This window comes from Columba livia, chromosome W (assembly GCF_036013475.1).
Source record: "Columba livia isolate bColLiv1 breed racing homer chromosome W, bColLiv1.pat.W.v2, whole genome shotgun sequence".
In the NCBI taxonomy this organism is placed as follows: domain Eukaryota; kingdom Metazoa; phylum Chordata; class Aves; order Columbiformes; family Columbidae; genus Columba; species Columba livia.
The window spans coordinates 19,721,793-19,793,881 of NC_088641.1; the positions used below are offsets into that span (position 1 = coordinate 19,721,793).

Sequence of the window (72,089 nt, forward strand, 5' to 3'; positions counted from 1 at the left end):
AGTTCTAGTTGGAATGTAGATCAAGTACAGCAGTCGCAGCAGCAGAAACAAAGTTGTGAGGAGTATAACGATCGGAAAGCTATAAGTGAGTCAGAGATGGAGAAAGTTGTAAAGGATACATCTAAGAGACCAGTCAGGTGTCCAGCACTAGTTAATTGGAAAAAGGTAATGGAGGATGCTGCAGACAATGGAGATTTTGGGCCAGATTCACCTTTTGCGTTCCCCGCACTATTTGAGCGAGATAGATATGGAGATATGCACGCGCAGTATAATCCGATTAGTTGGAAATTATTGTCGCAGTTGAGAGCTACAGTTTCGGAATCAGGGTTGCATGGAGAGCCGACTAAACAGCTTTTAAATTATTTGTTTGGGAGTACGTTATTGTGTCCAGAAGATATTAAGGTAATAATGAGAATGATAATGACACAGTCACAGTTGTTATTGTGGCAAGCACATTGGCAGAGATTTTGTGAGGCTTCTGTACAGCAAGCGAGAAATCCTAATGATCCTTTAAGTGATGTAATGGTAGAACAGTTAATGGGGTTAGGACCATTCCTTCAAGTTCGAGCTCAATTAGAAATGGGCCCCGAAAAATGTGCTGAGGCTATGAGAACAGCTCGAGAAGCCATTGAGCATGTTAAAACATCACAGCCATCTCTGTCGTACATGAGTATTAAGCAAGAAAGGGATGAATCATTTGCACAATTTATAGACAGGATTACTTCAGCAATAGAACAATCAGATGTACCAGGCTGGATGAGGGCAGCTTTGTTAAGACAGTGTGCATTGCAGAATGCAAATTCAGTAACTAGAGGTATCTTAGTGACGTTACCTGCAGACGCTACCATAGAAGCTATGTTAGACAGAATGAGCAGAGTTCCAGTAGGGCCACAAGCCATGATGGTAGAGGCTATGGAGAAGCTAGGGAGAGACCTCCTGCAAGCCCAGCAACAGGCATTTGCTGCATTAGCCCCGCTACGTGCTACTCCTGTGGAAGTAGAAAGACAACCACGCCCGAATGAGGGAAGACAGAGTAATAAATGCTTCAGATGTGGAAAAGAAGGTCACTTTCGCCGTGACTGCCGGGTGCCTCGAGTTTGGTGTGAGAACTGTAAATCTAGCGGTCATAATACTGAAGCATGTTTCTCGGGAAACGGGAGAATGAGCGCGCCGAGCCGCCGCGCTCCGACAAAAGTGGCAGCTCCAGCAATCGAAACGCCAGAGGATCTACAGAGAGAGCACCACATGACAGTGACAGCTGCTCCACTGGTACGCTCCAACCTGCAACAGCCGGGAGCCTCGGATTGGACTTGGCAACCTCAGTAGATATCAGTTTGATCGATCAGCGGCCACAAAAGATACCATCCACCTTTAAAGGACCTTTAATAATTAATGGACAATCACAAGGGGCATTGTTAATTGGTCGTTCGTCGAGTGGTATGAAAGGCCTTACGATTATCCCGGGACTTATTGATGCCGATTACAAAGGGATTGTACAAATTATGGTTCAGACACTGTTTCCTCCGATTTTCATTCCGAAGGGTAGTCAAATAGCACAATTGATACCACTTCCGCAATTAACAAAGGACATGACGCCAGCATTATCTTCAGAAAGAGGAGGTGGTGGATTTGGATCGACAGGACCTGCTGTGATGCTAACTATGTCAATGAATCGGCGACCAACTGCGTCAGTTCGAATGGAATCTAGAGGACAATTTATTTTACTTACAATGTTACTGGACACTGGGGCTGATTTGACCATCGTAGATGAGGGCGCCTGGCCTCAGGATTGGCCAACAAAACTTATGGACGGGGGCGTTGAAGGAGTAGGAGGTCATTCATCAGTACGTCAAAGTATTGAACGTATCCTGTTCATCATAGACGGGCGAAAAGCCAATACATTTGTTACAGTAATGACTCTTCCTGCAGGTGTAAATGGACTAATAGGTCGAGATATATTGGATCAGCTAGGAGCTGTTTTGACAACTGAAAGGGCTTTTCGCTAACGGTCACTGCAAAATGGGCTTTCCCGATCCCTCTTAAATGGACTTCAGATGACCCTGTATGGATCGAGCAGTGGCCGTTAAAGATGGAAAGTCTTGCAGCAGCACATCAGTTGGTACAAGAACAGTTTGATCAAGGACATTTGCAACTGTCAACAAGCCCATGGAATACGCCTATATTTGTGATTAAGAAAAAATCAGGAAAGTTCCGACTGCTTCATGATTTGAGAGCTGTAAATGCACAAATGCAACCGATGGGAGCATTACAACCTGGTCTTCCGAATCCGGCAATGCTTCCTGAACACTGGAAGTTGTTAATTGTGGATTTGAAGGATTGCTTTTTTACTATTTCTTTGCACCACCTCGATACACAGCGATTTGCCTTCACTTTGCCAGCAATAAATAGGGAAGCTCCTGCTCAGCGGTTTGAGTGGACTGTGTTACCGCAAGGAATGAAAAATAGTCCGACATTGTGTCAATTGTTTGTGGACAATGCGTTGCGTCCTATTCGTGATGCCTGGCCTACAGCGATGGTGTATCACTACATGGATGATATTCTTATTGCACAAGAACAAGACTTTACTGAGCAACAATTGCAATTTTTACATTGTCAGTTGTATAAGGAGGGTTTAGTAATTGCTAAGGAAAAAATTCAGCGACAAGAACCGTGGTTGTACTTAGGGTGGAAAATTACCGACTCCCAAATTCGACCGCAAAAACCGCATATTACCACAGATATTAGGACACTTCATGATGTTCAGAAACTCATGGGGGATTTACAATGGTTAAGGCCTGTCGTGGGTATTACCAATACGCAGTTAGAGGTGTTACGACCATTGCTGCGTGGAACCGATCCCTCCACTCCGGTGGATCTCTCTATGGAGCAAAAACAAATGATCCAGAATTTAGCTCACTTAATCACATTGGGTTTTACAAGGAGACGTGACCCTGCAATACCTGTAGATTTTTCTGTTTTTCAAACAGATGGTCATTTAATTGGGGCTCTTACACAGCACAAAGAAAAAAAAGGGGAGCGAGAGGAACTTGGGATACTTGAATGGGTATTTCCAAAGCTACAGCCAAGAAAGTCAATACAGCAAAAGGTCGAAACTTTAGCAGATTTAATAAGGAAGGGTAGGAAGCGTGTAATTCAGATCACAGGGCAAGAGTTGCAGACAATATATGTTCCGATGAAAAAAGAAGCAATAGAGTGGTACCTTCAGAATAGCGAGGAGTTGTGTGAGTGTTTATTCTCATCAGCTACAACTATATCCTTGTCTCCTGTAAAGGTGGCAATAGTGCAGTTTATTGGTCACAATGAATGGATGCAGAAACCTCTCCGCAGTAAATCACCCCTAGAAGATGCCCAGACAGTGTTTACGGATGCAGGAAAAAGGTCCAGAAGAGCTGCAGTTACCTGGATCGCTTGTGGTGAGTGGCACCACCACTTGCTGGAAGCTGTTCCGGGAGATTCCTTGCAGACATTGGAGCTTGCTGCTGTTGTATGGGCCATGGGGAAGTGGAGAGAGGAAACAATTAATATTGTGACCGATTCGCTGTATGTCGCGGGTGTGTTACACGGGATAGAAGATTCTCAGATTAAGGATGTTAAGCAACTGCGCTTGGGAGAACTGTTTAGACAGTTGCGTACATTAATTCAAGGAAGAACAAAACCATATGCAGTGATTCACATCCGTAGTCATATGTGGGATTGTGGCCTTGGGGAAGGGAATGCTAGAGCAGATAGGTTGGTAGCATGTTCTGCCCCTGTTAGTGATTTTGTCAAGGCTAGAGAATCACATAGTGTGTTCCATCAGAATGCGAAAGGATTACATTCACAGTTTAAGATCACTGTAGAGGAAGCTAAGGGAATTGTACGGACTTGCCCTCAGTGTAGTCATCATGGTTCTGGTCTAGGTGTAGGAGTTAATCCTAGGGGGTTGGGTCCTAATGAGATATGGCAAATGGACGTGACGCATGTGCCCTCAATGGGTAGGCTCAAATATGTACATATTACAGTTGATACATATAGTCATTTTGTATGGGCAACGCCACAGGCAGGAGAAAAAGCTAGTCATGTGATTCGTCACTTGACGGCGTGTTTTGCTGTAATGGGGGTACCAGCACAGATTAAAACGGATAATGGGCCAGCTTATTGTAGTGAGAAGATGCGTAAATTCTGTCAGTTATGGGGAGTACAACATGTTACAGGGATTCCACATTCCCCAACGGGACAAGCAATTGTAGAGAGAATGAATCAAACGCTGAAGCAATATTTGCAGAAATTTCAAGATATCACGGACAGTCAAGAAAGGGTTATGAAAACATTGTTTGTTTTAAATTACCTCTGTATATTTGGATCAGATGAGGAGCCACCAGTAAAAGTGCATTCAGGTCTCTCAAAGAAAGTAACTGTTCAAATGAAGGTGTTTTATCGAGACCCAGAAACTGGACAGTGGAAAGGGCCTGCGGAAGTTCAATACATTGGCAGAGGATACATGTGTGTACTTACTCCTACAGGGCCAAGATGGGTACCTGCAAAATGGACTCGGCCAACATTAAAGGACTGATGGTATTTATCTTGACTGTCATTGGTGCAACGGCTGTTCCGCATTTGTTGATGAAGCAACAGAACATTTGGTTAACTTGGGCCAATAAGACGCACAATCCTAATTTCTGTCTGAGTCTCGCTTCAGCTCAAGAGCCATTCAAGACGTGTCTAATTGGAATACCTTTATCAGTCAATGAATCTATTGAGATGCTTACAGGACTGTATAATGTGTCTGTTTGGAACAACTGTAATTGTACGGGGGAACCTGATGCTTGTTTAGCTCATTTACCCTTTAATAATGCATCTTGTCGATTAGCTTTCCAATCGCTAGGTGGTGGGCCTCGCTAGGTTTTCCTTCATGGCTGTTGTCATTCTTTAAACCAGTATTGGTAGGAATTGCTTTTATTTTGCTTATATTGCTTATTGGTATGTGTTGTCTTTCATGTATTAGGCAATTATGCTTAAAGATAATTGATGCTACTTTTCGCAAGGAAGTGTTATTAGCCCAAAGAGAAAAAGGGGGAATTGTTGGGACATGGCTAATAGAGAAGGGGCATGGCTCTATTGATCCGTTGTATCAGGAGAATTCTGTTCTAAGTTAGCATGAGTAGGCCTCAGTTAGCATGAGTTTGGTGTAGCATAGTGGAAAAGTACTGAGCGGTTGCTCTCTGGTTCAGCTGAGCGTTTAGATAAACAAGCTGGGGAATTATCTCTAGCAGGGTGAGGAGGTTGCATTCCAGAGAAACCACAAGAAGGTTGAGCTCATTATGTATACTATCCAATCAATAGAAGACGAGTAGGCATAATTATTGTATACTATCCAATTAATAGAAGACGAGTAGGCATAATTACTGTATACTATCCAATTAATAGATGACAAGTATGCATAATTATTGTAAGTCTTATATAAACCAGCTTAGTGCATCAATAAAGTTGAGGTATGCTTATCACTCATATTGGGTCGACCGCATTCCTTCCTCCGTCCGCTCGGGTTTGGAACTCTGATGGAATTTTTCTCTCGGCACATCCCCTTTCCCGTCACGATCAGCATGACCGCATTGCTGACTGTTGGATTCACTCGCTAATAGCTGATCTGATCTTTCACACAGTTCTTTTGCCCAGTTCTTATCCGGCAACTCCTTCTGCTCTTTTCTAGGAGTTAGAGGGGTAGAAGGCGGTAAAGGCGGACACGAATCAGTAAAAGGACTGATATTACACTTATTATTACACTTATTTATGACTTCAGCATTCTCAGCTTTCACCAGTTCTTTTCCTGTGGGATTTTTCTCCCGTGGTTTTAGGGATGCCGAGAAGAGAGCTTCACGATACAAGTCTTTAGCTCCGGTGTGTTTGCGTTTTACATGTAACCATTCTAACAAGCGTTCCCAGTCTTCTGAAATTTGGTCCTTTTGTACAGGGGCCAGTCTTGCTAATTCATCAGCTCGGTTATTCCTTTCTCCTGCGTATCACCCATCTACCTGATGAGAAGCTACCCAGCCCACAGCAAAATTTTCCTTTCTAGCAATACTTAAGATTTCTTGCCATTTTTCTTTTTGTCACACTGGAATCCTGTTAACTTCCCATCCGTTCTGTTCCCAGAAAGGAAGCCACTCAGTACAGCCCTTAAACACAGCATAAGAGTCAGTATAAATGTGGACAGGAGAAGCGGTTTGTGCTTCATGTTGGAAGACACTCCATACTGCAATTAATTCACCTACTTGTGCACTACCCTCTCCCTCTGTTATAATTTGTTCATTGGAAGAGGTATGGAGTGCTGCTGCCCTGTATTTCCACACCTTCTCTTTTAGCAGAAGCATCAGTAAACCAAGTACTAACTGACTGATCATGGGAAAAGGGAGGTGCGATTTGGATTACTGTGGCAGGTTTATCTTGGCCATCGTCCAAGTTCTCAATTTCTTGTATAGCTAGATTTTTTAAAGCTCCTTCAGATACTAAGAAAATATTACAATAGTGTTCAATCTGAGCATACCGCTTTCATACTGAGGCCTTTTGGGCCACCCCGTCAGGGGGAGGGGTCCCAGAAGTGACTGTCTTTATGACTTTAAATGGGCCTCTTAATACGATTGGCTGCTGTCGTGCAATTTTTTCTACTTCTACCAGAGCTAGGCTAACAACAAACAAACCTTTCTCCCAGGCAGTATATCTCTTCTCGGCATCCCTAAAACCACGGTAGAAAAATCCCACAGGTCGGGTTGGACCCTCAGGGCCTCTCTGCCATATATGAATTGATAAACCTGATAAAGCAGACTCCCATTCAACCTGAAAGGGTCTGTAGGGTGAATCGGACCAAGGGCTCGATGAGCTGTTGCTTCAAAAATTAGTAATCGCATAGCTTCTTCCTGAGAAGCTGTCCATTCCCATTTGACCCCTTTTCTTTGTAAGTCATAAAGAGGTCTAGCAATGACGGAAAAGTCTGGGATGTGTGATACTGTGATACTGTGAAAATGTTACAATAGTGTTCAATCTGAGCATACCGCTTTCATACTGAGGCCTTTTCGGCCACCCCGTCAGGGGGAGGGGTCCCAGAAGTGACTGTTTTTATGACTTTAAATGGGCCTCTTAATACGATTGGCTGCTGTCATGCAATCGTATTAAGAGGCCCATTTAAAGTCATTGAACACTATTGTAACATTTTCTTAGTATCTGAAGGAGCTTTAAAAAATCTAATAGGTCATTCCCCAACTTATGCTGGAACTTGGGGTTGTTCCTACCCAGATGCAATACTCTACACTTTCCCTTGTAATATTTCATTAAATTTCATTAAATTCTGTTGTCCTTGACCCCTCTCACAAGGTTTAATTCTAAGGAGGCCTTAGCTTTCCTAGTTGCCTCCCTACATCCCCTGACAACAGCCTTATATTCTTCCCAAGTGGCCAGCCCCTCCTTCCATGATCTCCAAACTCTCCTCTTCCACTTGAGCTTGCCCAGCACTTCCCTGTTTAACAAAGCAGGTCTCCTGGCTAACTTCCTTGACTTCCTACATGTCGGGATGCTCTGATCTTGAGCTTGGTAGAAGCAGTCCTTGAATGCTAACCAACTATCTTGGGCCCCTTTACCTTCAAGTACACTGTCCCATGGAATTTCTCTTAGTAATTGCTTGAAAAGGCCAAAGTTGGCCCTGCTGAAGTCCAGGGTTGCAATTCTGCTTGCTATTCTGTTCCTGCCACATGAGATGCTGAACTCCACCATCTCATGGTCGCTGCAACCAAGGCAGCCCTCAACTATTACCGCTTCAACCAGACCCTCCTTGTTAGTGAGAATGAAATCCAGCAGTGTTCCTCTCCTAGTTGGCTCATCCACCATTTGCATCAGGAAGTCATCAACAATGCACTGGAGGAACCCCCTGGACTGTGGATGGCTGTTTGGCTGAGTAGTCCTTCCAGCAAACATCAGGGAAGTTAAAATCCCCTAGGACAACCAGGGCCTGTAACTGCGAGGCTGTTCTCAGCTGCCTGTAGAAGGCTTCATCAACTTCCTAGCCCTGATCTGGTGGCCTGTAATAGACACCCACAACAGTATCACCCCTGCCAGCCTGACCCTTAATTCTCAGCCACAGGCTCTCAATTCGCTCCTCATCCGTCCCTGGACAGTACTCAATACTTTGTAGTTGATTTATAGAGCAACTCCACCACCTCGCCTGGCTAGCCTGTCTTTCCTGAAAAGGACATAGCCATCCATGACCACATTCTAGTCATGTGAGCTGTCCCACCATGTCTCTGTAATTGCCACCAGGTCATAATCTCCTGACCGAACACAGATTTCTAACTCCTCCTGCTTATTCCCCATGCTACGTGCATCGGTGTACAGGCATTTCAGGGAGTGAGCTGAGCACACTGAATTCACTTTAGGGGTATGGGAGGCCTCCCCGTCTTCATCAATTCTAGAGTGCTGCCCCACTGGTGCAAGCCCAGCTACAACCCCATCCCCCTTCAAATCTAGTTTAAAGCTCTCCAAATGAGCCCTGCTAATTCCTGCTCCTACATCCTTTTGCCCCTGTGAGATAATCCTTTCCCAAGTATCACTGTCTGGACTGGTGTCTTATAAAACCAGTCATTATCAAATAAAGCCCTGCCTGTAGCACCAGTCTTGTAGACAATCATTTATGGCCTGAATTCTTCTATTCCATCCCACGTCGTCACCCAAAAATGGAAAGAGGGAAGAGAAAATCACTTGCACCCGAGACTCTTTCACCAACTGTCCCCCCACCCCCCAAAAAAAAAGGATCCGGCTCTTGGCCTTGTTAAACTTCATACAATTGACCTCAGCCAACAATCCAGCTGGTCCAGATCCCTCTGTATGGCCTTCCTACTCTCCAGCAGATCAACACTCCCACCCAATTTGGTGTCATCTGTAAACTTACTGAGTGTGCACTCAATCCCCTCATCCAGATCACTGATAAAGAGATTAAACAGAACTGGCCCAAATACTGAGCCCATGATCAGGCATCCACTCGATTTGACTTGGTTCACTACAACAATTTGGGGCCGGCTGTCCAGACAGTTCTTTACTGAGCAAAGAGTATGCCCATCCAGGCCATGAGCTGCCGGATTCTTCAGGAGAATGATGTGAGATATGGTGTCAAAGACTTTACTGAAGTCTAAGTACACAACGTCCACAGCCTTTCCCTCATCCACAAAGCATGTCACCTTGTCATAGAAGGATATCAGGTTGGTCAAGCAGGACTTGCCTTTCATAAACCCGTACTGACTTGGCCTGATCACTTAGTTGTCTTGTATGTGCTGTGTGATGGCAATCAGGATGATCTGCTCCACGACCTTCCTTGGCACTGAGGTCAGACTGACAGGTCTGTAGTTCCCCAGATCCTCCTTATGGCCCTTCTTCTGGATGGGTGTCACGTTTGCCAACTTCCAGGCCCCTCGAACCTCCCCGGTTAGCCAGGATTGCTCATAGGTAATGGAAAGTGGTCATCACCGCCAGCTCCCTCAGCACCCTTGAATATATCTCATCTGGTCCCATAGACCTGTGGGTGTCCAAGTAGTATAGCAGGTCGCTAAATATTTCCCCTTGGATTATTTGGGCTTCATTCTGCTCCTCGCCCCTGTCTTCCGGCTCAGGGGGCTGGGTACCTGAAGCACAACTGATCTTACTATTAAAGACTGAGGCAAAGAAGGCATTTAGTACCTCAGCCTTTCCCTCATCCTCTGTCACTATGTTCCCCACCGCATCCACCAGAGGGTGGAGATTCTCCTTAGCTCTCCTTTTGTTGCTGATATATTTATAGAAACATTTCTTGTTCCCTTTTTTTCAGCAGTAGCTAGGCACAGCTCTAGTTGGGCTTTGGCCCTTCTAATTTTCTCCCTGCATAACTTCATGGCATTCTCATATTCTTCTTGAGTATCCTGACCCTTCTTCAAAAGGTTATAAATTCTCTTTTTATGCCTGAGTTCCAGCCAAAGTACTCTATTCAGCCAGGTTGGCCTTCTTCCCCACCAGCTCACCTTTCAGCACATGGGGTCAGCCTTCTCCTGTGCCTCTAAGATTTCCTTTTTGAAGAGCAACCAGTCTTCCCGGACTCCTCTGTCCTTCAGGACTGCCTCCCAAGGGACTCTGCCAGCCTGCCTCCTAAGCAGATCTAAGTCTGCCCTTTGAAAGTCCAAAGTAGCAGTTTTGCTGACGACTCTCCTTACTTCTCCAAGAATAGAAAACTCAGTAATTTCATGACCACTGTGCCCAAGCAGCCTCCAGGGAAAGGAGGAAATGGGAAGACTCTGAAACTTTCTTATATCCATATAGGGTCATGTTGCACCAAGTTATCGGGGTGTAGATAGTTCTGTTTCCTTTCAGACAGGAGAAATAGCTTCAATATTTATAGTGTCTGCATTGTCGCAGGGGAGTGAATTAGCATTCTCCTTATTGCAGAACAATGTTTAGATTTCTCAAAGAAAAGCGCAACTTAAAATGCGGCAATGAGTATGACGCATACAGACATGCATATGGAAAACCAGAGAGAGACGCAGACACAGAGTTCTTGTTAGCAGCGAGAGCAGAGCCAGGCAGAGCAGAGCTGAGCTGAGCTGAGCTGAGCCGAGCCTTCTTTAATTAGCCTTTCTCAATTTATAGCTTTACAGATATGGGTCTGGACCAAGAGGTGAAACAGGATTTTTTTTCAAAAAATGTTATTCCAAACACACACGCCCAGGCCCAACACTCATAAGCCATACATCCTGGGGGCAGTGTTCCAGCCCGAGATATCATTCTCACTGGCCTGGGTCATCACTCCTTCACGAACACACAATCCTGTGTAACCTGTCAAGGTCACCTTGTTTTGACTGATTGCTGTGATTTAATCGTGATAGTATTAGTCTTTCATCATCCAGATGGTCAAGTTAGTACTGTTCTCCCTTTACCATCCAAGTGGCTGGGACCACACATCCTGCTGTTCTGACATTAAAAGAGTTTGGTGGCAGGTTCACTCTATTATTTACTACATGGAGGAAATATACCAAGCCAAACACTGCTTACCTTCTCTCCAGGGGCCTGATACCTGTTCACGAAGCAAACTTTCAGGCGTCTTCTCTCCCTGATAACCGTTCACTCCGGAGTCTATGTTTTAGAACTCCAGAGGCAAACTTTCAGGTGAGGCCTGATAACTGTCCTCAGAGCAAAATTTCAGGATTATTCTCTTCCTGATAACCGTTCGTTCCGGAGTCTGTATTCCAGAACTCTAGACACAAACTTTCAGGGGAGGCCTGATGCCCATTCGCAAAGCAAACTTTCAGGTGTTTACCTCCCTGATAACTGTTCTCTGTGGAGTCTATATTTTAGAACTCTGGAGGCAAACATTCAGGCGAGGCCTGATAACCATTTGCAGAGCAAACTTTCAGGAAACAAAATTTACAGAAAAAAAAATTAATGGAATAGAATAGCAGGAGGGCTGGCTCAAGCTGGGTACCTGTGCAGAGGTCCAACCCAAGCATAGAAAACCCTAGACTTTTATATCTTTACAGACCATTCATACCACTTTGGGGTCTTCTTGCTTCTCATTGGATCTTTTTTTGCTGCAGTCTCAAGATAGCCTGTGCTAAGGCTAATATCTCTTTGGAGAGATTTTTGACTTTTTTATTAATATTATTTTATTTTTATTCTCCATACTTTCCTGGGGACAGGATGAATGAATATATTTTTATGATATCATGCACTCACAGTATCATACAGTTTCAGACTAGATAATTACACTTTCTTTTTCTGAATGATTGCAGCTGTTGTTTTATGGACTTTCTCATTTCATACTCTGTCTCAGTACAATCTATTCTTCAAATTCTAAACATGAAAAAAACATTCATGAAACAGAGTTTACAGAGCCCCTTAGGTTTTATCATTTGAAACAGGTCATTACAAATATTCTTAAAGATCAAAGCATTAGACTCAGAGTTAGATGAATTGTTTTACTCTGATATGTGGAATGAGCAGTATGAATCAGTTTGGAAATGTTTATAAGCTCTTCTAGACCCTCACAGTAGTTAGGTACTTATGGCTTTAGGCATCTTTAGATACCTAAGTCATTAGGTATATGTCACTAGAATTCTTAATTTTCAGCTCAGTTGATAATAATATTTTATCCTTTGAGTATCTGGCATCTATAATATAATGTTCTTCCAAAGAGTGAGGAAATCTTATTTCTAAAATGAGTTCAAGGTTTTTGGTTCTGCTTCTACTGGGAAATGGTTTTAGAACATTTCTTTGATAAATCAAGAAGATTGTTTTCATTTTAAGCCTTCATTTACACACAGTTAATTTAGACTGATTTATTCCATTGCAGGGTAGGATCTTCTAAAATGCTGAATGCTGCCTTTGAGAAACCAAGTAGGTCCACCTTCCTTGATTGAATTATGTCCAAAGAAGAAACAAATGCAGAAATGGGAAAAGAATCTGACTGGCAAAAAAAGGTATATATTGGAAATTTAATGAAATATGACAAGGGCAAGCATATTGTGTCCAGAATATTGTGTCCAGTTCTGGGCCCCTCAGTTCAAGAAGGACAGGGAACTGCTGGAGAGAGTCCAACGTAGGGCAACAAAGACGATTAAGGGAGTGTAGCACCTCCCTTATGAAGAAAGGCTGAGGGAGCTGGGTCTCTCTAGTTTGGAGAAGAGGAGACTGAGGGGTGATTTTATTAATGTTTATAAATATATAAAGGGTGAGTGCCACGAGGATGGAGCCAGGCTCTTCTTGGTGGCAAACAAAGATAGGACAAGAGGTAATGGGATCAAGCTGGAACACAAGAGGTTCCACTTAAATTTGAGAAAAAACTTCTCAGTGAGGGTGCCAGAGCACTGCAAGAGGCTGCCCAGAGGGGCTGTGGAGTCTCCTTCGCTGGAGATATTCAAAACCCGTCTGGACATGTTCCTGTGCGACCTCACCTAGGCATTCCTGCTCCAGCAGGGGGATTGGACTAGATGATCTTTTGAGGTCCCTTCCAATCCCAAACATACTGTGATACTGTGATACTGTGATTTTCACCTAGAATCAAATACTCTTGAGGTACACACCAAATTTCTCCATCCTCAAGCATCACCCACCAGGTGCTGCCAGGTCCCTGGGCAAAAACAGTCCCACGAATGGGCTCGCCTTTGCCTGAGGCAGGGGTAACCCAGAGTGCCTTTCCTAACATATTTTTCATGTGTACTACAGGGACTTTATCTCCTTCCACAGTACGTAGAATTTCTCATTGGGCAGGCCCGGCTCGATTGGTTGATCCCCTAGTATTGACCAACCGAGTGGCTTTTGCTAAATGTGAATCCCAGTTTTTAAAGGTTCCACTACCAAGTGCCTTTACTGTAGTTTTTAACAAACCATTGTACCTTTCAATTTTCCGAGAGCCTGGTGCATGATACGGAATATGATATACCCACTCAATACCATGTTCTTTGGCACAATTGCCTATAGCACTGCTTTTGAAATGAGTACCATTGTCTGATTCAATTCTTTCTGGCGTACATTTTCAAGGCCCAAGATAGTATTTTGGGCTGTAGCATGAGATATGGCATATGTTTCCAACCATCCAGAGGTTGCCTCCACCATTGTAAGTACATAACGCTTACCTTGACGTGTTTGTTGAAGTGTGATATAATCAATCTGCCAAGCTTCTCCATACTTATACTTTAACCATCGTCCCCCATACCATACAGGCTTTAACCGTTTCGCTTGTTTGATTTCGGTGCAAGTTTCACATTCATGAATAACCTCTGAAATAGTGTCCAGAGTTAAATCCACCCCTCGATCGCGAGCCCATTTATATGTTGCATCTCTACCTTGATGCCCTGTTGCCAGTCCAAGTCCACCTCAGCTACTTTAATCTTAGCAGCTTGTTCCACTCTTTGGTTGTTTAGATGTTCCTCAGTGGCTTGACTTTTAGGCACATGAGCATCTACATGACGAACTTTCACAGGCAGGCTCTCTAGCCGAGCAGCAATGTCTTGCCACAGTGTGGCAGCCCAAATGGGTTTACGTCTGCGCTGCCAGTTGCTTTTCTTCCATAGCTGTAGCCACCCCCACAAGGCATTTGCTACCATCCATGAGTCAGTATAGAGATAAAGTACTGGCCACTTTTCTCGTTCAGCAATGTCCAAAGCCAGCTGGATGGCTTTCACTTCTGCAAATTGACTAGATTCACATTGTCCTTCAGTGGCTTCTGTAACTTGTCATGTGGGACTCCACACAGCAGCTTTCCACCTTCGATGTTTTCCTGCAAGACGGCAGGATCCATCTGTGAACAGTGAGTGCCACGAGGATGGAGCCAGGCTCTTCTCGGTGACAACCAATGATAAGACAAGGGGCAATGGGTACAAACTGGAACACAAAAGGTTCCACTTAAATTTGAGAAGGAACTTCTTCTCAGTGAGGGTGACAGAGCACTGGAACAGGCTGCCCAGGCAGGTTGTGGAGTCTCCTTCTCTCGAGACATTAAAAATCCACCTGGATGCGTTCCTGTGTAACCTCATCTAGGTGTTCCTGCTCCGGCAGGGTGATTGGACTAGATGATCTTTTGAGGTCCCTTCCAATCCCTAACATTCTGTGATTCTGTGAACCTACACTTTGGTTTCACGCACATTTGGGACAGATCTGGAAAAAGTCTTGAACGCATCACATTGAGTCAACAATTCTTAACTCTAAAAATCTGTTTCTGCCCATATGTCCTGTACCTTTTTCAACAATGCTGTTTTGTCTACAGGAGTGGGACTATTTATGAAATGATGAAGAATCTGATTGGCAAAGAAAGGTATATATTGAAAGTTAGAAAGGGTAGGGGTAAAATGAGACTTGTCATAAGTCAAGGTGAGTTTAGCCTTACAAAAGAAACTAAATCAAATAGTATTTTTTTTGCTTCTCATATATACATGAAAAGAGAACAACAAAAGAGTAAGAGAGGGTATTGGGAAGCAAGGATGGGCCAAGACTAAAGACATTCTGGAAAGGTAAAAGTGTATGAATAACTTTCTTTGCAAAAAGGAATCTGACCAAATATTAGGATGAGGAAGGATTAGTCAAGAAGCACATGATTTTTATCAGTGTGTGAAAGAGGGATTCAACTGCCCAAGGGGTAGGAGGGAACCTCACAAAGGTGAGTGATATCGGATTGTTTTCCAGCAGCATTAGTATGGCCTAGCACTCTAGGACTAAAAAATGGAGTATCCAGATAAAAGAGAAGACAGGAGAAATGGTTCAACGGTTTCCCGACTTGTTATATTATTTCAATACTACATTTTTAGAAAAATTTTGAAGGGGTGTGATGGACATGGTATGCACTTTTTTATATGTTAAACAATTGTTTTTGCAAATTCTGGCAGGGAGGAAGAGATAAGTGCTGTGGAGGCAGGATGGTATCTCTTCCTTAAGATCCAAATCTTTCTTTGCAAACTGAGGGCACCAACCTTGAGATAAAGGCATTAACCATGCTTGCATATAAGCAGGCTTATACGGTAGTCACAACTGGCTAGGGGGAATCAGGAACCACCAGAGATCCCTAGAGGACAAATCGACTCACTTCTGGGACGACTGACTCATTTCTGGAACAATCTTAATTAGCATGAGGAGCAAGCAGAAGGAGGACATGAGCCACCCTCTTCTATCTCACATGTAAATGAACTAAAGTATTTAAAACTTCTTACTCGGGACACTAGTTGCATTGCGTCGCTCCCACCACCCTAAGAACTACAGCGAGCATTGTGGGATGGACCTTTGGAGTGGTGAAATCTTATAATACCTATCTTCTGATATCTTAACTACCTCTCTTTTTCTCTCACTCTGTTTCTAACTTCATTCTGGGCATATAAGGTGTCACGGAGGCACCCCGAAGTTAGTTAGGGGACAACAGGGTCCAAAAAACTTTTATTCGGTAAAAAAAAAGTACAGCAGATTTGTAATAAGTGATGGTCAAAAATTGTTAATGTTGAACAAATCGAGTAGGATTCAATTGTATTATGCATATTATTGTAAGCAGTAACTGTACTTGTGCGAGTTTGATTATGTTTTGTAGAACCTTGTAGTAGTAGTTAAAGACAATGCCATAAATAACAGGACTACCAGGTGGTGCCATAAATAACAGGACTACCGGATGGTGTCATAAATAACAGGACTCCCGGATGGTGCCACAGATAATAGGACTCCCAGATGGTGTTACAGATAACAAAGCGCTCGGATGTTGCAACAGATAACAAAAGTTCCAGAGACGGAAATTCCCAGCACGTAAACGAACGCATAACGTATATAAGCACATACGAAAGGTTGATTTGGTGTGCCTGTTGGTGGAACTGAGCTTCCCCCGGTCACCCAGCGCTGTTTTGCCTAATTACTGCTTGCTAAATAAAATCGATTGATTGACTCAGAATCGATTTATTGGCTCTTATTTATAACAGATTGACCGGTGGAATATGGGGTTTTAGCTCTCCAAAGTGACTTCAATACAGGTTCAAATATCAGCTGAGGTAATTATTAAAGGTGCAGCAACTAATAACACTAGAGATCCACAGTGTGCATACATGTGGCTTCACCAAAACAATGGCAGAGCCATCCCTGAGTCCAGGAAGAGTGCACACTTGCCTGAACACGGTGTGGGATTATTTTAAATGGATACACATACTCGTATTGAGTACGGAAAGTGTACACTCGCGATTCTGTGAGGATTAATTTATAATACACTCGCAATCCTGTGAGGAGAAATACACGTGCAAATATGCACGGAATATTACACATGCTTATGTGGAAGCATGGGAGGAAAATACACTCGCGATTATGTGAGGAAATAATTTATACACGTGCTCGTATTGAGCACGGAAAGTATAAATACACATGCAAATGTGCACGGAAAGTGCACGCAAAGCAAGCGGAGTCTCCGTCCCGGGGGGGGGGGGGGGGGGGGGGGAAGTGGCTCCTGGACGCAGCAGCTCAGCTCCTCACTCCAAGAGGATAACGCAAGCCACGGGCCTCGACAAGAATCCAGTTTCTATAGCCTGATCAGATCTGACTGTAGGTATTTCAGAAGCGTCTCTGCACCCCCACCCTGGCTGTGGGGTGCCCCTGAAGCTTCCAAACATCCTCCACATTGGCCGTGGGGCCCAGCACCTCCCTGGTGCCTCTGTGTTCCCTTCTCTCTCTTAACGACCCTGGCCAGTGGGCTCTGGGGTCAAACAAAAGAAGCTCTTAGCCTCAAGCAGCAGAGAGGGAGGGAGATGTGTCTACACCTTCCTGTAGAGGGTTTAGATTGCAGGGTGACAATAAAACCCTGGCATACATATAGTTAACCTCCTCTCCTCCCCCCACTTCCCCCTTTTGCCCCTGCCTCCCACCCCTTCCCACTAAGGGAGGAAAAGGAGGACAGAGAGAGAAGAGTTGGAAAAATTAAAAATGTTTTACTAAAGCTACTGATAAAATAGAGAAAATAATACAAAATATACAAAACCGATCTTGAAAGTCTCAGCAACTGCAGAGCTGGCACCCCAAGTCCTGGATTGGACTCTGCAGCCAACCAGAGGTGGATTCAGTTTCTCACTAGGCCTCAGTTCGCAGGGACAACTAGCAAGGTCCTCTCCTAATGTCAGCCATAAGCAGAAGGGATGAGATCCTTGTGATCTCCCATTTTTATATGAAGTATTCACGTGAATGGGATGTTATACACAGTTGGTCAGTTTCTTGGTCACTTGTTTCTCGTTGCCCCTCTCGCGAGATGTCCATCCGTGCTTATCAATAAGTTTGCAATCCATTGCTATGTTTACCAAAACATGTATCTGGTGCTTCAGGAAAATGCAGCTAATATGAAGGCTTTAGCTGACAGGCAAATTCACTAAAAGATAAATTTATTTTTTAACAAAACCAGGACATGCCACCCCTTATAATATGACATTCACTGAATACAATCAATACAATTTAATTAATCACTACTACTATATACATATACACACATATGTACATATATACACAGGAGTAATTGATTTTAATCAGTGGACCATCCTTTGAAAAGTTCATTTAGTTCATTTTGTTACAACAGTCTCCCAGGGCAGTAAAAAAAAAAAAGTACAAGTGCATCTCATGACCACTGTTTGTGGGTTAAAGCAATCAACTTTGAAGAAGTTGTCAGGCGCCACTCGAAGAAGCTAGCTCTGGTTTCATCATCACTTTCTTGATCTGAAAGACACTTATTAAACACTGTTAGTATGTCAGTTCACATCAAGCAGTATAGTATAGAATATTTGCGTGGTGGTGGAGTTGCTCTCTATGTGAGAGAGCAACTACAATGCACTAAATTCTGCCCAGGATCGGATGACGAGCGAGTTGAGAGTGTATGGGTCAGGATCAAGGGGCAGGCTGGCAGGGGTGACACTGTTGTGGGCATCTATTACAGGCCACCAGATCAGGCTGAGGAAGTTGATGAGGCCTTCTACGGGCAGCTGAGAGTGGCCCCACAGTCACAGGCCCTGGTTGTTGTGGGCGATTTTAACTTCCCTGATGTTTGCTGGAAGGACCATTCAGCCAGCCAGCCACAGTCCAGGAGGTTCCTCCAGTGCATTGATGATAACTTCCTCATGCAGATGGTGGAGGAGCCGACTAGGAGAGGTGCACTGCTGGATCTCATCCTCACTAACAAGGAGGGTCTGGTCAAAGCAGTAAAGGTTGAGGGCTGCCTGGGTTGCAGTGACCACGAGATGGTGGAGTTCAGCATCTTGTGTGGCAGGAACAGAATAGCAAGTAGAATTGCAACCCTGGACTTTAGCAGGGCTAACTTTGGCCTTTTCAAGCAATTGCTGGGGGAAATCCCATGGGCAAGACTGCTTGAAGGCAAAGGGGCCCAAGATAGCTGGATTGCATTCAGAGATTGCCTCTTCCACGCTCAGGATCAGAGCATTCCCAGATGTAGGAAGTCAAGGAAGGGAGCCAGGAGGCCTGCGTGGTTGAATAGGGATCTGTTGGGTGTGCTCAAGCAGAAGAGGAGAGTTTACAGGTCATGGAAGCAGGGGCTGGCCACTTGGGAGGAATATAAGGCTGCTGTTAGAGGATGCAGGAAGGCAGGTAGGATAGCCAAGGCCTCCTTAGAATTACAGCTGGCGAGAGGGGTCAAGGACAGCAAAAAGAACTTTTTCAAATACATTGCAGATAAAACTAATACCAGAGGCAATGTAGGCCCACTGATGAATGGGGTGGGTGCCCTGGTGGCAGAAGATACAGAGCAGGCAGAATTACTGAATGCCTTCTTTGTCTCTGTCTACTCTGCCGGAGGCTGTCCTGGGGAGCCCTGTACCCCTGAGACCCCGGATGAAGCCAGGTCAATGGAGGAGTTTGCTGTAGTCAATGAGGACTGGGTTAGGGAGCAATTAAATAGTCTGGACATCCATAAATCCATGGGTCCAGATGGGATGCATCCGCGGGTGCTGAGGGAGCTGGCTGAAGTCATTGCTGGACCACTCTCCATCATCTTTGCCAAGTCTTGGGAAACAGGCGAGGTGCCCGAGGACTGGAGGAAAGCAAATGTCACTCCAGTCTTCAAAAAGGGCAAGAAGGAGGACCCGGGTAATTATAGACCAGTCAGCCTCAGCCTCACTTCTGTCCCTGGGAAAGTAATGGAACAGCTTATCCTTGGTGCCATCTCAAGGCATATCAAGGATAAGAGGGTTATTACGGGCAGTCAGCATGGCTTTACCAAGGGTAAGTCATGCTTGACCAACCTCATAGCCTTTAATGAGAATGTAACAGGGTGGATGGATGATGGCAGAGCGGTGGATGTGGTCTACCTTGACTTCAGTAAAGCCTTTGACACAGTCTCCCACAGCATCCTCACAGCTAAGTTGAGGAGGTGTGGTCTGGACAATAGAGTAGTGAGGTGGGTTGCAAACTGGCTTAAGGAGAGAAGCCAAAGAGTGGTAGTCAATGGTGCGGAGTCTAGTTGGAGGCCAGTATCTAGTGGAGTGCCTCAGGGGTCAGTACTGGGGCCTATATTATTCAATATATTCATTAACGATTTAGATGAGGGAATAGAGTGTACTATCAGCAAGTTTGCTGATGACACCAAGGTGGGAGGAGTGGCTGACACGCCAGAAGGCTGTGCCACCATCCAGCGAGACCTGGACAGGCTGGAGAGTTGGGCAGGAAAAAATTTAATGAAATATAAGAGGGGCAAGTGTAGAGTATTGCATCTGGGTAGGAACAACCCCAGGTTCCAGTATAAGTTGGGGAATGACCTATTAGAGAACAGCGTAGGGGAAACGGACATGGGGGTCCTGGTGGACAACAGGATGACCATGAGCCAGCACTGTGCCCTTGTGGCCAGGAAGGCCAATGGCATCCTGGGGTGTATTACAAGAGGGGTGGTTAGTAGATCGAGAGAGGTCCTCCTTCCCCTCTACTCCGCCCTGGTGAGACCACATCTGGAATATTGTGTCCAGTTCTGGGCCCCTCAGTTCAAGAAGGACAGGGAACTGCTGGAGAGAGTCCAACGTAGGGCAACAAAGACGATTAAGGGAGTGTAGCACCTCCCTTATGAAGAAAGGCTGAGGGAGCTGGGTCTCTTTAGTTTGGAGAAGAGGAGACTGAGGGGTGATTTTATTAATGTTTATAAATATATAAAGGGTGAGTGCCACGAGGATGGAGCCAGGCTCTTCTTGGTGGCAAACAAAGATAGGACAAGAGGTAATGGGATCAAGCTGGAACACAAGAGGTTCCACTTAAATTTGAGAAAAAACTTCTCAGTGAGGGTGCCAGAGCACTGCAAGAGGCTGCCCAGAGGGGCTGTGGAGTCTCCTTCGCTGGAGATATTCAAAACCCGCCTGGACATGTTCCTGTGCGACCTCACCTAGGCATTCCTGCTCCAGCAGGGGGATTGGACTAGATGATCTTTTGAGGTCCCTTCTAATCCCAAACATACTGTGATACTGTGATACTGTGATTTTCACCTAGAATCAAATACTCTTGAGGTACACACCAAATTTCTCCATCCTCAAGCATCACCCACCAGGTGCTGCCAGGTCCCTGGGCAAAAACAGTCCCACGAATGGGCTCGCCTTTGCCTGAGGCAGGGGTAACCCAGAGTGCCTTTCCCAACATATTTTTCATGTGTACTACAGGGACTTTATCTCCTTCCACAGTACGTAGAATTTCTCATTGGGCAGGCCCGGCTCGATTGGTTGATCCTCTAGTATTGACCAACCGAGTGGCTTTTGATAAATGTGAATCCCAGTTTTTAAAGGTTCCACTACCAAGTGCCTTTAGTGTAGTTTTTAACAAACCATTGTACCTTTCAATTTTCCCAGAGCCTGGTGCATGATATGGAATATGATATACCCACTCAATACCATGTTCTTTGGCCCAATTGTCTATAATACTGTTTCTGAAATGAGTACCATTATCTGATTCAATTATTTCTGGCGTACCGTGTCTCTAAAGGACTTGCTTTTCAAGGCCCAAGATAGTATTTTGGGCTGTAGCATGAGATATGGCATATGTTTCCAACCATCCAGTGGTTGCTTCCACCATTGTAAGTACATAACGCTTACTTTGACGTGTTTGTTGAAGTGTGATATAATCGATCTGCCAAGCTTCTCCATACTTATACTTTAACCATCGCCCCCCCATACCATACAGGTTTTAATCGTTTCGCTTGTTTGATTTTGGCGCGAGTTTCACATTCATGAATAACCTGTGAAATAGTGTCCATAGTTAAATCCACCCCTCGATCGCGAGCCCATTTATATGTTGCATCTCTACCTTGATGCCCTGAAGCATCATGGGCCCACCGAGCTAGGAAGTGTTCACCTTTATGTTGCCAATCCAAGTCCACCTCAACTACTTTAATCTTAGCAGCTTGATCTGCTTGTTGGTTGTTTAAATGTTCCTCAGTGGCTCGACTTTTAGGCACATGAGCATCTACATGACAAACTTTCACAGGCAGGCTCTCTAGCCGAGCAGCAATGTCTTGCCACAGTGTGGCAGCCCAAATGGTTTTACGTCTGCGCTGCCAGTTGTTTTTCTTCCATAGCTGTAGCCACCCCCACAAGGCATTTGCTACCATCCATGAGTCACTATAGAGATAAAGTACTGGCCACTTCTCTCGTTCAGCAATGTCCAAAGACAGCTGGATGGCTTTCACTTCTGCAAATTGACTAGATTCACATTGTCCTTCAGTGGCTTCTGTAACTTGTCATGTGGCACTCCACACAGCAGCTTTCCACCTTCGATGTTTTCCTACAAGATGACAGGATCCATCTGTGAACAGTGCATACTGCTTTTCAGTCTCAGAAAGAGTACTATATGGTGGTGCTTCTTCAGCACGTGTTACTTCCTCCTCATCTGGAGACATCCCAAAGTCCTTACTTTCTGGCCAGTCTGTAATCACTTCTAAGATCCCTGGGCGATTGGGATTTTCAATTCGAGCTCGTTGTGTGATCAGTGCAATCCATTTACTCCATGTAACCTCGGCTGCATGATATGTAGAAAGTGTACACTCGCGATTCTGTGAGGATTAATTTATAATTGCCGCCATGTGTGTGACTAAAACTTAACCCTCGCAGGATTGTGAGTGTATTTATACTTTCTGTGCACATATGCACGTGTAACTTTCCATGCTCAATATGAACACGTGTTAAATTAATCCTCGCATATTCGCAGGTGTATTTTCCTCCCGTGCTTCCACATAAGCAGGTGTAACTTTCCGTGCACATTTGCACACGTACTTTCTGTGCTTAATACAAGCACGTGTAACTTTCCGTACACATTTGCATGCGTAACTTTCCATGCTCAATACAAGCACGTGTATAAATTATTTCCTCGCACAATCGCGAGTGTATTTTCCTCCTGTGCTTCCACATAAGCACGTGTAATATTCCGTGCACATTTGCACGTGTTAACCCTCGCAGGATTGCGAGTGTGTTATAAATTTACCCTCGCACAATCGCGAGTGTACTAACTTTCCGTACCCACTATGAGTACGTGTATCTCTTTAAAATAATCCCGCACCGTGTTCAGGCAAGTGTGTACTCCTCCCGGACTCAGAGATGGCTCCGGCATTGTTTTGGTGAAGTCACGTGCATGCACTCTGTGAACCGCCTGTTGTATTAGTTGCTGCCCCTTAATAATTTTCCTCAACTGATATCTGAACCTGTATTTAAGTTGCTTTTGGAGTGCTAAAACCCTGTTTCTCACCAGTTTAATAGAAGTTGTTTTGGACCCTGTTGTCCCTTAAACTAACCTCGGGGTGCTTTCGTGACACCCTCGACAAAGAGTCGGTCCGAAGAACAGTATTTTCCTGAACATCGCCATCAGGGACTTGGAGAGAGAGAGAATTGTACAGGGGCTTGGAGAGAGGACTGAGAAAAAGAACTGCGTTGTACAGGGACTCTCCGACCTGGGACTACAGGTAACAATAGCTGCTGTCCAGAAGATGGATTTCACCTGCTGCCTCAGCCAATCTTGCCTCCACCTCCTCCCTGTTACTAAGGCCAACGAAGAGGAGCATGCGCAGAGGCTCACAGAGGGTCTTGAGGTCCCCTAGCAGACAAGTAAGAGACCCCTGAACGTGAGGCAGTGCAGGCGCAGACAAGTTCTGGCAAGCGAAATGAAGAAGCATAAAAGATGGCTCCTGACTGAACATCGTAGAGATTTCCCCACCAAAGGATCATGGATCATGACGGAGGACTGGCAGGACGCTGTTCGGGACCTGGGACCATAGGGACGCCTTTGGATCCATGGTGGTAGCTAATCTTCTTTCCCCCTTTTTTTTTTCTTTTCTTTCCTTTTTTTTCCATTTTTCTATTGCATGCCCCTTTACGGGCAAAATAAAGAAGTTACACTTTGATTGAATTAATAACCCCTTGGCATTTTGGTCACCTTAATTTGAGATCAAGGTAAACGAGCCATCACGAGTCCATCACCAAATGTACCATGACATTATCCCTACATGCCTTTGTAAACGTCCTTCTCTAGCTTTCTTACAGGCCCCCTTTAAGTACTGGAAGGCTCTTATAAGGCCTCCCTGCAGCCTTCTCTTTTCCAGGTTGAAGAACCCCACCTCTCTCAGCCTGTTTTCATAGGAGAGGTGCTCCAGCCCTCTGATCTTTGTGACCTCCTCTGGACTTGCTCCAATGGGTCCATGTCCCTCTCATGTTGGGGGTCTCAGAGCTGAATGCAGTAATCCAGGTGGGGTCTCACAAGAGCAGAGTAGAGGTCATGCTGGTCATGTTTCTTTTGATGCAGCCTAGGATACAGTTGGCTTTCTGGGCTGCAAACACCCATTGCCAGGTCACGTTGAGCTTCTCACCAACCAATAGCCCCAAGTCCTTCTCCTCTGGGCTGCTCTCAATCCATTCTCCACCCAGTCTGTATTTGAGCTTGGGACTGCCCAGACCCAGGTGCAGGACCTTGTACTTGGCCTTGTTGAACTTCATGAGGTTCACATGGATCCAGCTCTTTAGCCTGTCAAGGTCCCCCTGGATGGCATCCCTTCCCTCCAGCATGTTGACCACACCACACAGCTTGGTATTGTCAGCAAACTGGCTGAGGGTACACTCAATTCCACAGTCCATGTCGCTGACAAAGATGTTAAACTGTGTTGGTCCCAGTATGGACTCCTGAGGAATGCCACTCGTCACTGTTCTCCACTTGGGCATCGAGCCTTTGACTGCAACTCTTTGAGTGCAACCATCCAGCCAATTCCTTATCCACTGAGTGGTCCATCCATCAAATTCATGTCTCTCCATTTTAGAGACAAGGATGTTGTGTGGGACAGTGTCTAATGCTTTGCCTAAGTCCAGGTAGATCTGTCACCCACTTGAAGGTGATACAATTTTAAGCAAAATAGTTCAGTACTAAAGAAAATATTTGCCTCATTATATAAAACCAAATCTTATTTTTCGATTCCTAATTATGTTCCCTTGTGATATGCTCCAACAGCAGAAATTAATACAGGAAAAAGGGTCTGAACTTGGAGGTTTTCATCCTGTGTTCTTTAAATTGCCTTTCTTTGTTTCTTTTAAACAGCAAACTTAACAAAACAGAATGCTGAAGAACGCTGCTCCCATGAGATTGAAAGTAGTAGAATCACAAGAAGTTTCTGCTTAGCAGAGTTCACGAATATGAATGCTGCATCTTCTAAGTTTTCTACTTTTAAACATTTAGTAGCTATACAATCTTTAAAGAAAAAGGGCTATCTTTTAGCTTTATCATTATACAAAAGCATTAATCACCCTGAAGAGATGAGTACAAGATGAAAGATTGCTATAGAAAATTGCATACATTATGATGAGTCAGCTTTGCCAGTCATTGACAAAAAAGCAGAATAAAGCCCATTCCACTTTTTCTTCAGTAGAAGGTAAAACAGTGCCACCCACTGTTTTTTCAGGATATCCCCATGCCTTTTGAGAGAAGTGCAGATAGCTGAACTTGGTACTCCGCAATTAAAAAATAGCCAGCTCACAATAAGCCTTCCCTTTCTCCCTCACTCCAGAACTGTGAAATATTAGTCACTCGTAAAGCCTTTCTTTGAACTTACTCTACTACAGCTGAAACCTCAGGATAGACAAAGACTGAACCATAGAGAAATTAGGTTTTGTTTTAGTTGGGAGCAGAATTTTCTTTTCACTTTACAACATAATGTCAGGTTTCCACAGTCATGACTTGTAAGCAAATCATAACATTTCAAGCTGAAGGTAATATCCATATCACACCAACAGTAAAGGTTATCTGCAGGGTCAGAATACTCAACTTTTTTTGAACATTTTTTTTTCATATATTTTCATTCTGCATCATACCTTTATCATACCAGAAACAGATGCTATCAGGCACTCACTTTTAAGCTATTAGGTTGGTACAAAAGTAATTGCAGTTTTGGACTGTCAATTTTAAATCATTATAACTAGGCTCAAACACATCTTTATTAATCAAAATAGGAACCATTACAATCAACACATTTTTGCCAATGAGAAATAAGTTTGTTTGTTCCTGTAACATAAAAATCCGTGCTTCGGGATTCAACAAACTCTTGGAAAGCATTTTCTGCATCCTGCTGGTTGTGGAAGCATTTTCTCTGCAAAAAGTTGTCGAGATATTTGAAGAAGTGGTAGTCGGTTGGCAAGAGGTTAGGTGAATATGGCAGATGAGGCAAAACTTGATAGCCACTTTCGAATCGGTGCTTGTGCAACATGCAGTTGGGTGTTGTCATGGAGAAGAACTGGGCCCTTTCTGTTGACCAGTGCTGGCTGTGGGCATTGCAGTTTTCAGTGCATCACATTGATTTGCTGAGCATACTTCTCAGATGTAATGGTTTCGCTAGGATTCAGAAAGCTGTAGTGGATCAGATTGGCAGCAGACCACCAAACAGTGACCACAAAATTTTTTGGTGCAAGTTTGGCTTTGGGGATTGCTTTGGAGGTTCTTCTTGGTTGAACCACTGAGCTGCTTGTTGCCAGTTGTCATATACAATCCACTTTTCTTTTCACGTCACCATCTGATCAAGAAATGGTTTGTTGTTGTATCGCAGAATAAGAGAAGACTACACTTCAAAATGACAATTTTTTTTTATTTTTGATCAGCTCATGAGGCATCCAATTATCAAGCTTTTTCAGCTTTCCAGTTTGCTTCGAATGCCTAATGACTGTAGAATGGTCAACACTGAGTTCTTCAGCAACTGTAGTTGTAAGTGGATCAGCTTTGATGATTGCTCTCAATTGGTCATTGTCGACTTCTGATAGCTGACCACTATGCTCCTCATCTTCAAGGCTCTCATCTCCTTTGCTAAACCTCTTGAGCCACCACTGCACTATACGTTCGTTAGCAGTTTCTGGGCCAAATGCATTGTTAGTGTTGCAAGTTGTCTCCGCTGCTTTATGACCCACTTTGAACTCGAATAAGAAAATTGCTCAAATTTGCTTTTTGTCTAACATCATTTCCATAGTCTAAAATAAATATAAAGTAAGCAGCAATTAATGTCAGTAGCAAAAAAAATCAAGTGAGAAAATGCATTAAAATTATGTATAACATAACCACATTTATTTAAGAATGTATTCCCATATCAAACAGCAAATTTCAACAATGCAAGAACTGCAGTTCCTTTGCACCAACTGTCAGAGACTGAAAAGGATAATGTCTCAAACATTGTGGCAAAACCAGTTCATCCAGCTGCGGGAGATGGGACATCCCTTGGAAGTAGGATTTGGACATTCAGGATAAGGTGAATTGCGATTTAGATATCAACAACCACCTAACATGCCACAGACAAAGGCCAGTTGGCTGACACAGGATGTGGGGGACGTGTTGAAGGGCACACAACCCTGTCTTCTGATAGACCCAGCATGACACTAAGGGAGAAGACCCCTGACTGCTCGAGACCCTTCAGGACTTTTCCATCTTTCACAATCACCCCCCAGTGACGCCTGCGCAAAAGACCAAAGATTATGCAAGCAGGCAATCTGGAGGAGTAAAAGACTATACAAAGTGAAACCATAAGGATGGTGATACCTCCCTCTCTCTCTTTTCTTTCTTTCCTATACTTCTATTCTTTTGCTTTTTATAAGTAATATAGTAATGTAAGATTTACAGCCCCACATGTGCCAAAAACTTTTTATGTTTGCCAATGTGCTAGTTTGACTGAAAATAGGTTAATTTCCTTCATGCAGTTAGAAACCTTTCTTTTTCATAGCTAGCATGCTCATTATTTGGACTTCGTTTGAGAGCAAGCAGATAACATCCCAGCACAGAGCTAATGTTTTTAATTGCTCTGGTCTGAGAGCCAAGGACATTCTGAGTGCTCTGCCAACAGGTGTGAGGCATTGAGATAGGGGGACAGAGCTGGACTGACATCGAGATTGATCAATAAGGGTATTCCATCCCATTAGTGTCATGCACCATATTTAAGGAGTCGCTCTCTTCCGCTTTGGCTCTCTGGCTTCTCAGGCTCTTTCTCTTCACTCTTTTTGTCAGAGCCAGGGGAGTTTTTGGTGCAGGACGTTTAATCCAGCTTTTGCCATTTTGCAGGGGCTTCCGAGCCTTTCTGCTTTTTTCCTCTTTTTTCACTGTTGGGGACTGGGTGCTTCTTGCTGGGACTGGCTGCTCAGTTGTGGACAGAGTTCGTGAGGAATTGCCTTGAGTATCTTATTTGCAGAGAAAAGTCCCATCAGAGTTCCAGACCCGAGCGGACGGAGGAAGAAATGCGGCTGACCCAATATGAGTGATAAAGCATACTTCAACTTTATTGCCCGAGATAGCGTGCATTTATACCAAATACCATAATTATGCATACTTGTCTCTATCTAATAGGCTAAGCACTAAAAGGTTACATTTACTTACTCCACCTACTTGGGTTTAGCTAGCTATGCGCATCCCGCATTCTTCTGACTCTTATCTCTTCAAGGATATCCTGACCCTGCCTTAGTTAGTACTTTTCCGTTCCCCCCTTTCCCACGGCCTAATAGACAAGCTAACTAAGGCCTACTTATGTCAACTAAAATGGGCTCTGCTCGTACAGTTGCTTGGTGGACTCATGTCCATGCTCCTTGAGCCAATCCCCAACACTTATTTCTATTTTATATATATATATTTACTAGTAGCATATTAGTATTTTGTTAAACCACAACCAATTGAACCTAAAATAAGGTAAAACCTTCTGCCACAAAATCATTTGCCAATTAGGCCAAGCTGCAAAATAAAAGCCTTTTGTTTATGGACCTTAAATAGTATTGTGTATACTCTTTTCCAACCAAGGGGGCCTAGGAACCTGATTCACCTCTGCCCCCACCCATACCTCTGGGCGGGACATGACACCAACCTAATAATCCAAGGATCAGCAGTGATCAGAACTAGTAATACTCAAGCATTGCTAAGACAAAAAGAGTGCTTTAAGACTTTTTATTTCTGTTAAAAATAAACCTGTACTCATGCACATCCTACTTATCTAGATTATCCTCTGCTGGTATAAAAAGTGGCAAATCTAGTTGGTTCCAACATAGCAAAGTAACAAATAAGTCTCTACAACTACCTCATCTTTCATTAGCAAAATAATCTGTAAGCCAGTTTACAACAGGAAGCAGGATGCCCAATTGCTCGGGTTGAAGAATGTGCAGGCAAGTATTTCAAGAAGAGTCACATACTCCCTCTTTCAAAACAAACTGGACTTGTCTCTTAACAATAACACTGGAAAATTCCAAAAATGTCAGTTGCAGTGTATGGAACTATGTAAAATTCTAGGAATTACTAGGAATACTTGGAATTACCTCAAAACGAGATATACTTTGTTGATAAGTAAATATTTTTAAATAGTCCTTACATCTTCTATCTTATTAAGCAGAGATCCTAGCTGCGGTTTGGGCTCAGCTGTGGTCTACTAAAAATAGCCAAAAGATATCCAAATATCAGCAATTAAAACATCGTCAAGATGTCTACAGCTGAAAAAAAGATCCCAAACTAAAGGGAAAATATCGAGACTCCAAAAGCATTTGAGAGTTTTTTCTGTGGTTCCTGAGGTGAGAGCTTAAAAATGTATATGCATATTAACAATAGAATCTTTATCTTGAAGGAAGTTTTAATTGTGTTTATACTGCTGCTCAATAAATGTCTAAAAATTTCCCCTGCTATGCAACTAAATTGCCAGCCATTCACTTTTAAGAAACACTTTTTATTCTCAGCTCACTTTCTTCATGGCCAACTTCTGAAGAGGACCCTGCCTGCAATCCTGATCCCGATTCCAGTCTGTGCATTCCTGAATCCAGTTACCATCTACTGCTGAGTCCACTGGCGCAACGCCAGCCCCTGTGGCATACAATTCTGTGATCATCCAGGAAATTCAGTATTGGTTTTGTATATTTTGCATTATTTCTCTTATCACTAGTATTATTAGTAAGGTGCTTTTAATTTTCCAACTTGTGTCTCTTCCTTTTTTTTCTTTTCCCTTTCAATGGTGGGGAGGGCAGGGATTAATAGAGAGCATCTGTCACTCTGTTTATTGTTGCCCAATCTAAATGGTGACAAAGGGGTTAAGTGACTTAGTTGTTTCAGGAAAAAAGAAATATGAAACTGTTTGAGACCTACCCCCTTTCCCCATAACAAATGTGGAGTGAGCAAATGAATGCAAGATTAAGGGTTTTGCACAGGTTTAGTGTTACATATGAAAAAATATTTTTCATATTATTCTCCCTGAGTCAAAGTACTCAAAGACAAAGACAAAGTCTTAAATAACTCACTTTAAAATAAACTCTACTTTCTCCTACTTAAAGGATGATCTTCCAAAGAAAAAGCATGAAAAAAAGGTGGTGGGGAGAAAAGGTGTCATGGAGGCACCCTGAAGTTAGTTTAGATGGACAACAGGGTCCAAAACAAGCTTTTACTTGATAAAGAAGGTGCAGCAGGTTAACCGGTGGAAGACGGGGTTTTAGCTCTCCAATAGTGACATAAATACAGGTTCGAGTATCAGTCGAGGTAATTATTGAGGTGCAGCAAATAGTAACAATGGAGATCCACAGTGTGCATACATGTGTCTCACCAAAAACAATGCCAGAGCCATCCCTGATTCCGGGAAAAGTATACACTTGCCTGAATCTGGCAAGGAATTATTAAAGAAAATACACGTGCTTATATTTAAGCATGGAATAAGCACCCGCGATCCTGCGAGGAATTATTAAAGAAAATTGTATCACTCACCCACGTGGTTCGGTGGGGGAATCCCGGTCCCAGGAGATTACCTTAGGCAGCCATCCTGCCTAAGGGGGAGGGCTCTCGGCCGCAGCATTTGACCTGCGCTCCAAGAGGTCTGCACAACTGGCGCCAAACCTCAGTGGGGATCCCGTTTATATAGCCTTGTCAGATCTGACTGTGGGCATTCCAGAAGCTTTTCTGCACCCCTACTCTGGCTGTGGGCGCCCTGCGGCTCCTTGGCGCCTCTTCGCCCCCTCCTCCTCTCTTAACGACCCTGGCCAATGGGGTCTGGGGTCAAACAAAAGAAGCTGTTAACCCCATTGCAGGAGATGGGGGGGAGATGTGTCTGCACCTTCCATATAGAAGGAAGGGAGGGGGAGATAGGGGAGTGTGCATCTGCCACAAAAGGTTAGAGAACTTTATAATATGCATTCATCACTGGTAAGAATTTGACAGGTTGACTGTCTCGCCTTGATAAATTGCTTGTGCTGCTGTCCAGGCAGATAGACTTGCAGTACTATTAGCTTAATAAATAACTTCAATCTGATCCTGATGATTTGCTTTTACAAACCTCTCCCTGTTTAGTTTACCAGGAATAAGATGAAACAGTGTGTTCATAACAGCATAGATCTGCTACCTTTGATCCTGTTTCATCCAAAAAGAAAAAAATTTGATCCAGTCAGAGAATGCTCTTTATTATGCAAACACATCTTTACTATCAGACACCAAACAAAAGAAAGTTAGAACCTCTACTGTAGATCTGTATAATTGTTGAAATTCCCCCCTTTCTGAGTGAGACTGGAAGGCTTGCCCAAGTCCAAAAGGCAAGAGTTCACATACTAAAATATCTCTGAAGGATAGGTTTTGCAATTCAAAGCCAGTTTTCTGCTAATTTTCAGTCCAACTCCTTCAAGTGAATCTCGAGACACAGAAAGATGTCACCTGACATGGAATCTCAATAGAGATTTATATATTTGTCCTGGTTTTGTTAAAAACAAGTATCTCTTTCAGTGAATTTGCCTGTCAGCTAAAGCCTTCATATTAACTGCATTTTCCTGGAGAACCAGACACATGTTTTGGTAAACCTAGCAATGGAATGCAAACTTATTGATAAGCACGGATGGACATCTCGCGAGAGGGGCGACGAGAAGAAAGAGAGCAAGAAACTGACCAACTGGGTATAACATTCCATTCACGTGAATACTTCATATAAAAGTGGGAGATCACGAGGATCTCGTTTGCTTTTCCCTTTTGCCCTTTTCCCTTCTGCTTATGGTCGACATTAGAAGAGGACCTTGCTAGTCATCCCTGCGAACTGAGGCCTAGTGAGAGACTGAATCCAGCTCCGATTGGCTGCAGAGTCTAATCCAGGACTTCAGGTGCCGGCTCTGCAGTTGCTGAGACTTTCAAGATTGGTTTTGTATATTTTGTATTATTTTCTCTATTCTTATTAGTAGCATTAGTAAAACATCTTTAATTTTTTCCAACTCTCTTCACTCTGTGCTTCTTTTCCTCCCAATCGCCTCTCCTTAGTGAAAAGGGGGGAGAGGGAGGGGGAAGTGGCGGGGGGGGGGGAAAGAGGGGGTTAACAATACATCTGCCAGGGTTTTATTGTCACCCCGCAATCTTAACCCTCGACAATATTATATAGAAAAGTTATATACAAAAACTACATTAATGCTTTCTCTGTTGATAGGAGATATGTCATGGGGGTGTTTCTTCTGAGATTTTTTTTTTGTTGCTTGTTGAGGGGATCTGAGAGCCAGGGACATTCTGAGTGCCTTGCTTACAGGTGTGAGGCATAGAGCAAGGGGGGGCATGAATGGGGCAGAGTTTGACTGACATCCAGACTGATCAATGAGAGTATTCCATCCCATTAGCATCATGCTAATTATTTAAGGAGAACTGGGGAGTGGGGAACTTCCAGTTTTGGCTCTACCAATCTCTCTGGTTCTTTTCTCTCTCTCTGGGGGTAGCTGGGAAGTTTTGGTAGGGAAGTTTAGCCCAGCCTGTTGCCATTTTGCAGAGGCATCTGGGCTTTTCTGCCTTTTTTCCTCTCTCTTCTCTCTCTTTGGGATCAGCTACTGGGACCAGGCTGTTTCCTAGGGCTGACTGCTCAGCATGTTCATGAGGAATTGCCTTGAGTATCTTTTGTTTCTATTTTATATATATTTACTAGTAGTGTATTAGTATTTTGTTATTTTATTAAACTGTGTTTATCTCAATCCAAGTTTCTCCCTTCCCTTTTGATTCTCTCCCCTATTGGGGGGGGTGGGGGAGGGGGTGAGCGAGCAGCTATTGTGCTTGTATTGCTAGCTCGGGTTAAACCACAACAGGGGATTTCTGTTGTTGGGGAGGTTGGGTGGTGTGTTGAGGGGGGGATTTTTTGGTTGTTGGGGTTTTGGTTTTTTTGTGGGGTATTTTTGGTTGGGTTTGATTTTTGTTTTTTTGGGGGGAGTTTGGACTTTTTGAACAGCATCAGTTTGGATGGTTTGCAATAAATAACAGAAACAACTTCAAGATCTGACTCCAGTGGTACAACCTTGAAGGAAGAAAAGCCATGATGTAATTTACATTTCTGACATCAGGCCTCACGTAATATACCACTTTCAGGTCAGACGACAGAAGGTGCAAGTCCTGCTTACATACACCATATATATAACTTTAACTGAAATCAATAGCCATAATATTTTTTGCAACAGAACTTGTGATGAGTGCTAGTACACCCATCTTATACTGATGTCTGAATTTTCTGCAACATACAAACAACATTGTATTAAATGGTGCTAACAAAGCTGCCAATCAGTACTTTCTTCAGGACCAGAATCTGCTTCTGTAGTAGATAAGCAAAAACATATATCTCAGCAGTCAATAAACTAACTTGAACCAGCAGAGTGAACTTACAGGATGTGCTCCATTTATAACCTTAGGTCGAAATCTGATCTGTGGTCATATATGATCAATGATCCAGAAATTTCTCTCAGCTGAGGCATTTCATTGGCTAAAGGCCCTGTCTGCCGACCAGGGGGCCCTGCCTTCCCTGTCCTTTGATTGGGGGGGTGTACATACCTACAGTCACTGTGTGGGGTTCAGTCGGGAGGTATGGAATATCTTACAGATAGTTACCTTGAGTTACTGGAACGACCTTGACTAAAATAGAATAAGAAACCAGAATGTTTTAGAACAGGAAAAGATATTAGCAATGTGTTAGCCAAACTGCCAGAGCGCGTGCAAGATTAAGTAAACCAATCGTAAGATAACTTTAAGTGCATGAACAGCTGGCATAAGCCAATTAAAACAGAAAGTTAAATGCGTGTACAACAGCTACTAACTATAAATGTAAGTGCCTTGCCAAAATAAAACGTCTCTTGGTTCACCTGCACTGGGAGTCCGTGCCTTCAATCCCTCAAATGGTGACCCTGACGTGATAGGGTCAAAAAAGCGCTGAAGCGAGCGTCTGGAGAGACTCCAGCCAAATGATCAGCTCAACAGCCAGACTGATTGAGAAACAAAGAAACAGAAGAGAAAGAGAAGAGAAAGAGAAATGTACCTGGGTAATCACCATATCACAAATACAGGTGAGTGGCTGGATAGTGAAATATGGGATCTAATTTGTTTGTAGAAGAAGAAGCTATAGTGAAACTATTATTGCAACTTTTACAAAAGCAGGGTATAAAATGTGAAGAGTACACTGTTAAGCTAATGCTAAAATGGCTTAAAGTAAATGGTGCTTCGTCATCAGGAATTGAAGTCTTTGATCTAAAGACTTGGGAGCACGCAGGGACTACAATTTGGGAAGCTGCTTCCAAAGGTGATCTTACAGCAAAAGAAATAATGACATGGCACTTAGTAACAGAGACTCTTAAAGCTATAAAAGCAGAAAAGAAAGTAGCGGGAGCAGCGAGACAGTCTTTGAGCTCCCCTGTAGATGTCAGCAAAGACTGAGAAAAGAGTGCAGAGGAAAGTCAATATAACTGAAGAAAATTTTGAGCAAGACCTAACAGACTTAAATGTGACTATACCTGGCGTGGCAATTTCTAAACCTTTATTGCCACCTTTTAATACCAACCTGTTGGAGTGAATAAAGGACTCAGCATTCCGATTCAATGTGAATCATGCAAAGCCATTTATTACAGAAACGAGCCTCCCTATATATGCAACTATTCTCTGATCACGCGTCCACACTCCAATCATGCATTTGCTAATTGGATATCATCTATGTTCACGAGCTGTCCACGCGCTGAAGTCTCACTGCTGGTAGGTCCGCTGATTTACACCACGTTGAGGCCTTGTTATTTCGGAGTTGCTTCTCTCCCATGGCAGGTCCTGTTCCCAGCCTTGAAATTCCTGTCTGGTTCAGTAACAAATCTCCATCTAACAGCAACCCCTCCACAATTCCCCCTTTTTTCTTCTTGAACCAGCCGGGCCCCATTTACGGTGCGCTGAATCATCTTTGAAATACACTGCGATATACAGCACATGATTAACGCAATAAATACAGTTACATATAATGCAATTAAGCCTTATTTAATATGATCAAACAACTACCCACTTATTCCAAAACTTATAAGCTGTATGTCAAACCTTAACTTTACTACGGCAATCTTATTAATGTACGGTTCTAGCTTGTCTAAAGCACTTATTAATAGATTTAGAATAATCAAACAAGTTAATACAGCACAACTATAATCCTAATGTTAAAAGTAGAACATTTATAACTGCGTGATTTTGTAGAGTAACATGTCTAATACCATCAACATCTATTATTAGTATTTCAAGAGTTAAATTAACCTATTTAAAAGAACAATAGTTGAACTTTGATATGTCTTCTAAAGCTTTACCAGCTGCTAGATCAGTGAGAAAGAGTGCAGTAGGTCCTATGGTAGGAATGTCTCATAATTTTACCTCATTTTTGCATTGATTAAGTGTAATATCGCCCTTTTGGCTCTCCTGCTGTTTGTTCAAATTGCCATTCTCCACAGAAGGTACACCACCTGCTTGCTAATAGGCTTCTAGATCACCAGGTCTGTGAGCATCTATAACACTGAATTAGGATTCATGGTTTACGTCTGAAACAGTCCTCACAACTTATCTCCCTCCTGTCCATCTGCATTCATTGAATCTTTGTTGTCTTTATTCAGCCATGGCTTGGCCCAGTTTGCAGGAATCCACTTCAATCCTTGGCCTGTAATGACACAAACATAACCTTTTCCTCAGGTTATCAATTGATGTGGCCTTTTCCATTTACCATTAACTAGTGATCTGACAGTAACTAATGCAGGTTCTTTCTGATTTAGCATGGTTTTGGGTTATACTTGCAAAGTGTTTCATAACATACAGTGCTTTTGACAACTGGTTTTGTGGTGTTTCCCCTACTTCCCCCCCTTTTTTTTTTCTTTTAAAAAAAAAGTTCGGAATCAGATACGTGCGTTGGATCTTGACTACGTACTCAAAATCACAAATCAAATTTAGAGGTTCCTCCTTAAAAAGCTCTAAGTAATGTAAAGCTGCACCAAGTTCTGCTAATTGGGTTGAACCTTCAATAATTTTGACAGAATGATGCCAATTGTTATCTTCATGCCAGACCACTACAGCTTTATAAGACTTCCCAGAATCATCAACAAAAACTTTGCAAGAATGTAGGATCAGACCAAATACAAGTATGGTCTGTGAACTGATGTTAAAGACTTGCAGGTTCTGCAGCAATTTACATTTAGGCATGCCGACAGCTGTGCTGTTAAGAAAACCAGCTAGTGCAATTTACAAAGACATAGATTACTAATAAAAAATCAAAATTGAATTTCACAAATGGTACATATATGACAAAAGGATCATGGCCTATTAAGACTTAAATTCATTCCCCGCATTTTCTTGATCAGAGTGGCAATTGGTATATCAGTCTGTTAGCATTCTCATCATACTGTCCCACAATAGCCACAGGTTGTTTCATAGACAAATCTGCAAGTCCAATCGAATGCAGTTAGCTTGCAAGGTTCTCAGAAATTTATTCATCAAAGTCTTTAAGTCCATCTTGGTTGTCATATTTATTGGGTATTGTTTTCCCTTACCGGATCAAAGTCCTGTTTCAGTTCTATCAGTGAAGTGTTAGCTTTATTGAAACATTGGCTGTTAATAGTAGTGGAAATACAGCATTTGAAATTTCCTTGGAAATTTCTCACTTGCAGCAAGCAGATCTGCACCATCCACACAGATTCTTGTAGGACATGCAACTATACAGAATTCTCAGAAAACGTTATTTGAGCTTACAATTTACTTAATAAATCTTGACCCAAGAGAGGTATAGGGCTTTCTGGCAAATACAAGAATTCATATGGTAAAACATTTTTCAAAATTTGGCATTCCATTGGACTCAAAAAATAAAAATGGTCTTTCTTTCTTTCTTTCCCATGATCTCAGGGTGAATTTTACAACTACTTACCACAGAAAGTCTATTAACAAATTTTTGGTTTAATTTTCGAGTTTCATTAGAACTACGTATCTGCTAGGGATGCCTTTAAATTTCACCCTAAGACTGCTCCATTCAGTATTGCAACGTCGCTGCAGTGGGGGGGAGAGAAAACCCCCCTTTCACCACCTTGAATGCGGGCAGCCAGGATTTTCCTTTTTTTTTTTTTTAACTTTCTCTTCTTGCTGCAGTTTAGATATAGCCAAGGACACGCGGCTGGTGTAATCGCTGGTACAAAGTAGGAGGCTCTGGAAAACTCCTCAGTTACAATGAACTGAATTTATCTTGCAGCTTCACACAGGCCTGGGATATTTTGCTCTTTTGTTTTCCCATTTCATTCCAACCATAATACACTTTATATACAATTTCAAGTAGCTCAGCAATAGTTACATTCCTTAGCTCCACTTACCTTTTACAATTTACAGATGTTAAAAAACAGTATCATAAACGTAAATCTATTATTCTGTTTTCCTAGATCCAAATCAGTTAATATTCTAGCAACTTTTAAATACAACCTCTTCCAAATTCACATCTATCATCGCATTTAGTTTTAGTTCCCATACCTCCAACACACACATAAATTCAGTGTGAATCAAACTTTAACAACTTAAATTCATTTCTGGTCTCAAAATTACTAGATAACAATATAAGCAATTACTCTAATTTATAAGGATGCATCCTAAGGGGGAGCAAGGTGGAATTTTAGCAGTGGAACCGGTTCCCATTTTGTAATTATCTCCCCAAACAAAATTCTTTTGGTGCCAAATATATATATATGCAAATTAAAATACTGAGCTCAGATATAAAAACCAAATACCAAGTTCAAATATGCAGATGGATCACAGTTACACTAATTTAAGACAATATCTCAATTTCTGCATTGCACCTTTGGGCTGCTTACTACTCAACCAGGTGGAGGTACCTCTGGGTCTCCCTGACAAAACAGGTCACTGAGCGCTGGAGCCCCATCAGCACCTGCCCCCCCGCCGCCCCAGCAAGCTGGTCTGGGCAAGGCAAGTTTTTTTTTTTGTTTTTTTTTTAGTGTCTCATCTGGTGCGCTACAACTGCTATCCCCAAACCAGGATTCTTTACATGGTGTGCATACAAAAAAGCCAAATCCAGCACACTGAGATGAGACACAGCCTATCGCAGAGTTGTGCAAGTCTGGATACCGGAATAAAGCTAGCATGCTAGAAAGAAAAATAACAGATACTACACACAAAAATTTTACCATCACATTAATGCAGTAAAGAACTAAATTACTCGTGGTCTTCTGTATTATCACAAAACGCACATTTTGAGTCAACGGATTCTCATGATTTAACAGTCTGTGGACTTATCATACCATATAACAAAGACCTACCAAAATTGCAACATGCTTAAACAGATACCCACAAAGAAAAGAGGTTAATAAGGAAAGCATCTTGCAGACTTCAGCAAGTTTTCTGACCTATGTGTTATCAGTTAACTCTCTCAGCTTGTTGAAGTTCAAATTGTTCCGTCTGTAAAACTGTCTGAAATGATTTAATGATCTCTTGTAGAGATTTATTTTTGTCCTGCTCTTCTCACCTTAAAAACAACATTAATTGCAACAATGTGTTATACTTCAAGATTCTATTCTCCGGACACTTTTCCCTATCATTTAAACTTATACAGCAGCCAACACTAATTTCAATATTTTCTCCTATTTCCAAGTGCTTTCCTGTGTTCTAAAACACCTCCCAATACTGATTACTTAGGAACACGACTGAAAACAGTAATTTCTGACTCCATCTCATCAGTAAAAACCATGAGAAGAGGGAGGGAGGGGGGAAAGCACAGGGCTGCTTGCAGTGTGAGTTGGAAAAATGGGGAAAAGGTTTTACGGCGCACTTAAAAACAACTAGTAAAACAATTAACTCGCATTCCTGACAAGCTGCTTGATTTTCAGAGAGGCAATACACAGGAGCACATAATATGTACTGTAAAACTCACAGATAACATGTTGATAGCAAACATTAGCATTCTCTACTGCCAATTTCAACACCAGTGCTTCCTTAACTTCTAAGTTTTCAACCTGCTTATTGATGGCCTCTTGAAGATGGTCAATAAATTGCATGTAATTCTCACTGGGACCCTGATAGTAGTTATAGAAGATTTGGCTGCTTTGTTGGTTTCAGGCACCTTTATCATAGCTTAATATGCGAGGTCTGTTGACTGCCTCAGGATTTCAGAAACTAATAGCGCCTGTAATTGTGGTGTGTCAATTAGTGTCTGTTCCAAGAGTTGTGGGATACCTGCCCCTTTCAACGAGTCCCCATCGTTCCATCCTAAATGATCTATAGCTGTTACGTTGCATAGGTCTAATTTTGCTTGAGTCTTTCATGGTTTTTATCTGATCTTGGGGCAACATGTACACATACTCTTTTTCCTGTTAACTTTTCAAAAAAAAATGCTGCAGACCCTCATCCTCATCCGAGTCATCAGATAACACAGACTTGAATGGTGCTGGAGAATCATTAGTAACAGGGGGAATCAGAACAGTGTACATTCTCGCCAATGTTTTCCAGCATCATAATTATTTATATAACCTCAGTCCCCAGGCACATTCCCATCACGATCATCATGACCGCATTGCCGACTGCTGGATTCACTCGCTATTAGCTTATCTAATCCTTCACACAGTTCTTTTGCCCAGTTCTTATCTGGTGACTCCTTCTGCTCTCTCGTGGAAGTTGGAGGATTAAAAGGCGGTAAAGGCAGATACAAATTGGTAAAAGGACTGATAGTACACTTGTTTATGACTTTAGCATTCTCAGCTTTCACAGGTTTCTTGGGCAAGTTGTCTGACTCCAATTCTTTGGACTTGCTATTCTCATCAGGGTTGGGTAATTGAGTAGGAGGCCACCTGCTCGGCATTTTTCCTCCCCCCGTCCCAGACTGCTGAGCCAACGGGGGCGCTGAAGGCACAACAGGGGATGGAGTAGGGAGAGTATCAAAGACACGAACCGGGTAAAATTCACAGTGACTTTCAGGATACTTATCAGGCTGCAAAGCTGCAAAAACTCGGGCAGCAGCAGACCGTTCAGCCTTAAGATCTTTTAAGGTGGTAATTGTAACCTTCCATGTAGTTGCTAACGATTTAGCTTCTTTATCTCCACTGCTGACCTTATCCCATAATTTCTGCCCTATATCATCCCAAAGTTCAAGTTTAAAAACCTTCTCGGTTTCTGTCATGTAGCCGTTAGTTCTACACCAAACAGTCTACATATGTTACTTTCTTAACATTTAAGTCCTCACAGAGAGAATATCAGGAGGAGCTTCACTCTTCCCTCCTCCTGCCCCAGCCACTCACCTTTTCCAGTGATTTTTTCGAGAAATTTGTCTGCGGAACGTCCGTACGCCTCTGCCCAGTTCTCAGTCCAGCTGATCCGCCTCCGTCTGGGCCACTCCAGGCTTTTCCCCAATCGTAGTGATACGCCGTTCAGAGCGTCACGTCGGGGTCACCATTTGTTGGAGTGAATAAAGGACTCAGCATTCCGATTCAATGTGAATCACGCAAAGCCATTTATTACAGAAACAAGCCTCCTTATTCTCTGATCACGTGTCCACGCTCCAAGCATGCATTCGCTAATTGGATATCATCTATGTTCACGAGCTGTCCACGCGCCAAAGTCTCACTGCTTATAGGTCCGTTGATTTATACCACGTTGGGGCCTTGTTATTTCGGAGTTGCTTCTCTCCCACGGCAGGTCCTGTTCCCAGCCTTGAAATTCCTGGCTGGTTCAGTAACAAATCTCCATCTAACAGCAACCCCTCCACACCAACCCTGTAGCAAAAAAGGACCCCATCATCCCTAGTGCTGCGCCGTTACATTCAGAGCATTATTTTGATTCGCGGAGCTGATGACGGTTGTTTACAATGAGAAGTGGGGGGCGATGATGCTGCATTAGCTTTTCCTTTGATAGTGCGTGATCAGGGGCCAAATGAATGGACTTCATTTCAATGGGACTTGATAAAAGAGCTGCGCAGAACAGTTATATCTTGGGACTTGACTGCACCATTCTCCCAATCACTATTGGCAAACATTTTTACAGCACAGTTGCTAACACCTTTTGACTGCAGACAGCTTGCAGCCATGATCTTAACGGCCTGTCACAGAAGCAACCCACAGGGTTGTGGGTGCGAGAGTAAATTTATAATACGCTCGCAGTCCTGCGAGAGTTATTTCACACGTGCAAATGTGCACGGAATCCTACACGTTTTACGGGGGGAGGTTTGCCTCCGTTTCTCGGGTTATGTCCGTACTGGACATGTGTTTCTAGCAGCTCTCTCAGGCTGCTCCGTCTTGCGCCGCCAGTCCCGGGGCAGCAGCCGGCACTCGCGGGGTGGGGCTTTGCTATGCCGGACCGCCCGAGTTGCCGGTACGGGGAGGGGGCCGTCTGGACACCGCGGCTAATTGTTTGTCTTTCTTCAAGATCATTAATAACCTCCGTAGTGCCCCGTTTTGCTGCATTTGGCAGGGGGTATCGTGGGGTACAGGTTATTGTAGATGTGGGTGGAGCAGGAGCAAGTTGCAAAATCCTAATGTCAGTGGTTCTTTCGGGCTGCAAGGGTGCAGAGGTAAATGGCAATATTCTAATGCGGGCTACCTCTGCTCTGTGACTTCCAAAGCTCCAAATCTCCCCATTAGGTAAGCACCATCGTCTACCTGCCAAAATATCAAATCCCAATATGTTTGCCTTATAAGGGCTCAGGGCAACTTCCACAGCCGTTGTCCGCTTTTCCCCAGGCAGCAAAAGGTGGGTTCGAGCTAAAGGACACCTCTCTGCTACACCCGTTACCCCCACTATATTGATGGCTTTCCTTGATGGTTTAATCCCAAGTTTGTCAGCTTGCCGCCTGTTCAAAACACTGATTTGTGCGCCCGTGTCAATTAGAAATCTCACACTTATCCGCCTTGGACCAACGGGGATATGTATGTATGGTTTTTTATCACTGGACCATTGGCAAGAGAATACAGAGCGGGTGGGGCGGTCCCGGTTCCCATCCGCTTTTACTAGTTTTTTGACTCCCTTTGTGAGGATACGAACGGGTTAGTGTTTCGCTTGTCCTCAAGGAGGGGGGCGGTTACCGGTGCCTCCTCTTGGTTCTCTGATCTTCCCTCTATATATTCCACTAGCTCCTGTAAATGCTCAGTGGAAAGCTTATGTAGCAGTGTTCGGGGCACTCCCAAAGCGGCTGCGCGGCGCCACAGGTCGCCCCGCTGCAAGCTGCTACTCTGATTTGAAAAACGCTCCGGTTTCTGTGACGGGGGGGGCGGCCTAGTGGGGGGCGGTCCCTGAAGAGGCTCGGCTCGGCTCATCTTCCGGACCGTCCGGCTTCTACACGGGCTGCCGCTCGGGTCTACCCACCCCATCTCGCGCCCATGTGTAACCACATTGTGTAAAATTTCCGCCCAGGTTAATACATGTTCAGGAGGACTTCGGGGATTTTGCTTATTACGATCAATAGCCCCCTGAATTTTTTCCTTAAGGGACTGGACATATATTTTTAAGGCATCCGGTAGTCCTTTAATAAGCAGCCGAAGGTGGACCGGATCCACCGGCGCCGCCATAGGGGGGGACTGCCGGCCTCTTTCATACATTGCTTGTATACAAGCCGCCTTTTGAACTCCCTCGGCAAGATCTGATAAACCTTTTATAACAATTGCCACTGGCTCCCCACGTTCCCTGGGGTCTATACCACCAGCCCAGTAAGCGACACGAGATGTAATGGACTGATCACCGTCTGGACCATCACTTAAAAATACCCCTGGGCCCCAGAAACCTGTGGCCTCATCCGTACTCAATAATATTCTGTCACCCCCAGTAAGCGAAACGCGCCAAAGATATTCAGTCTCTGTTTCGCCCGGCTTCCGTGAGAATCTAGTTTGTAAATCCCCTAGCTCCAGTCCTGAATATGGCGTGCTATGGGTAGCCGTGCGTGGATTTCTGCCTCGTCCATCCGTATGTGTCTCAGTTCTAATAAGAGGACGCACGTCCTTTGTTTCTACCCCCCACACATCAACACTGTTTTCAGAATCAGTACCTTTGTCGAGAAGCGGGGGGGCCGAGGCGCATGCCTGAATGGGGGAGACACTAGAGGCGGCTCTTATATTAAATAACAAAAACTCAAGTTTCTGTTCCAAAAAGCCAAGTTTCTGTTCTAACAAGCCAAACCTCTGTTCTAAATAATCTGACCGTATGCTTTGCCGCGAAAAGTCCTGTATTAAAGACTCAAACTGTTCGCTTTGCCGCAAAAGGTTTTGTTTCAAAGAGTCAAACTTTTTGCTCTGCTGCGCAAAGTCCTGCTTAAGAAAGTCAGACTGCTCACTCTGCCACGAAAGGCTTTGCTTTAAAGAATCAAACTGTTTGCTTTGCCGCGAAAAGTCCTCCTTTAAAGAGTCAAACCATTCGCTTTGTCGCGAGAGGTCCTGCTTAACAATCTCGGACTGCTCATTTTGCCACGAGGGGTTTTTCTTTAAAGAGTCAAACTGTTTGTTTTGCCACGAAAAGTCCTGCCTTAAAGAGTCAAATCGTTCACTCTCCCGCGAAAGGTTTTCCTCCATTCGGTCCTTAAGTTTACACAGATCCTGTGTTACCTTTAAGTAAACACTCAAGCTGGCACACACCGCAGACCCTATAACTACAAGACCCCAGATTACTGCAGAGATATTACTCAACCCTCCAAATAATTCCTCCATCTCTGATATCCTGCACGACTACGCCAGAAATGTCACAGAAGCAACCCACAGGTCAATTTTAGGGACCACAAGGTCCAAAAACAACTTTTATTAGACCAGCGAGGCGCAGGGTTTTAGCACTCCAAATGTGACTTAAATACAGGTTCGGATATCAGTGGAGGAAATTATTGAGAGGGGCAGCCACTAATACAACAGGAGGTCCACAGAGTGCATGCACGTGGCTTCACCAAAACAATGCCGGAGCCGTCCCCGAGTCCCGGAGGAGTACACACTTGCCTATGCACGGTGTGGGATTATTTTATAGAGATACACGTACTCGCAGTGAGTACGGAAAGTGTGCACTCGCGATTCCGCGAGAGTAAATTTATAATACGCTCGCAGTCCTGCGAGAGTTATTTCACACGTGCAAATGTGCACGGAATCCTACACGTGCTTATGTGGAGGCACGGGAGGAAAATATACTCGCGATTGTGCGAGGGGCTCTCGGCGGCCACTCGTGATTGTGCGAGGAAATAAAGTACTTGTGCAAATGTGCACGGAAAGAAAATATACTCGCAATCCTGCGAGAAGTTTTACTTACACCTGTGGCGGCGAGGCAAGCGGAGTCTCCATCCCGGGGAGGGGGGCTCTCCTGGCGGCAGTGGCTAAGCTCGTGCTCCAAGAGACCCGCGGCAATGGGCGGAGTCTCGACGAGAGTCCCGTTTTGTTATCTGATCAGACCTGACTGTAGGCATTGTATAAGCTTCTCTGCACCCCCCACACTGAGTGTGGGTGCCCCTGAAGCCCTCAAACATCCCCCACACTGGGCGCGGCCCAGTGTGCCTTTGCACTCCCTTCTTCTAATGTCCCAGGAGCCAGGGTGCTCTGGGCCAGACAAAAGAAGCTGTTAGCCTCAAATAGCAGAGGAAGAGGGAGAAGTGCCGTGCTGCAGAGGAGGGGGAATTGCAATCTCTCACACGGCCACACAGAAATTATTGTGGGAGCAAGAGTGGGGCAAACTGTGTACTGTTGCTGCACTTGAGAATTTAGAACAGTGGGAGGAGGACCCTTGCTTTGGAGCGGGTTTGCCACAGCTCCCAGGACAAGGGCAGTTTGCAGATCCTAGAGTACAAGCAAGGCTGCACACCAGCATTCTGCATTGTTCAGCTCAGCTTGCTTACCAAGCTATGATAAAAATTCTTTAATCTGGCAAAGTGGAAAAATCTTTCACAAAGATAATTCAAGGTCCAAATGAGCCATACATGCAATTCATAGACCGTCTGAGAGACGCTTTGGATAAACAACTAGACAATAAGGAAGCGAAGGAAGCTTTAGTGCTTAAATTAGCCATGGAGAATGACAATGTTGACTGCAAAAAGATTTTAACTTCATTGCCAGTAAATACGAATTTGGTGTAAATGATTGAATCATGCAATAGAGTGGGGTCCATTACTTATCATACCGAGGCACTTGCCAGTGCCTTCACCACCGCGTTGCGACTTACCAAGCCAAAAAAGTGTTTTCCTTGCGGCGATGATGGACACCTGAGCTGCCAGTGTTCAAATCGAAGAGAGGACTTCCAAGCTACAAGAGCTCAAGGGGGGCCAACAGTACCGGGAATTTGTCCTAGATGTCAGAAAGGATGCCACTATGCTAACCAATGTAGATCCAGATTCAAAAAGGATGGAACCCCACTGCTTACTCGATCTAATGGTGGAAGGTCAGGAAATGGAAATCAGAGCACAAGGCAGAACCACGCGTCAGCATAAATGCCGTTATTGAATGCTCCAAGGCAACAATCGCTCCACCATTCTGACCCTACAGCATGGGCAGTCTCACCGTCAAGACCAGAGGGAGTGCCAAAGTGGATGTCACCTCAATAGAAGATACTACTTTGTGGGATCAGAGGGTACGAAGAATACCCTTGAACGTTAAAGGTCCCTTGGGAAATGGCTTGAGTGCTCTCCTATTGGGCAGATCAAGTACGACTGTGTCTGGAGTTTTTCTTTTACCTGGAGTTATCGATGCAGACTTTGAGGGAAATATTCAAGCAATGGCCTGGACTCCAACGCCACCGGTGTTCATTCCAAGAGGGAGTCGAATTGCACAATTAGTACTATTCAAAGCTCATATCCTGAATACTGAAAACATCGATCGCAAGGACAGAGGCTTTGGTTCGACCAGGCCACCAGAAATTTATTGGGCGACGAATATTACTGTCAAAAAACCCGTGCTGAATGTTACACTAATGCACCCTACGGCTACACCAAAGACAGTACAATTGTCTGTACTGCTGGATACAGGAGCTGATGTGACAGTGTTTTCGGCAAAAGATTGGCCATCAATATGGCCTGTCCAAATTCCCTCCAGCGGCCTTATTGGGGTGGGGGGTGTGTCACAATCTCAACAAAGAACCATGCTAATCCAAGTGATGGCTAGTGATGGTTTTAATTGCCATGTTTGACCATTTGTCACAAACATTTCAATGAACTTTTTAGGACGTGATGTTTTAAGTCAGTGCAATTTGTTTTGTCAACTCTGAAAAATTTAGCATAATGGCCATTGATCAGTGACCTACACTCAAACTGAAGTGGAGAACAGACACTCCAGTTTGGGTGGATCAACGGCCTTTGACAAAACAGAAGGTCACAATTCTGCAAACACTGGTAGAGGAACAACTGCAACAAGGCCACATAGTTCCTTCTACCAGTCCTTGGAATACTCCAGTGTTTGTAATCCCAAAAAAGAGTGGCAAATGGTGATTGTTACATGACTTGTGCAAAATCAATGAAGTTATCGAAGATATGGGTCCCTTACAAACTGGGATGCCCTCGCCAACCATCTTGCAAAAAAACTGGAATATTATTATAATTGATCTAAAAGATTGTTTTTTCACAATATCCTTACATTCACAGGATGCTCCAAGGTTTGCTTTTTCCATTCCAACAGTAAACAAACAAGAACCTATGAAAAGATATCATTAGGCAGTACTACCGCAGGGGATGAAAATTTCACCTACTATGTTTCAGCAGTATGTGGTGCAAGCTTAACAAAAAATTAGAAAAAATAATCCTGAAATTTTGATATATCATTACATGGATGACATTTTGTTTGCAGGAAAACCAGAATTAGAACTGAAATCAATTTTACCTGTGGTTGCAAAGGAACTAGAACGATTCGGGCTTGTTATTGCCCTAGGAAAAATACAATCAGAGCCACCATGGAAATATTTAGGATGGAAAATTACACAACAGTTGAACCACAGCAACTAAAACTTGATATCTCTATCAAGACATTGAATGATGTGAAGAAATTGTTGGGAAATATTAACTGGATCCGAAACACTTGTCGCATTGATAATCAAATTCTAGCTCCTTTGTTCCAGTTGTTGAAAGGAGATTCAGATATTAATGCTCCACGCCAATGGTCACCCGAAGCAAAAGCTGCTTTAGAGCAAATTAGCTGCACTGTTAGTCAACAGCAGTGTCATAGATATGACAGACTGTGTCCTATCTATTTATATGTATGTAATCAAGAACTTCAACCAGTAGCAATAATTGGACAGTGGGTTGAGACTTCATCAGATACTTTAAAAATTCTAGAATGGGTGTTTTTGGCATTTCAAGCAACCAAGTCTATTCTAACACAAGTGGAAATGTTTGCATAATTAGTCATGAAGGGAAGGCAGCACATAGTTGATCTATTGGGCTTAGAGCCTCGAAACATCATTTTACCACTGACTCACAAATATTTAACATGGTGCCAACAAAACAGCATGGCACTTCAGATAGCTTTAGCAGGCTACCATGGCTCTCTCCATGTGCATTTTCCACCACACAAGATGTTTACATTTTTGTACAATGTGAAAATTGAGAAACAGCGCTTATGCCAACAATGACCAGTACAAGGTTTAACAGTCTTTACTGATGGTTCTGGGAAAATGGGAAAAGCAGCAATAGTATGTGTCGAGGGTTTAGATTGCGGGGTGACAACAAAAACCCTGGCACATGTATTGTTAACCTCCTCCCCCCCACCACTTCCCCCTTTTTCCCCTCCCTCTCCCCCCTTCCCACTAAGGACAGGGGATAGGGAGGAAAAGAAGGACAGAGAAAAGAGAGTTGGAAAAATTAACAATGTTTTACTAATGCTACTAATAAGAATAGAGAAAATATACAAAATATACAAAACCAATCTTGAAAGTCTCAGCAACTGCAGAGCTGGCACCCGAAGTCCTGGATTGGACTCCGCAGCCAACCGGAGCTGGATTCAGTCTCTCACTAGGCCTCAGTTTGCAGGGACGACTAGCAAGGTCCTCTCCTAATGTTGGCCATAAGCAGAAGGGAAAAGGAAAAGGGCAAAGGGATGAGATCCTTGTGATCTCCCACTTTTATATGAAGTATTCACGTGAATGGAATGTTATACACAGTTGGTCAGTTTCTTGGTCACCAGTTTCTCGTTGCCCCTCTCACAAGATGTCCATCCGTGCTTATCAATAAGTTTGCATTCCATTGCTAGTTTTACCAAAACATGTATCTGGTTCTCCAGGAAAATGCAGCTAATATGAAGGCTTTAGCTGACAGGCAAAATCAGTAAAAGAGAAACTTGTTTTTAACAAAACCAGGACAGTATGGTATTTGCAACAAAAATGGCATCATCATGTTGTGTCATGTAAAGGATCACCCCAAGTGGTAGAATTACAAGTAGTTATTGAAGCTTTTAAGTTATGGCCTGATGAAGCGCTTAATGTTATATCAGATTCGATGTATATTGTCGGAGTAGTAACAAGGATTGAGAGGTCATATTTAAAACATATAGACAACGAACAATTATTCTTACAGTTTAGACAATTTTTGTATTTGACAGAACACAGGGTTCAACCATATTTTATTGCAAGTGGGAGTGATCCATAATTGACAAGTCCCAACCCTTTGGGACAACGTAAGGTAGCCTCTCTGATCATCTTGATACAGGGAATTGACAGTTAACTAATTAACACTTAAAGAACTAACATTTGACACTTAGAGAACTAACCCTTACCCCACATCACTAGACTTAAAAAGCCAACAGAGAGCTAACCCTTTAACCCACATAGCCTTGCTTAGGTTTGTGTAACTTATTGTATGAGAAACAGGAGTTTGCTGATGCCTTGCAAAGATAATAATCTTTGGGTGCATCCTTGGTGCATCTTTGAGTGAACTAGATAACAGAAACTTGGGCACAGGACAGGAGATACGCCAGTTTTAACCAACTCAGCAGTCTGAGTCCTAACCAAGTCATCACACTGGACCAAAGGTGACCATGTACAGAGAAGGAGACCCGGGTTCACGATCACTGCACAGCTGCAACCAGCAGGAGCCGGAGGTGGAGACTATGGAAATGGTCTCCTGGAACTCATTGTAATAAGAACCGCCTTCTCGGGGACAGGTTATGAATATGTATAGGCGTTCCTAAAACTTTCATGAATATGTAACACTTTACTGCATTTAACCAAAAAGCTCACAGCTACTGTAAATTTACACACGTATTAGGTGAAATGATTCCCCGTGTGTCCGGCGCCGTAAATAAATAAATAATAAATTTGTGGCGATAGAGCCTGGCAAGGGATTCCTTCCCACATAAAAGGAGGGCCATGTTCTTTAGGGAGGTTAACCTTATTATCTCCAAACACATCAACCATTTGAATGCATAAAAGAGAAAAAATAAGTATTCACGCCTTTGACGAAGATTGTAAGGATAATATAGAATTTTGGGGAACGGATGAAACTGTATTGGCCTCCATTTTTGCGCCCAGAGTTGCAGCAGCAAACACTTTGAATATGCTTAACAAATTAGGATGTTGGTTAGCAAAACAGACTAACGCCACCTCCTTAGCATTGTCTGGGCTTTTAGCAGATGTTGATTCAATTAGACATGCTACGCTTCAAAATCCTGCTGCCATAGATTTTTTGTTGTTAGCGCAAGGACATGGTTGTGGAGGGGTTTTGATAGATAAAGATTTGTTGCTGAATTAGTCAGGCTCAAAGGAATCTCAAGGCCTCTTAGAGAAGCTGAGAACAGAATCTGCTGTGAGAGAGAGGGGCGTTCCTCAGTCACCGGGGTCCTGGCGCGGCGTGAATCATCGGACGTATCATCAGTGAGACTCCAGCGCATGGACAGCCCACGACACTCATTTAGTGAATCCATGCTTGGAGCATGGACGCGTGGTTAGAATATAGTTATGTATATAAGGAGACTTGTTTCTGTAATAAATGGCTTTAGCGTGATTCACATTGAATCGACTTGTTTTACTGAGTCCTTATCTCGTTCCTACAAATGGTGACCCCGACGTGATACTCTGAACGGCGTACCATCGAGGTCGGGGAAAAGCCTGGAGCGGCCCAGCCGGAGGCGGATCAGCTGGACTGAAGACCGGGCGGAGGTGTACGGACGTTCCGCATTTTTTTGAAGAAGTCACCGTAAAGGGTGAGCGGCTGGGAGCGGGAGGAGGGAAGAGTGAAGTTATGGGGCAAAATATATCCTCTGAGGAAGAAGCCATAGTTAAACTCCTCCTGCCTATTCTCTCTATGAGAGGACTTAAATAGGAAGAAAGTAATATATGTAGACTATTAATTCGGTATAGGATTAATGGCTACCCAAGAGAAAAAAAGAAGGCTTTTAAACGTTAACTTTGGGACGATAAAGGGCGGAGGTTGTGGAATAAGGTCAGCAATGGAGATGATAAAGAAATTAAATCATTAGCGACTATATGGGAGCTCATAATTTCCACCTTAAAAGACTTTAAGGCTGAGCGGGCCGCCATTGCCAGAATTTTTCTAGCGTTGCAGCCTGATAACAAACCTAAAAATGACTGTGAAGTTTACCCGGATCGTGTCTTTTGACCCCCTCCCCACTCCAACCCCTGTCGGCACCCCCGATGATACAGCAGTCTGGGGCAGGGGGAGGAAAATCACTCGGCAGATGGGCCCCCATACCATCAGACGACCATGAAGAGACTAAGCAGTTCAAGGAACTGGAGTCAGATAATTTGTCAAAAGAACTGGTGAAAGCTGAGAATGCTAAATTCATAAATAAGTGTAATATCAGTCCTTTTACTGATTCCTGTCCTCCTTTACCGCCTTCTACCCCTTTAACTCCTACGCCGGAGGAAAAGCAGTTGCCGGATAGGAGCTGAGCAACAGAACTATGTGAAAGATCAGATCAGCTATTAGCGAGTGAATCCAACAGTCGGCAACGCGGTCATGCTGATCGTGACGGGAAAGGGGATTCATTGAAAGGGGCAGGTATCCCACAACTCCTGGAAGAGACACTAGTTGACACACCACAACTGCAGACACGATAAGTTTCTGAAATCCTGAGGCAGTCAACAGATCTTGCATATCAAGCTATGAGAAAGGTGTCTGAAACCAACAAAGCAGCCAAATCATTTGCAACTATTAATCAGGGTCCCAATGAGAATTACATGCAATTTATTGACCACCTTCAAGAGGCCATCAGTAAGCAGGTCGAAAACTTAGAAGCTAAGGAAGCACTAGTGTTGAGATTAGCAGTAGAGAATGCTAATGTTTGCTATCAACATGTTATTTGCAAGTTTTACAGTACATATTATGTGCTCCTGTGTATTGCCTCTCTGAAAATCAATCAGCTTGTCCGGAATGTGAGTTAGTTGTTTTACTAGTTGCAAGCAGCCTTGTGCCACACCCCCCCCCCCCGCTCCCCCTCCCGCCCTCCCCCTTCTCAAGGTTTTTATTTGCAAGATGGGGTCAGGAATAATTGTTTTCAGTTGTGTTCCTAAAAAATCAGTATTGGGAGGTGTTTTACAACTTAGGAAAGCACTCGGAATTTCTTGTTAAATATTGAAATCAGCGTTGGCTGCTGTATAAGTTAAATGACTGGGAAAAGTGTCCGGAGGATAGAATCTTGTTGCGATTAATGTTGTTTTTGAGGGCAGAAGAGGAGGACAAAACAAATCTCTACAAGAAATCATTAAATCATTTCAGACAGTTTTACAGGCGGAACAATTTGAACTTCAACAAGCTGAGAGAGAGTTAACTGATAACACACAGGTCAGAAAACTTGTTAAAGTCTGCAAGATGCTTTCATTATTAACCTGTTTTCTTTGTGGGTATCTGTTTAAGCATGTTGCAATTTTGGTAGGTCTGTGCTATATGGTACGATAAGTTCACAGTCTGTTAAATCATGAGAATCCGTTGACTCAAAATGTGCATTTTGTGATAATTCAGAAGATCATGAGTAATTTAGTTCTTTACTGCATGAATGTGATGGTAAAATTTTGCGTGTAGTAGCTGTTATTTTTCTCTCCAGCATGCTACCTTTATTCCAGCATTCAGACTTGCGCAACTCTGTGACAGGCTGTGTCTCATCTCGGTGTGGTGGATTTGGCTTTTCCATATGCACACCATGTAAAGAATCCTGGTTTTGGTATAACAGCTGTAGTGCACCAGATGAGACACTAAAAAAAAAAAAAAAAAAAAAAACTGCGGCGGCGGGGGGCGGGTGCCGATTGGCTGAGCAGTAAGCGGTCCAAAGGTGCAATGCAAAAATTGAGACATTTTCTCAAATTAGTGTGACTGTGATCCATCTGCATATATGAACTGGGTATTTGGTTTTCACATCTGAGCTCAGTATTTTAATTTGCATATTCATATTTGGTACCAAAAGAATCTTGTTTGGGGAGATAATTACAAAATGGGAACCGGTTCCACTGCTAAAATTCCACCTTGCTCCCCCTTAGGATTCATCCTTATACATTAGAGTAATTGCTTATATTGTTAGAAAAGCATTTAAATTGTTAAAATGCTATGATAGATGTGAATTTGGAAGAGGTTGTATTTAAAAGTTGCTAGAATATTAACTGATTTAGATCTAGGAAAATAGAATGATGGATTTATGTTTGCTATACTGGTTTATAATGTTTTTTGACATCTCTAAATTGTAAAAGGATAAATGGAACTAAGGAATGTAACTATGGCTGAGCTACTTGAAATTGCATATGAAGTGTATTATGCCTGGAATGAAATGGGAAAACAAAAGAGCTAAATATCCCAGGCCTGTGTGCAGCTCATTGTAACTGAGAAGTTTCCCAGAGCCTCCTACTTCGTACCAGCCATTATGCCAGCTGCGTGACCTTGGTTATATCTACACTGCAAAGAAAGAAAAAACAACTGGAAAAACCTGGCTGCCCGCTTTTAAAGCAGTGAAAGGGGGGTTCTCTCTTCCCCCCACTGCAGCGATGTAACACTGAATGGAGCAGTCCGAGGGTGAAGTTTAAAGGCATTCTTAGCAGACCCATAGTTCTAATGAAACTGGAAAATTAAACCAAAAATTTGTTGATAGACTTATTCTGTGGTAATTAGTTGTAAGAGACTTCTTAGTAAATTCACCATGCTAGTTTTTGAGGTCATGGGAGAGAATGAAAGAAAGGCCATATTTTGAGACCAATAGAATGCCAAATTTGGAACAAAGTTTTAATACATTAATTCTTATAGTTGACAGAAAGTCCTATACCTCTCTTAGGTTAAGATTTGTTAAGTAAATTGTAAGCTCAAATAAAGTTTTCTGAGAATTCTGTTTAGTTGCATGGCCTACAAGAAGCTGCTGGGATGGTGCAGATCTGCTTGCTGCAAGTGAGAAATCTCCAAGGAAATTTGAAATGCTGTATTTCCGCTAGTATTAACAGCCAATGTTTCCATAAAGCAAATACTACACTGATAGATCTGAAACAGGACTTTGATCCGGTAAGGGAAAACAATATCCAATAAATATGACAGCCAAAATGGAGTTGGAAACTTTGAGGAATGAATTTATGACAACTTTACAGGCTGACTGCATTCGATTGGACTTGCAGATCTGTCTATGAAACAACCTGTGGCTATTGTGGGACAGTATGATGAGAATGACAACAGACTGATATACCAATTGCCACTCTGATCAAGAAAATGCAGGGAATGAATTTAAGTCTTAATAGGCCATGATCCTTTTGTCATTTATGTACCATTTGTGAAATTGAATTTTGATTTTTTATTTGTAATCTATGTCTTTGTAAATTGCACTAGCTGGTTTTCTTAACAGCACAGCTGTCGGCATGCCTAAATGTAAATTGCTGCAGAACCTGCAAGTCTTTAACATCAGTTCACAGACCATACTTGTATTTGGTCTGATCCTACATTCTTGCAAAGTTTTTGTTGATGGTTCTGGGAAGTCTCATAAAGCTGTAGTGGTTTGGTGTGAAGATAACAATTGGCATCATTCTGTCAAAATTATTGAAGGTTCAACCCAATTAACAGAACTTGGCACAGCTTTACATTACTTAAAGCTTTTTAAGGAAGAACCTCTAAATTTGATTTGTGACTTTGAGTACGTAGTCAAGATCTAACACACGTATCTGGTTCTGAACCTTTTTTGTTTGTTTGTTTGTTTGTTTGTTTGTTTTTAAAAAAGGGGGGGGAAGTAGGGGAAACACCACAAAACCAATTGTCAAAAGCATTGCATGGGATGAAATACTTTGCAAGTATGACCCAAAACCATGCTAAATCAGAAAGAACCTACATTAGTTATGGTCAAATTACTAGTCAATGAAAAAGGCCACATCAATTGATAACCTGGGGAAAAGGTTATGTTTGTGTCATTACAGGCTGAGGATTGAAGTGGATTCAACAAAGATTCAACGGATGCAGATGGACAGGAGAGAGATAAGTTGTGAGGACTGTTTCAGATGTAAACCATGGATCCTAATTCAGTGTTATAGATGATCACAGACCTGGTGGTCTAGAAGCCTATTAGCAAGCAGGTGGTGTACCTTCTGTGGAGAATGGCAATTTGAACAATCAGCAGGAGATCCAAAAGGGTGATATTATGATCAGATAGTCAATGCATAGATAAGGTAAAATTATGAGATATCCCTACCATAGTAATCTAAGTTTAGCAACTGATAAAGTTTTAGAAGGGATATTAAGGTTAAGCTATTGATCTTTTAAATAGGTTAAGATAATTTTTAAGATATTAATTCAATTATTAGTATATGCTGATGGTATTAAGTATATTACTCTATAAACTGCGCAGTTATAGATATTTAGGAGGTTAAGAGAAAATATTGTATTAACTTGTCTGGTTATTTTGAATCTATTAAAATAGTGTGTTAATAAGGTTGTCATAGTAGAATTAAGGTTTTAAGAATAGGCAGGTAGTTGTTTGATCTTAGTAAGTAAGGTTTAACTGCATTATATGTAATTGTAATTATGTTGTTAATCACGTGTTCTGTGTTGCAGTATATTTCAAAAATGATGCACCGTGCGGTTGATGGGGCCTGACTAATTCAAGAACAGAAAGGGGGAAGTGTGGAGGGGTTTTGATAGATAAAGATTTGTTGCTGAATTAGTCAGGCTCAAAGGAATCTCAAGGCCTCTTAGAGAAGCTGAGAACAGAATCTGCTGTGAGAGAGAGGGGCGTTCCTCAGTCACCAGGGTCCTGGCGTGGCGTGAATCATCAGACGTATCATCAGTGAGACTCCAGCGCATGGACAGCCCACGATACTCATTTAGCGAATCCATGCTTGGAGCGTGGACGCGTGATTAGAATATAGTTGCATATATAAGGAGACTTGTTTCTGTAATAAATGGCTTTAGCGTGATTCACATTGAATCGACTTGTTTTGCTGAGTCCTTATCTCGTTCCTACACATGGTTGTGAAGATTTTGACAGCATGTGTTGCATGAACTTGTCTAATCATTCGGAATCAATTAATAAAGCGATCAGAAGTTTAGATGATATGACCAAGAAATTAACCTATGAAGACTGGGGTTTAGACAAATGATTGAATGGTTGGGGTATTACAGGATGGATTAAGGATTTAATAAAAAATAATCTAGTTCTATTGATGGTTGTATTAGCAATATCAATGCTTGTCTCTTGTATCTTACAATGTGTACAACGTACAGTACAAAAATCTATGAAAGTTCTATGGCTAGTTGAAAAACAAAAAGGGGGAGTTGTGGAGTATCTTACAGATAGTTACCTTGAGTTACTGGAATGACCTTGACTAAAATAGAATAAGAAATCAGAATGTTTTAGTACAAGAAAAGATATTTACGTGTTAGCCAAACTGCCGGAGCACATGCAAGATTAAGTAAACCAATTGTAAGATAACTTTAAGCACGTGAACAGTTGGCATAAGCCAATTAAACCAGAAAGTTAAATGCGTGTACAACAGCTACTAACTATAAATTTAAGTGCCTTGCCAAAATAAAATGTCTCTTGGTTCACGCGCACGGGGACTCCGTGCCTTCAGTCCCTCAGGGAGGAGGGGGGGATGTAGTGTACCTGCCACAGAAGACTATCTCAATGTCTATAAAGCACTGAGCACAACAAGGTAATAAGAGCATGAAGACCTGAAAAATGCACAAATGCATTACTTAATTGATTAAACAGGTCCTCCACATACTCTCTATTGCATTATTTCAGTGGCAGCCAGAAGCATATATGAAAACATGTGTGATTAATCTACTGTTGAAAACATCCATACCTCTGGAAGTTGCTTTGGTACACAGATCTGGAGGTGCGGGTTATCCTCCATCTGAAATTGTACGGGATCAGCTCTACCTTTTTGATGTCCATGAACAACAACTTCCTCACCATGATGCCAGTAAAAGTTAACCTCAGGTTTTAGAACTGGAACACAATGGAAGGGGAGAGGGAAATAAGAGATCATTCCTTTGCACTTAAAACCCTCCTAATTCTTGCTCTGTAGCTGCAGTAAAACAGAAGAATCAAAATCCACTCACACCATTTGGAACAGTGGAGATGAGATGAATTATTAGCGATGGTCTGAACAACCCAGATATACCAGCAACACTCCTGCCAGGTTCACAGACCAGCCTCACTGCCTAGGGTGCCCACTTCCCTCTCCTCCCACCCCCATTCCACAACGAGGAGGCAGCTAGCAGCATGTTGTGACCACACAGGAAAGCAGCAAGGGTGGAGACGAGCTGCATGAGGAATGGGCTAGGTGTGTGATCCTCTTTGTGGTAGAGAAACAGCTGCTTCTTATTCTGCTGGAAGCTCTCCTGCAGGAGCACATTGCAGGCAAGGAAGCACAGCTCACCCATACCCAGGTCCAGCAACACTCCCACTGCATGCTCTGGGGTTTTCACGGTCCCTGGTGCCACCGTTCCTGGCTCCAGAGCTTTAGTAGACTTGGGCACCGCTCCTGCCGCACACTCCAGGGCTTTCACAGCTGCCTTCACCACTCCTGGGAGGAGCCCTGGCACGAAGACTTTCTTGATGAAGCTCTGGTACCAGTGGTAGGTGTTGAGGGCGAAGGTCTGTGGGTAAACCATGTATAATATTTGGGCTGTTGCAGCTGCCTGTAGAGCCTCAGCTTCTCCTCAGTCCAGGCTGCCATGCAGACCTGCTGGTAGAAATTCTCCAGGTCCTGCTGCTTGGCCACTTTGCTCTTTGCCATGGCAGAAGCCACTACGGACAAGTAGAGCAAGTTGAGAGGCTGCAGGGAGGCAGTGGACTCTGTCTGCAAGAGTTAGCACCGGCCATGCCACAGCAACCACCACCCCTTGGGTGCCACCATTTCACAGAGCCACTAGACAGTGGAAGGACACCATTCGGCAACTGGAAAACCTGACTGGCCACTGGGAAACGTGAATGAGACAACCTTCCAATCGGGGTGGGGGGAGAGAGAGTGAGAGAAAAGAAAAGGAGACGGTGAGAGAGAGGGAGCGAGCTGCCAGGGAAAAAAAGAATAAGGCATGTGCCATATGTTCCCCACTGACTCTCTGGGAGCCACAGTGTGCTGGGCTATACATAAGCTTTGGTAGACACTGGTTCTCAATGCACAATAATCCCCTCAAACTATAAAGGAACACAATCCATCAATATTGTTGGAGTGACTGGGGGATCCCAGGAACTGACTGTTGTAGAGGCTGAAATGAGCCTAGAAAAAACTGGCAAAAGCATCCCCTTGTGACTGGCCCAGATGCTCTGTGGATCCTTGGCATAGACTACCTCAGCAGAGGGTATTTTAAGGACCCAAAAGGGTATAGGTGGGCATTTGGTATAGCAGCTGTGGACACTGAGAAAACTGAACAGCTGTCTGATTTGCCTGGTCTTTTAGACGACCCTACTGTTATAGGACTGCTGAGAAAAAGAGAGTAATATATATACTGAAGGAGAGACAAAGAAATGGGGGTATAGAAAAAAGGAGAGAAGGAAAGAGCAGAGAGAAAGGAAGAAAGAAAAGAGTGAGGAATCCAGTGTCTTACAGCCCCACAGTGTGGATGACAGGACTTGTACGATGATGCATGGCCTTGGTGTTCCACAGCGAGGATGCTGGGGTCAGGAGCACAGCATCCTCCGATGTCTGGTTCAGAGTGAGGGTCCTCAGGGTGCTGGTATTCTCCTTGTGAGGCCGAGCTGGTATTCCCTTCGGTGAGACTGGTAGGCTGGTATTCTCTTGATGAGGCCGAGCTGGTATTCCCTTCGGTGAGACTGGTAGGCTGGTATTCTCTTGATGAGGCCGAGCTGGTATTCCTTCCAGTGAGGCCGAGCTGGTATTCCCTATGGTGAAAATGGTTGGCCCTTAGATGAGACTGGTATTCCCTAGAACGTGCTGTTTTAGGTGAGCTTTTTATAGCTCCCAGAGTAGAGGAAATTCTGGGGGGGAAAGTGGTGATTGCGAAAGTGGGACAAATCTGGACAAGTCCTGGGCGACACTGAGGGTCTCCACCTTGCCCCTTTTGTGTCATGCAGAAAATCAGGGGGAAGTGGTGACTGCAAAAGATGAACAAGTTTCGACAAGCCCTGGGCCATGTTAAAAGTGTCCCAGCTTTTCCCCTTTGTTTGCCGAGCTGGGCATATCAGGAGATGGGGCTATGTGTCCTCCAGCACATCCTCCATCTCTGGTCGGTCAGCCGGCCTGATCTGTGGCTCGTTAGCTCGTTGTTGATGTGTAGATCCCAGTTCCCCCTGCTCTGAATGTGTCTTCTCCTGGCTGAACTAGTTTCGTCACAATGTTTTCAGCCATGATCCTTACCAATGCTCAACACCCTTTTGTTGTAGGACTGCTGATGGTTGACGATCAGCAGGTGCCAATTGCTACCACAACGGTGCATCGCCGGCAATATCGCACCAATCGAGACTCTTTGATTCCTATCCAGAAGTTGATCCGTCAATTGGAAAGCCAGGGTGTGATCAGTAAGACTCGCTCACCTTTTAACAGCCCAATCTGGCCAGTACGTAAGTCTAGTGACAAGTGGAGACTAACTGTAGACTATCGTGGCCTGAATGAAGTTATGCCACCATTAAGTGCTGCTGTGCCTGACATGCTAGAACTGCAATTTGAACTGGAGTCAAAGGCAGCTCAGTGGTATGCTACAATTGTGTCCTGGTTTTTTATTGTCACCCCGCAATCTTAACCCTCGACAAATTGACATTGCTAATGCATTTTTCTCTATTCCTGTAGCAGCAGAGTGCAGGCCGCAGTTTGCTTTCACCTGGAGGGGCATCCAGTACACGTGGAATCGCTTGCCCCAGGGGTGGAAACACAGTCCTACCATCTGCCATGGACTGATCCAGACCACGCTGGAGCAAGGTAAAGCTCCAGAACACTTGCAATATATTGATGACATCATCGTATGGGGCGACACTGCGAAAGAAGTCTTCGAGAAAGGTGAGAGAATAATTCAGATTCGTTTGGATGCTGGTTTTGCCATAAAAGGAAGCAAGGTCAAGGGACCTGCACGAGAGATCCAGTTTTTAGGAATAAAATGGCAAGATGGGCATTGTCAGATCCCAGTGGATGTGATCAACAAAATTGCAGCAATGTCTCCACCTACTATTAAAAAGGAGACACAGACTTTCTTGGGCGTTGTAGGTTTGTGGAGAATGCATATTCCTGACTACAGCCAGATTGTGAGCCCTCTCTATCGAGTGACTCGTAAAAAGAACCAATTTGAGTGGGGCCCTGAACAACGACAAGCCTTTGAACAAATTAAGCGTGAGATAACTCATGCAGTGGCCCTTGGATCAGTTCAGATTGGAATAAATGTCAAAAATGTGCTCTGCACTGCAGCCGGAGATAACGGTCCTATCTGGAGTCTCTGACAGAAAGCACCAGGAGAAACCCAAGGTCGACCCTTAGGTTTTTGGAGTCAAGGATACAAAGGATCTGAGGCCAACTATACTCCAAGTGAAAAAGAGATACTAGCAGCATATGAAGGGGTTCGAGCTGCTTCAGAAGTGATCGGTACTGAAGCACAGCTTCTCCTAGAACCTTGACTGCCGGTGCTGAGCTGGATGTTCAAAAGGAAGGACAGAGATATCTTAACAATATTAAACGCTTCTCAACACAAAGTCAATACCGTAAAAACACTGACAGTCACCAGTACCCGTACTCACTTCTTACAGCCGAGAAGTGTCCTGGTTTTGTTAAAAACAAGACCAGTTCTCTTTTAGTGATTTTTCCTTTCAGCTAAGTTCTTCTACGTGGCTGTACTTTTCTGAGGTTTTTCCTCTGATGCTGTACTCTGTGCTGATAAGAAGACCAACGGAATGCTGAAGAAGCTCATGTTTAGATTTACTACTATGGTAGCCAAGAAAGACTGCTAAGATTTTCCACGTTCCGTCGTGAGAGGGGCGTGTTTGAGGAGGGGTGGATGGAACAGGTGACTAGAATTGCCCAACTGAGGATCAACTGAGTATTCCATCCCATAATCGTCATACCCCCTATATAAGAGGGTGATCACGAGGGTCTGTCTCTCTTTGACCATGGCCGTCATCTAAAGAGGACCCTCTCTGCGTGCCTGTGATACTAGGCCCGAGGCCCTGCAATCCTTGCAACCAGTTTCCATTTTGCTGTGAAGTCCTGCTCATGACTTCCAGGGGCCTGACCTTACAGCTGCTGGAGCAACGCCAGCTCCACCCACCCAGCTCTGTCGCTGCTGGAGTGATACCAACTCTATATTGAGCATTCAATATTGGTTTTGTGTATTTTGTATATATTTTCTATTTATTAGTAGCATTAGTAAAACCCTTTAAAACCTTCCAACTTGAAATCTAAGTCTCTCTTCCTTCCTCCTTATCTTCCTTATCATCTTTCCGATCTAAAGGAGAGGGTGGAGGGAGGGTAAAGGGGGTAACAGAGAGCATCTGCCACAGTATATTGTTGCCTTGCTTTAAACCTTGACAGAAGGCAGAGGAATGGTAGAACATACACAGTAAAATTTGCAGCATCAAAGGCTTTGTATCTATTTCCTCCTCCCTGTTAATGAACTGTTACCAACACTATCCCATTCCTTGCCTACCACAACATCTTAAGACTCTTCTGTCCATTCAGCTGACTCCTTTCTTTTGTCTCTTTACTCTTTTCATTGCCTCCTTTCCAGCTCAGGTGTGCTGGATGCACTCGACCCCCCCCACCAGCTAAAATCAATAGCGGTTTGGTCCAGACTCCAGGGGAGGAAAGGGCCTGAGCCACAGTCAGGCCGAGAACTCCTTCGAGGAGATCCACAAGGAAGCAGAACTACACACTGAACGCTTGTGGGCGCAGGGAGTCTCATGCATACTTTTCCTATTGTATGCAATTTGATTACGAGTCAACCACTTCATTAAACAGCCTGCATGAGCCCACTTTGAGCTCTCCCTGCTAAATACGTGAGCTGTATGGCCATGGTTTTACTACTCACAGGTCAGTGGATTAGCCCAATTCAAGTGCAATATTAATCGTTTAGCTTAAGTAGATGCACACTAAATATAACAATTTCGTTAGAGATATAAGGTTGCATGATTTTTAATATACTCTTTGATTCGTGTTACTTGGTGAGCTGGATTTTCTAAAATCTTAAGCTGTAAAGTTCTGCTCGTATTTACCAAAACCAACAACAAACTACACTGAACACTTGCAAGATGAGGTATAGTTTGCACTTTGCTGGGAAAAATGGGAGTGACTGGAAAAAATAACAATCCAAGGCTTGTTGGAAAGTAAAAGGTGGGAAAGCAAGATGTGCAGTTCCAGCCACCTGGATGATAAAGGAAGATCAATACTAATATGACCATCTGGACGGTCAAAGACATAATACTAACATAATAAAATATATAAAGGACCTTGGACAGATTACTTTGAAGTATGTTTCTCGTAATGGTAAAAAGTTATAGCCCAGACTCGTGAGAATGGTATCTCGGGCCGGATAACTGCCCCCAAGTGCATGGGATGTGTGAATGTCCTTGGGCCTGGTCTGTGAATGAGTGGAAAAAACAGTGAGACAAACATCACATGAGTTTAGTGTGTTCTTAATGACAATTAGTGAAGAAGCACCTTTTGTAAACACCTTAGTCCAGGCCTGTACCTGTAAATCCTATAAATTGTCAATGGTGAATAAAGAAAGCAGCCTAGGCCTAGGTCAGCTCTCGCCTTGGCCAGGCTCTGCGCTCCTTCCTGAACAACATCTCTGCCTCTGCGTGAGTTTCTGTCTGCGTCCTGGTATGCGTCGTTCCTAATCGCCGCAAAGGCTAATGCAGAGACATTACAGACATCTGCAAAACAGGACCTATTTTGCACTTCGCTGAGAAGAAAGTTAAATATTGCTATTGGACTGAATCATGGTATGAATGGTCTGTAGAGATATAAAAGCCTAGGGTTTTCTATGGTTGGGTTGTAACTCTGCGCAGGTACCCAACTTGATCCAGCCCTTCTGCTGTTCTGCTCCATTAAATTTTTTTTTCTGAGAATTTTCTTTCCTGAAAGTCTGCTCTGCTTAAGGTTATCAGGCCTCACCTGAAAGTTTGCCTCAGGAGCTTCAAACACAGACTCCAGAGCGAACGGTTATCAGGGAGAGAAGAATCCTGACAGTTTGCATCGCGATGGGTACAGGCCTCACCTGAAAGTTTGTCTCTGGAGCTCCAAGACACAGACTCCGGAGCAAATGGTTATCAGGGAGGGAAGGCGCCTGAAAGTTTGCTTTGTGAATAGGGCCAGGCTCCTGGAGAGAAGGTAAGTAGCATTCGGCTTGGCATATTTCTCCCATGCAGTAAATAATGGAGTAAACCCGCTGCCAAGCTCTTTTAAGTCACACTTCTCTTTAAGGAATCTAAACATTGTTCTGCAGTAAGCAGAACCCTAAATTACTCCCTCGCGACATGGGAACAGAGAAAGCTGTACGACATGGGGCTGCATGGTACACCAGGTATGCTCTCTGAGCAGCAATTGACTACCACGTCATCTCCTGCCATACTTGGTCCATTACATTTGAAGCCTTTCTGGGTTTCTGTGTGGCCTCACAGTCTCAGGCCCTGGTTGCTGTGGGGGATATTAACTTCCCTGATGTTTGTTGGAAGGACCATTCAGCCAGCCAGCCACAGTCCAGGAGGTTCCTCCAGTGCATTGACGATAACTTTCTCATGCAAATGGTGGAGGAGCCAACCAGGAGAGAAGCGCTGCTCGATCTCATCCTCACTAACAAGGAGGGTCTGGTCGAAGCAGTAAAGGGTGAGGGCTGCCTGGGTTGCAGTGACCACGAGATGGTGGAGTTCAGCATCTTGTGCGGTAGGACCAGGGTAATAATTAGAATTGCAACCCTGGACTTTAGCAGGGCTAACTTTGCCCTTTTCAAGCAATTGCTGGGGGAAATCCCATGGGCAAGGCTGCTTAAGGGAAAGGGGCCCAAGATAGCTGGGTGGCATTCAGGGATTTCTTCTCCCAAGCTCAGGATCAGAGCATCCCCACACGTAGGAAGTCAAGGAAGGGAGCCAGGACACCTGCGTGGTTGAATAGGGATCTGTTGGGTATGCTAGAAGAGAAGAGGCAAGTTTACAGGTCATGGAAGCAGGGGCTGGCCACTTGGGAGGAATATAAGGCTGCTGTTCGAGGATGCAGGAAGGCAGCTAGGATAGCCAAGGCCTCCTTAGAATTACAGCTGGCGAGAGGGGTCAAGGACAGCAAAAAGAACTTTTTCAAATACATAGCAGATAAAACTAACACCAGAGGCAATGTAGGCCCACTGATGAATGGGGTGGGTGCCCTGGTGACAGAAGATGCAGAGAAGGCAGAATTACTGAATGCCTTCTTTGTCTCTGTCTACTCTGCTGGAGGCTGTCCTGGGGAGCCCTGTACCCCTGAGACCCCGGATGAAGCCAGGTCAATGGAGGAGTTTGCTTTAGTCGATGAGGACTGGGTTAAGGAGCAATTAAGTAGTCTGGACATCCATGAATCCATGGGTCCAGATGAGATGCACCCACGGGTTCTGGGGGAGCCGGCTGAAGTCATTGCTGGACTGCTTCTCATCATCTTTGCCAAGTCTTGGGAAACGGGAGAGGTGCCCTAGGATTGGAGGAAAGCAAATGTCACTCCAGTCTTCAAAAAGGGCAAGAAGGAGGACCTGGGTAATTATAGACCAGTCAGCCTCACCTCTGTCCCTGGGAAAGTAATGGAACGGCTTGTCCTTGGTGCCATCTCAAGGCATATCAAGGATAAGAGGGTTATTAAGGGCAGTCAGCATGGCTTTACCAAGGGTAAGTCATGCTTGACCAACCTCATAGCCTTTTATGAGAATGTAACAAGGTGGATGGATGATGGCAGAGCGGTGGATGTGGTCTACCTTGACTTCAGTAAAGCCTTTGACACAGTCTCCCACAGCATCCTCACAGCTAAGTTGAGGAGGTGTGGTCTGGACAATAGACTAGTGAGGTGGGTTGCAAACTGGCTTAAGGAGAGAAGCCAAAGAGTGGTAGTCAATGGTGCGGAGTCTAGTTGGAGGCCAGTATCTAGTGGAGTGCCTCAGGGGTCAGTACTGGGGCCAATATTATTCAATATATTCATTAACGATTTGGACGAGGGAATAGAGTGTACTATCAGCAAGTTTGCTGATGACACTAAGCTAGGAGGAGTTGCTGACATGCCAGAAGGCTGTGCTGCCATCCAGCAGGACCTGGACAGGCTGGAGAGTTGGGCGGGGAATAATCATGTACAATCTGTACTATCACAAAACGCACTTTTTGAGTCAACCGATTCTCATGATTTAACAGTCTGTGAACTTACTATACCATATAACAGGCACTTACCAAACTATAATATGCTTAAACAGATACCTACAAAGAAAACAGGTTAATAAGGAAAACATTGTGCAAACTTCAGCAAATTTACTGTGACCTGTGTGTTATCAGTTAACTCTCTCTCAGCTGTCTGAAATGATTTAATGATCTCTTGTAGGGATTTATTTTGTCCTACTCTTTTCATCCTAAAAACAACATTAATTGCAACAAGGTGTTATACTTCAAGATTCTATTCTCCAGACACTTTTCCCAATCATTTAACTTATACAGCAGCCACCATTAATTACAATATTTTACAAGATCTTCCTTCCTCATATTTCCAAGTGCTTTCCTATGTTTTAAAACACCTCCCAATACCGATTTTTTATGAACACGACTGAAAACAGTAATTTCTGACCCCATCTCGTAAGCAAAAACCATGAGAAGAGGGAGGGAGGGGGTAAAACACAGGGCTGCTTGCAGTGCGAGTGGGAAAAGTGGAGAGAAAGTTTTACGGTGTACTTATACCACAAAGAAACAATTCTAACAACAACCAGTAAAACAATTAACTCACATTTCTGACAAGCTGCTTGATTTTCAGAGGGGCAATACACAGAAGCATTTAATATGTGCTGTAAAACTTGCAAATAACACATTGATAGCAAACATTAGCATTCTCTACTGCTAATTTCAACACCAGTGCTTCCTTAACTTATAAGTTTTATACCCTGAGTCCCCAGGAGCACCCCCTTTCCCGTCACAATTATCATGACTGCATTGCCAAGTGTCGGATTCAGTTGCTGTTAGCTGATCTAATCTGTCACACAGTTCTGTTGTCCAGTTCTTATCCAGTGACTCCTTCTGCTCTCTCGTGGAAGTTGGAGGGTTAAAAGGCAGTAAAAGCAGATTGGTAAAATTGCTAAAAGGACTGAGAGTACACTTGTTTACTACTTTAGCATTCTCAGCTTTCACAGGTTCTTTGGGCAAGTTGTCTGACTTCAATCCTCTGGACTTGCTGTTTTCACCAGGGTTAGACGATGGTACAGGAGGCTACCCACTCGGCATTTTTCCTCCCCCTGCCCCAGACTGCTGAACTGTCGGGGGTGCCAAAAGCACAGCAGGGGATGGAATAGGGAGGGTATCACAAACACAAACCGGGTGAACTTCACAGCAACTTTCAGGATACTTATCAGGCTGCAACGCTGCAAAAATTCCGGCAGTAGCAGACCATTCAGCCTTAAGATCTTTTAAGGCAGTGATTATAAGCTTCCATTTAGTTACTAATGATTTAGCTTCTTTATCTCCATTGCTGACTTTATCCCGTAATTTCTTCCCTATATCATCCCAAAGTTCAAGTTTTGAGTCACTAATGCTTGTAACAGTCTTTTCAGGTTTTAATTGCTTCACTGTAGTAATTATCAGTTTCCAGGTGGTTACAAGGCCAAGAATATATTTTTCACGTCGACTAATTGCCTTCCATAACACAGTTCCCACTTTTTCCCAAGTCTCTATTTGAAAAACTCCTAACAAGTCAGCAGGAAATCCATTGCCTCTACACCAAATTAATAGTCTTTTGAGGTTACTCTCCTCATACTTCACCCCTCTCTTAGAGAGAATACACGAGAGGAGCCGCAGTATTTCTTCTTCTTCTTTAAAAATACTCTGCCCCATCTCCTCTCGCCCCCAGCTACACCCCGCTTTTCTAAAAAGAGCTGTAATAAATTTAGGGCTACCTCAAAATCCATGTTGCTGGCGCTTCCTTGATTAAGGCACCATGTCAACTTTTTCTGTTATATTTGTTGCAGCCTTTCCAGCAGCCCTTGCAGATGGCAAACCCCTTTTGGACGGTTCAGGCCTTCGGATCGACACACCGCATCACCAGCTTTCAGTCGATCATAGCCCCCCTGGTCGCTGCTACCGGTGGTTCCTGCATCCGCCGCACTGAGTGGAGGCGTTAGGTCCCTGTTCGGGTGCCACTTTTGAGCGGTGGAGGAACAAGCTGAGACGACTCAATGTGAGTGATAAAGCATAGTTCACTTTATTAGTTCAAACAGCACATACTTATAGAGTCTACAATAATTATGCCTACTTGTCACTCACTAATTGACTTAAGCTCTTATGATTACATTTGCATGGTCCTCCTACTTGCGGCTCACTAGATATGCATGTTTTCTTAAAGTTATCTATAAAACTCTGCCAAGGTCGCAGTATCCTTGCCAATTCTGCTGATGCAGTCAGTAGTCTCGACTGCGGCCTAGTTTTGCTACTTGTACTAAGGCTTTCAGAACAGGCTCTGCTCGTACAACTGCTCTGTAGACCCATGTCCTTTGTCCTTAAGCCATTCCCTAACACAAACATTCAGGATTCTTCTCTCCCTGATAACCGTTCACCCTGGAGTCTGTATTTTTAAACTCCAGAAGCAAACTTTCAGGCGAGGTCTGATAATGGTATGCAGAGCAGACTTTCAGGAGACAAAATTCTTGGGAAAAAAAAAAAAAAATTAATGGAGTAGAATAGGAGGAGGGCTGGCTCAAGCTGGGTATCTGTGCAGAGGTCCACCCGAGCGTAGGAAACCATAGACTTTTATATCTTTACAAACCCTTCATACCATGACTCAGTGCAATAGCAATATTTCACTTTGGGGTCTTCTTGCTTCTCATTGGATCTTTTTCTCTGATTCCACGTGGGCCTTTGTTTTCTTCGGCTGTAGACATTGTTTATGGCCCATAGCCTTGCAGGTATTGTTTTGTCTGAATAAATCCTTTATTCTCAGCGAAGTGCAAAATAGACCCTGTCTCTGCATTAGCCTTGGATCATTGTTGTTGCCAGTCAGTTCCGTTTTTCCCAGCAAAGTGCAAACTAGACCTTATCTTACAAGTGTTCAGTGAAGTTTGTAGCTGCTTTTGGTAAATATGAGCAGAATTTTACAGCTTAAAATTTTAGTAAATCCCGTTTACCAAGTAACATGAAGCAACGCGTATATTAAAAATCGTACAACCTTATCACAGAATCACAGAATGGTGCTAGAGTGTATGCAAAGAAGGACAACAAAGCTGGTGAAGGATCTGGAGAACAAGTCCTATGAGGAGAGGCTGAGACAACTGAGGATTTTGAGCCTGGAGAAAAGTAGTCTGAGGGGAGACCTCATCACTCTCTACAACTACCTGAAAGGAGGTTGTAGTGAGGTGACATTTAGGGACATGGTTTAGTGGTGGACTTGGCAGCATTAGGCTTACAGTTAGACTCGATCTTAAGGGTCTTTTCTAACCTAAATGACTCTGTGATATTACAAAAATATTACTGGCCATCAGTGGATTCCAACTAATGGCTTAAAGGTGAATTGCTTCGCAGTTTTCTGACATACCTCCTGAGCCATGCAGTCCTCTCTCATAGTCACATTTTAATACATTCTCAGAAGAGACAGAGTCATTTGACATCTTGGAGGAGTGCCTGACTTCTTTAAAGTAAGCCTCCTGACTAATCTCCCTCAAGTGACATAGACTGCTGATTTTTTGAGGTGACTTTCTTTCATATATCCAGGCCAGATGTCTTAGCTATTGTAAACCTCATCATAACTTATTGGTACAGTTAAAAATTCTGTGCATTTAACGAAATTCAGAGGTCATTAGCATTAAATATACGGGAGAGAGAAAAATAAATTAAAAGTCACATCACATCATGAGCTCTGATATGGTATCACAGAATCACAGAATGTTAGGGATTGGAAGGGACCTCAAAAGATCACAATATTCCAGGTGTGGTCTCACCAGGGCAGAGTAGAGAGGGAGGAGAACCTCTCTCGACCTACTAACCACCCCCCTTCTAATACACCCCAGGATGCAATTGGCCTTCTTGGCCACAAGGGCGCAGTGCTGGCTCATGGTCATCCTGTTGTCCACCAGGACCCCCAGGTCCCTTTCCCCTACGCTGCTCTCTAATATGTCATTCCCCAACTTATACTGGAACCTGGGGTTGTTCCTACCCCGATGCAAGACTCTACACTTTCACAGAATCACAGAATGTTAGGGATTGGAAGGGACCTTGAAAGATCATCTAGTTCAATCCCCCTGCCGGAGCAGGAACACCTAGATGAGGTTACACAGGAAGGCGTCCAGGCGGGTTTTGAATGCCTCCAGAGTAGGAGACTCCACAACCCCTTGTTATATTTCATTAAATTTTTTCCTGCCCAACTCTCCAGCCTGTCCAGGTCTTGCTGGATGGCAGCACAGCCTTCTGGCATGTCAGCCACTCCTCCCAGCAAACTTGCTGATAGTACACTCTATTCCCTCATCCAAATCATTGATGAATATATTGAATAATACCGGCCCCAGTACTGACCCTTGAGGCACTCCACTAGATACAGGCCTCCAACTAGACTCTATCCCATTGACCATGACTCTCTGGCTTCTTTCCTTCAGCCAGTTCGCAGTCCACCTCACTACCCGACCGTCCAGACCACACTCCCTCAGTTTAGCTCTGAGGATGCTGTGGGAGACTGTGTCAAATGCTTTACTGAAGTCAAGGTAGACCACATCCACCACTCTGACATCATCTATTCACCTGGTTATGTCCTCATAAAAGGCTACGACGTTGGTCAAGCATGACTTCCCCTTGGTGAAGCCATGTTGACTGCCCCTAATTACCCTCTTATCCTTGATATGCCTTGAGATGGCACCAAGGATAAGTTGTTCCATCACTTTCCCGGGGATGGAGGTGAGGCTGATTGGTCTATAGTTACCCAGGTCCTCCTTCTTGCCCTTTTTGAAGACTGGAGTGACATTTGCTTTCCTCCAGTCCTCAGGCACCTTTCCCATTTCCCAAGACTTGGCAAAGATGATGGAGAGTGGTCTAGCAATGACTTCAGCCAGCTCCCTCAGCACCCACGGGTGCATCCCATCTGGACCCATGGATTTATGGATGTCCAGATTGCCTAATTGCTCCCTAACCCAGTCCTCATGAACTAAGGCAGACTCCTCCATTGTCCTGACTTCCTCTGGGGCCTCAGGGGTACGAGGATCCTCAGGACAGCTTCCGGCAGAGTAGACAGAGACAAAGAAGGCATTCAGTACCTCTGCCTTCTCTTTATCTTCTGTCACCAAGGCACCCACCTCATTCATCAGTGGGCCTACATTGCCTCTGGTGTTAGTTTCATCTGCCACGTATTGGAAAAAGCTCTTTCTGTTGTCCTTGACCCCTCTCGCCAGGTTTAATTCTAAGGAGGCCTTGGCTTTCCTAGTTGCCTCCCTACATCCTCTGACAACAGCCTTATATTCTTTCCAAGTGGCCAACCCCTCCTTCCATGATCTATGAACTCTCCTCTTCCACTTGAGCTTACCCAGCATCTCCCTGTTTAACCATGCAGGTCTTCTGGCTCCCTTCCTTGACTTCCTATGTGTGGGAAACTGCAGCGGGTCTGTGGAATCCTTGACAGAAAATATGAGAGTAGAGATCAGCCTTGAGATATTAAGATTTACCCTTGAGAAGGATGGGAGTGAAGGAGTATCTGGAGAGAGGAGAGATGTACCCGTGAGAGAGAAGGGGATAGAAGAATAACATGGATGACAGAAAAATTAACCAATGAGATGTTAGTGCTGTAACTTGTAACCAATAGTGAAAAGACACATGAACTGGTAGAATTGTATAAAAATGCACTTGTAGCAATAAATGGCATCTATTACTTTCATCTTGAAAGAACCTGGTCCATGTCGTTTGTCCGTCTCAACCGCGACATATGGTGACCCCGACGTGATCCTGCCTGAAGAGGATCTCGCATGACAAGGTGACAGTATGTATCCAGGAGTCTATTTCAGCAACCTTGATTGCAGTAAATGTAGTTAAAAGTACTTGATAAGGTCCGTCCCAATGTTAGTTAAAAGTACTTGATAAGGTCCGTCCCAATGTTCTTTTAAAGGATCTTCTCTCCAAGTCTTTATATACACCGTGTCTCCAGGTTCTATATCATGTACCGGATTCTCAAGTGCTAGCGGGCGATTCCACACTAATACGGATCTGAGTCGATTCAATGTCCTGCCAAGAGACAACACATAATTGTACACATCCTGATTACCTTTTACATGTACACTTGGATTCGGATCAGGTGCTTCGTATGGTTTGCCATACAGAATTTCGTATGGGCTTACGGACATTCCACTCCTAGGTTTAATCCTAATTCGCAATAACGCTATTGGTAAGGCCTGGGGCCATTAAATTTTGCTTCTTGGCAAATTTTGCTAAGTTGTCGTTTTAACGTCTGATTCATTTTCTCCGCCTGGCCACTAGACTGGGGTCTCCACGGGGTGTGTAATTCCCATTTAATTCCCAAACATCTACTGACTTCCTTTACCACTTGAGCAACAAAATGCGGTCCCCTATCAGATGATATTCCCAATGGTACTCCAAATCTAGGAATTATTTCCTTCAGTAACCATTTTACAGTTTCTTGTGCCTGGTTGGTGCGACAAGGGAAGGCTTCTGGCCATCCTGAGAAGGTGCATACCCCAACTAGCAGATATCTGAATCCTCGAGTTTTGGGGAGTTCCACATAATCTATTTGCCAACAATCCCCTGGTTGTACACCTGTCCTAATTTTTCCATATCTACTTTCCTTTTAACTAAAGGATTATTTCTCAAGCAAATTTCACACTTAGCTGTGATAGATTTTGCCATTGTTAACATCTGGACCGAGATAATTTGTTTTCTTAGATAAGTTACCAATGCTTCTGCACCCCAATGACACTTCTGGTGCTCCGCCTGAAGTATCCCTCTCATAATTGTGATCGGGACCACAATTTGTCCGTTGGTGGTTACATACCATCCAGAATTATCCTTGACGGCTTTTACTAGTCTTGCCAATTTCTCATCTTCTGTAGAATATTCAGGTGCCTCTGAAGGTGTAGGTAATAAATCAATTGCTCTTACCTTTTGGGAGACAAGACCCACCATCATCCAGACTCGTCGTGCCACTGATCGGGCTGTTTGATCAGCAAGTCGGTTTCCTTCAATAATTGTTGATGTCCCACTCTGATGAGCTTTACAGTGCATGATGGCAACCAGTGATGGCTTTTGAACGGCATTAATCAAGTTCAATATTTCTTTTTGGTACTTGATGTTTGTTCCTTGGGAGGAGAGTAGTCCACGCTCTTTCCAAAGAGCTCCATGTACATGAACAACCCCAAA

General features: G+C 43.7%; 1 protein-coding gene, 2 long non-coding RNA genes and 1 pseudogene across 4 annotated transcripts in view; all 4 read right to left on the reverse strand.

Annotated features, from left to right (window-relative positions):
• Positions 1-1,366: 1,366 nt before the first annotated feature.
• On the reverse strand, positions 1,367-7,102 carry LOC135577173 (uncharacterized). Its single transcript, XR_010468748.1, has 2 exons — positions 3,421-7,102; positions 1,367-3,284 (listed from the first exon to the last, which is right to left on the reverse strand). It is a non-coding gene; the product is annotated as an uncharacterized LOC135577173 (long non-coding RNA).
• Positions 7,103-17,420: 10,318 nt separating this feature from the next.
• LOC135577174 (large ribosomal subunit protein mL65-like) lies at positions 17,421-57,462 on the reverse strand (annotated as a pseudogene).
• LOC135577175 (uncharacterized) lies at positions 34,799-44,789 on the reverse strand. Of its 2 annotated transcripts, XR_010468750.1 has the most exons (3): positions 44,467-44,786; positions 40,497-40,970; positions 34,799-35,881 (listed from the first exon to the last, which is right to left on the reverse strand). It is a non-coding gene; the product is annotated as an uncharacterized LOC135577175 (long non-coding RNA). The 2 variants fall into 2 exon arrangements; XR_010468749.1 differs by lacking the exon at positions 40,497-40,970 and having other exon boundaries at positions 44,467-44,789.
• Positions 57,463-70,632: 13,170 nt separating the features above from the next.
• The window catches only part of LOC135577178 (uncharacterized), a 2,985-nt gene continuing 1,528 nt past the window's right edge, over positions 70,633-72,089 (reverse strand). Inside the window, exon 2 of the mRNA XM_065045015.1 lies at positions 70,633-72,089. This exon is cut by the window's right edge and continues 851 nt beyond it. Coding sequence (XP_064901087.1) covers positions 71,460-72,089 — 630 coding nt within the window. The 3' untranslated portion in view covers positions 70,633-71,459.